We start from the raw sequence: 72089 nt of genomic DNA, 5'->3' as shown, positions 1-72089 counted from the left end.
ACTTGTGTGACCACAGGCACGACATGTTTAATAAATCCACGAGTGGCCCAAGCTGGGGAAGACAGTCCTGTGGCCCTTCCACCAGAAGGCCACCGAGACCCGGCAGGCTGAAGTGCCTGGGCTAAATCTAGAGCAGCCGATCTCCTACAAACGAGCAGGGAGTCCGGTGGAGGGTCAGGACAAACACGGATGGCGCAAGTCTGTAAGAGAGGAAATGCAGATTCAAACTCAGAAGAAGCTCGTGGAAATGGAGAGAGGACCAGCCCGCAGAGAACCCTGCATGGTATGTGATGAGCTCCCATGTGGCACAGGAACGCGGGACTCGTGGCTACGGCTGCCGTGTGCCATGGTACACGCGAGGCCACCAACAGGGCTGAAGGACAAGCCCCAGGCTCCCGACCCCTGCCTCCTTTCCCTTCTTCTCTTCCCCGTCCACAGACTGCCCACTCTACTCCAGGGCCGGAAGGACAGGCCGAAGGGCGTGGAGACGCAGGGAGGACCAGGACCCGACCTTCAGTCCTTCCTCCTCCTGAGACTCCTCGAGCCAGGGACTCTGTGTGGACTCAACAACCAAGTCTTCACAACTCCAAAGCCAGGACCTACATTTTCCAGATAAATGGAGGCCCAGAAAATGACCTGACCAAGCTCAGAGCCAGAGGAGTCCGACTGCGACGTCAAGCTGCGTCCTTACGTCTTTCTACGGGGCCTGCTCTACGTGGTCACCGGTCGATGGCAGCAGCCACACATCTCCGGGCCTGCGGTGGGATGCTGAGGACCGGGTGGACGCAGGCAGCTCCTGACCCATGCGGAAAGGAAAGGGGACCTGCCACCATTCATGTGTCTACACCCTGCTTCCCAACAACTCACCTAAGTGTGTCCCGACAACTGGATCTTTGCTTGTCAGCTCCAGGAAGCGGTTGGGTTTTGGACATCTCACACTGCCCACGGCTGCTGAAGGGTCACATAAACACCTCCCACTTCAAGTGGCCCCAGAAGGGAAACTGAGATGTGAGAGTAACTGGCACGTTTTTATTTCCTTTTTGCCTCAAAGCAAAAATTGTACTCAATTTAGGATTTTTTTTAAAAAGAAAGTTTCCTTCTCTGAAGGAAGAGGAAAGCTCTTCCTTTGGAGATTAAAAATAGCGTTTGCTTCCCTGGGTCAGCAGATGGAGGGAGTTACTCCTTTCTTACCTCTGACCCTTTTCTGTTTGGTGGACGCCTTTCTACTTAGTTACTTTTGTGATTATGATTTAAAGCTCTCACAATTGCACCATTATTTCAGTAGCAGTACCTGGACATTCAGATTTTGGGTTTTTTTTTTTGCTCTGCTTTCCAGTTTAGCTGAGTTATACCAAAGGGAAATTTCAGGAGCACTTCTCCTCCTCTAAACCCTTTACTCTGAAACCAAATCTGTGACCTTAGAGAAGCATGTTCCAGAATAGTCAATGAACTGACTTATGTTGCAAAACGCCAACAAATTCCCTCGTTCTCAATTGAGCTACCAATTCCCAAAACCATGTAGAAAAAGGAAAACAATCCAGTTTGGGGGCGATTTTTGTTTTCTCTTTTAAAAAAGTACATCTGAAAGTAAATTATATTTTGAGGGCCACAAGAAGAACATGTATTTAAAATGTAATATATATTTTTTTCATTTACAGAAGAATTTTCTGGTACCCTGAGGACCTGGGCTGGGCAGAAACCGTATTATTAAGGAAACTTTGGGAACTCTGTAGTTTGGCGACTTTGAAGCGACCCTTTGTTGTGGCTGAATCGCTAGCATCAGAAAGCAAAAGCTGTCGGCAAGCTTGGGGAATTACTTAACTTCTTCTGCACGGGTTCCTCACCAGCCCAAGAAATGGTGCTCTTAGGCACAGGGAATCGCGGGGCCGACTTTGAGAAATGAAGACACAGGATGCTTCCCTTCCTTTGAATGCTGTTCTCTATTGGCAACGGGAACAACCCTAGACAGAGCTTTCTTTCCCTTCCACGGTGAACAAAAAGTGCTAATGCCAAGGACCAGACAGGCCAGAAGGGCTGACAACCCAGAGGGGAGGTTCTGGGGAAAGCCTTCTCCCACCACCCGCAGGTTCAGATGGGAAGAGCAGCCGTTATTTATGAGGTGACCAAGTTGTAAATGATTAACCACAGGATGAGGGTTCTGTGAGTGACAGAACTGTCCTCCTGTTGTGCGTCTGCCAGCAAACAGTTGCTTCCCACAGGACACGAAAAGCGGGCATTCAGAAGGACTCTAAGTATTTTTGCTAGCGTGTTTGTCATTGAGAATTTGACAAGAGAAAGAGCTTTGCTACCTGCAGTAGGAACTCTCACGTACAACCCAGAAGAAGCCAACGAGGCAGCTCGGTCGATCCACCTCTGTGCCCACGTGGGGTGGATGGGTGGGTGTCTGAATCACAGGCCATAACCTCACTCTTCTGGGCTGTCTGAATTTCAGTGACTGCTGGGGCATGGGAAGCCAGACTCGCTCACGGGACAGGGGGATCACTGAGACAGGAGCAGTGGCAGGCAGTCAAGGTGACCAGCTGCGGCTTTGGGGCAGCAGGTGCATGCAGGACATGGGCACATGCATCCGTTTCTTCATCCTTTGGGGAATAGTAGCACTTTTTCATAGATGATGAGGTGATTCAATACAGTGCATGTAAATGATTTGAAATAAGGCCTGGTAAACTCAGAACCTGGGCTAATATTTTCAGTTCATATATAAGTAGTTGATTTCTATTATTTTCCCCTTGTAAATTGTTTACCTTTTACTGATTGTCTATAAGTCTTCATTATTTTAACCAGATCATTACTATTTCCAAAATAACTTCAGTGAGTTTCACAGACATTACCAGATATGCCGAGACCCAAATGAATTCATAGAAAACATGAAAACCTGAAAGAAAAATGGACACATTCTCATGGGAATTCCTGGGTGAAGGAAGACCCAGCAACTGGGATGCCAACACTTCAGCAGCTCTCCTCTGAGTTGTGATGGATTACTATTCATGGAGTGTGAGGAGGTACAAATAAAGTCAAGGGGGATGTTAAAACACAGATATTCAGGCTGCCATATCTTGAGCCTCAAAGTAGTTGACAGATGAGGATGCTTTTTGATCCCTAATGTCGCAGCTGGAGCCCTGGATCCACCTGTGCCTGAAGTCAGTCTCCCTGGACTTTTCAGTTACTGGAATCAACTAATTGGCTTTTTGGTATAAACTATCTGAAATTAGATGTCTGTCACTTCAACAGAGTTCCCAACTTATGTGGGACCCACATTTGTTCTGTATCAGTTTCATTTGATGAATGTGTTTAAAATGGAGATTCTTGACCTTATCCCTAGAAATTCTGGTTGTGTTGGCATGGGATGGGGTCTGTGAATACGTATTTTTAGAACATCCTAGGTGACTCAGATGTCACCTGCCGACACATCAGCCTTAGGAACTACTGGCTTAAATTGTGAGATTCTTATTTAGCTGTCCCTAAAAGGCCTTGCAAGGTACCTTCAAAGAGAAGGCCAATTACCTCATTAAAACTATGTTGAATTGAACACATTCCCAGAAGATGGGCAATGAGCCAGATTCTTCCTGGGATGATTACATGAAACTTGTAGGGCAACTGAAAAGAATGAGACTTCTGAGCATTTTGGGGTAGCTACCTTCCTTGTGTTCATTTAACCCAAACTTGAAACACTACTTAGTTTTCTCTTTCTAGCTTTAAGGTTTTCGTTCTATGACTAATTCATCCTAGGACCCTGGACCTGTTTCCTAATGTGATGGAGTACTGCATTTTTGTTTTGTCTTGTTTCAAATTAAGATCTCTTTGCCATGTATAAAGTTTTCAAACCGGGGCTGCCCCTCAGGATAAATTTTATTTTAGCGGAATGGCTGCATTCTAACCACATCAAGGACTTCCCAGAGAATGTGTTCCTTGTGTACGTTTGGGATCCTGATAGATGGGGTGGGAATCCTCTTTATGAAAGGCAGGCGGTAAACGGTGCTATTGATGAAAGCATTAACAGCACGCGCTATCGAAGTTGGAAAGAGATTCGAGTCCACCTGGAGCAGAACGAGATTCATTGATCTGACCTCATTTAGGTGATTTCCGGCTCCTGGCCTTGCAGAAACCACAGGGCTCCTTTGATAAGATGCCTCCGATGGACCATCTGGATTGACTAGGGCTGACAAAGTGACACAGAAAAAGACTGACTCTGAAGACGGTCAGCGGGAGCCACTCATCATCTGCACGGAGAGGGAGTCGGTCCCAGAGTTCACGCTTAAAAGCAGCATTGCATTGAGGGTTTGGGTTCTAAGGCTGAAGGAGGACAGCGATGGCTGAATCAGAAACACTGGAGCTCAGGGCCTGGAAACTCGGAAGCCAGTGGGGGGCGGGGACAAACCCACGACAGGCTAGGCCTCTCTGGTCAGTGGAGAGGCATCATCCCACTTTAAATGTCCAGGCAAAACCACGTCTCCATTCCTCCTTGCAGGTCACTATCAACTCTCCCTCCAGAGCCAGGGTCCCCTGGTGGCAGAAAGGAGGCAGAGTCCCTCCCCGTGGAATATCTGATTCCTCTTGATAAAATGACATGCAGTTTTAGAAGAATGAAAGCAAGCTGCGCATCACGCGGCCCAGATCCCTCAGGCGTGTCTTCCCAGATCCCTCACAGGGTGGGAACTTCCACCCACGGAGTTCAGAGCATCTTCAGGATCCACAAAACACGCACGCGCGGCTTGCCGTCTGTGCGTGGCGGGGGACTTTGTTGGGCGGGGGTAGATATGACTGAGAAGCCCGCATTTTCCCCAGCTGACCCCTTTTACAGATGGGGGTACTAAGGCCAAGACCAAAAGGCTCAGGGTCACCCAGCAAGTCCCTGCAGAATGGGCTCTAAACCTAGGGACCACGGCTGGCCTGTGGGAAGCTGCTTGTGCCTGAGGGAGAGGAACGCGAGCGCGGCAGTGAGAACCGAGGTGGACTTAACCCTCAGTCCAGCCCTGCTGACCTGCAGGGGTTTGTTCCCCCAGGGAAATCCACGCAAGTCTCCAGATCCTTCTGAAAAATGGAGAGATTTGCAGCGGGGAGCCCTCGTGCGTCTGGCTTGTGTGCAACGGAGCTCCCGGTGCCTCTCATTTCCGCTCTCACGTGCTCAGCGGCTGCCCTCGTCCACCCTCCTCTGCCTGGTCCCTCAAACCCGGGTTTAGGACTGTGCCTGCAGAGAGGCCTGAGGCCTGCGGGCTCCCTTGGGAGGCTGACGAGGCCCCTGGGGGTCTGATCTCTGTCAGTCAGGGGAACCTAGGTTTGTTTGCAGTTTATGTAAAAAAGTCCCCCAAATACGATGGTCTAAGATGAGTGTGTCCTGCTGGTGCCACCCGTCCCTCAGGGCCAGACCAGCTGCTCCACTGTCTCAGATCCAGGACGGCTGGCAAGAGCCCCGCGCAGTCTTAGGCTGTCACTCCGAGGCTGTGGCCTGGCAGTGACAGGTAGCACACATAAGCTCCCAGCTCACTGGTCATGGTTCGTCACCTGGCCCCACGCGGTGTCACAGGCCAGGGGAGGGGTGAGGCCAGCACATCCTGTTTCAGCCTCAGATTTCTCCGCGGAGATGAGAGTGTGGGGTCCAGGGAGCCCCAAAGACCGCTGCTCCCCACTGGGGGTGTCAGTCTCTCAGTGTGAGCCAGCAGGGACGCCCGGGAGGGCTTCTTGGCAGGACGGGGCAGCTTTCCCAGGTGATGGGGAATCTGCCCTGGAGGAGTCGAGAGATCCAGACCTGGCTCCACACCTGGAACCCCAGCTGGTCCTCCACCGAGGGCTCCTGGGGGCTGGGAGTGAGTCATTCTCCATGTACCGGAAACGGGCAGCTGGCAGGACGCAGGATGACGCAGGGTCTTGCGGGCGGTGGGAAACTTCCTGAGGTTTCAGGAGCCTCTTAACCAAGCCCCATAACTCAGGATTTCAGAGACTACCTCTTGAGGGGCCAAACAGGAAGCAAAGCAGCACCGATTGGCAGCTGCCTCTGTGATAAAAAGGACGGTGCGGAGAGGAGCGGAGAAGGCGGCGGAAGGATTCCTGACTGCTGAGCTCCTCCCTGTGCGGCCGGCGAAGGTCAGGCTCAGCGCGGGTTCGCTCTCCCTCTGCTACGCCCACCTGGCTCATGGGGTTGGACAATCAGTGAAGAAAACATCACCAGCCTTTCCTCTCTGTCCTTTCAGGTGTGAACCCACCGGCAGAAACGCTGCCACGTGGTTTCACCTGCACCACCGGGGACCCTCTGCATCCCCCGACCCAGCGGCAAAGTGGAGCAGCTCCTGATGCCACGGCCGCCCCTCACCTGCAAATGTAATCCCCGCCTTCCATCCTCGCCTTCCCCTGGCCTCCAGGTCACAGGGGAGTTTTCCAGCTTGCAGCTCTTCTGTCTGATTTCTCTGTTAAGAATCCAGGTAGAGATGCACATGTCAATCAGTTGACTACGTAAATTTGATTTGCTGTTGCCATGCAGGTGGGCCTCATGCGACGATCAGTTGAAGGACTTCAGAAGCAAGACTGCGGCGTCCCAAGCAAGCAACAGTGCTAACTCAGCCTGCAACGCAGAAACCTTGCTCCAGCTTGCAGCCTTCAGATGCAACCCCGACAGTAATGCAACTCCATCTCCAGCCTGCCTGCCTGATCTCAGACTCACCAGCCCTGGCAGATGCATGGACCACTTCCTTGAAATATATCTCTCCCCTCCCTCCAACGTGGGTATGTGTACACGTGGGTACAGATGGATCACCTGTTGGTTCTGTTCTCTCGAGAGCTCTGATGAGCACCAACTTCAACCACCCCAACAAATACTGACAGTGGCCCAAGACAGGGTCCTTGCTTGATCCTTGCTATTACTTACGAGGTCGGCAAGCACTTTCTTTGCACTTTCGTATGTGGGAACGGAGGTGCAAGGTAGTTACCTAACACACTCCTGACCCTGTAACAAGTAGGTGGAGGTGCAGCATCTAAGCTCAAATTCTCCTGGAAGAAGAACCGTTGGGGGCTCGACTATTAAACCAGCTTGTCTCCAGAGGAGGGGAGACAGGCAAGGCCAAGCTGCCATACCATGCAGAATTCAGGTGGATCTGGACTTGACCACTGCACCTCGAGTCAAGTGAGGAAAATCTCTGGCCCTCTGTCTGGGCTGAGTGTTTCTATTCTGAGCCCTCTGCTTCAGTGCTGGGGGAAGTGACCTCATTTTGGAGCTGATAATAAGTTCCATGGCTGCTGGGGTCCAGTGTCATCCACACTTATGGGATCTGGTCTGGCATGTGACCTGGGGCTCAGGGTGCCCTTTATGTATTTATTTAGTCAAGCATTTTCCTTTGCTTCCACACTCCCTGGAAAGCAGACCTAAGGGCCACACTCCCGCAGTCATTTTGGAACGTAAGCAATATTGAGAATCAAAGGTGGATGATGCTATCGTCGCAGAGAGACAGCTTCAGTTCCCTTTGAGCAGGGAATCATCCTCTAAGCTGTGAAATACCTACTTACCAAATTCTTTTATGAAAGAAAGACATGAATGTTCAACTTGTTTTCTCTTTGTGTTCGCGTGTTCCATGTAGCCGAATCCAGCCATCACTAACATATCCCCTGTATTTATTTTTAAAATCTATAAAATGGGTTACACTGACAACCTTTCTTTGATCAAGCCAAACTTTTTTCTTGAGTTAATTCACATTGGACTGTTCTAGTCAGTTAGTAGGAGCAGAAACAGGAGTCCTAGACTTTTCCAGAACTGGCTCCCGGTCTCCGGTTCTGAATGCAGATTCTTCGTTTTCTCCGTTGTCTTCCTGGTGCTTCCCATGGACAGTCTAATGCAATTTAAAGGAGGTCACTGTTGCGAGAACATGACTTCCATTTTCCGTGAAGAGCCGAGTCCTCTTTTCCTCCTTCTGCTTTGCCCCTGCCAGGCGTTAAGAGTAGGCCCAGGGGAATTTATTGCCATTTTTTTTCTTTTCCGAACTGTGTCTGTGTTGGAGAATTTAGCACCTGTGAAATGTCTGTTACTCTCCCTTGTCCAAATCAGGAACTGAATACAAAGGCATTCCGCAATCTCGGAAAGTTTGAAGGCTTCTGAACTTGAGCTGGTCTGTTAAACCAGTCAGTTGAGCAAGGCCGGATGAGCCCTCAGGAACCATCAGAAAAAACTAAATTAAACTGCACACAGAAAGCAATTTGCCAGCGGTGCAACTAATTCACAATTTGCCTCCTCTGGAGCAGAGTGCTCTGCCCCGGCCCCTCGCCAGCCAGGGCGCCCTGCGACAATCTTCCTCCTAGGACAGTTACGAAAGGAAAAATAACAATGGTTCTGCCAAAGTCCGTGGACTTGCTGACATGTGCTGAAACAGATATCATCTGAGTGAGAGGCGAGCGGATGTCTTCCCGGAGGGGCCTGGAGAGCCAGCACGCCCGCTCTCTTCTCCAGGAGTATGTCCGGCAGCTCGGGCATCTGCCACTGCAGGCTGGACTCTTGCCACTCCTGCACGGGACCTCGGTGGCTTTTGGCTTGGTGAGGATCACCCCGACGCAGGCAGCCTGTGAGGGACTGGCCTGTCCTAGTTCAGTCCTGTGGTCCGTCTCTCTCCACGCCTCATTGGATTGGTGATTTAAGGCAGAAAGAATCTGGAATGACTGGCGGGGAGGGGAGTCAGCACATCTTAAATCAAATGCACCTGTCACATGAATGACCTGCTTCCAGACAGAACCAAAGACACGCTGAGAAAGGGCAGGGAGCAAGACACCACGTGCTGCATCCCCCGAAGGCGCAAGGGGAGGGAGGTTTGTGAATGATCCTCATCCATTCGTACTGGGTGCTCGTGTGGCGCAAGGTTCTGGGTCTGGATGTGTCCAGGGCCAGCCGATGGCCAGCAGAAGGCAAACCTGGACGGTGTACCCTGGAGGATGTCTTGTATTTCAGTTATCACTGGGCACGTCATTGTTGACAGAGTCAGATCTAGAGTAGCCATGGAAGGCTGAAAAGGAGATGGTTTGAGGCTACAAACGTAGAAGAAGTTGAGTGTAGTCAAAGTTAAGTGTTGTCATGGTTTAGAAACGAGTGTCCTTCAAAGGCTAAGGTGTGAGGCAGTGCAAGAATTTTCAGGGGTGAAATGATTAGATTATGAGAGTCTGAACCTAATTAGTAGATTAATCCACTTATGTGGATTAACCACAGGCAGGTAGGGTAGCCTAGAGAAGGCAGGTCACTGGGGGAGGGTGGGGTGTGCCTTTGGGGTTTATATCTTGTCTCTGGTGGGCAGAACTCTCTCTGCTTCCTGATGCCATGTCCTTTGCTGCCTTCCTCCTCCACACCCTTCTGCTGTGATATTCTGCCTCACCTGGGGCCCAGAGCTGTGGAGTCAGCCAACATGGACTCTGAATCCATGAACCAAAATTAACTTTTCCTGCTCTAATTATTCTTGTCAAGTTTTTTGATCACAGTGGCCAAAATCTGAGTAAAGCAAACCTAGAAGAGTTGTACTAAGCAGATGGTAAAAGGATCTTGGATGAGGAACAGCTCAGAAGCACAGAGAGCAGAGTCGAAGGATAAACGGGTTAGTAGCAGTCCAAAGAGACACCCCGGCAGTCCTCAAAATACTAGGGGGTCAAAGAATGGTATGATGGAATTAAACTCCTCCCACGTCCACCAGAGGTGACAGAATCACAGGTGCAGGTGCTGGTGTGCACTCCACACGTAGGCCACAACTTTAAGAATATAAGGGCAGAAGGTTCCCCATAAAGATAGATTTGATCTGATAGCTTCAGATTCATTTTAAAAGTTATTTTATTTGCTAGTAAGTCAAACTCAGTGTAAACCGCTTCTTTGTAGCACGTAGAGAAAAACAATAGTCCACCCTGATGCAACAACTGGTGTTTAAAACTCCTTTAGAGTTAGAAGTGGGGTGAGCTGGAGGATGGAACCTACCGGCAAATGACAATGTCCTATCAGAAAGGGCCTTTGACGTCACCAGGATGCAGCGTCTGAGAGCTGAGCTGCACAGTTGGGGGTGTTGAGCTGCACCGTGTTGGGTGGGTGGGCTGCAGAGCAAGTGGGAACCGTAGTTGTCACTGATTCAAATCTGATTTAGTTCAGCTGAGTGGATACACAGTTGAAGCCCTCAGTGTACCAGGTACTGTGCTGGGTGCCAGGACACCCAGGTGAATGTTAGTGCTCCTGTCGCTAACACCTCACAGTCCACTCAAAGACACCAGAAGACATGGCAAACTCTGGGCTATGACGGGAACCGGGGGGTGACCACCCGAGACACAGATGGTTCTAGAACATGTACAAGGTAGAGAAATAACATTGTAAGGACACAAGTATGCAAGTCCTTTGGGTGACTTTTCCTTGGGGTGGGGGAGAGTGGGACAAGCAAAGTTTCTCTAAGAGAAATTTCCATCTGACCCTTTCTATGAGGGTATGATGCTGGGGATCAAACCTGCATGCTAGGCAGGTGCCTACCTTGAACTACACTCCAGCCCCTGAGATTTCTAAAAGTAAAGAGCATAGCAAATACACAAAATTATACAATTTCCCGCACCTTATCAGGTCATATGGAATAAAATTAGAAATAAACAGCAATAAAAACTATAGAAAAACACGGAGTTGAAAAATACACTTTTGAACACTGAAATGGGTCACAGAGGAAATTTGGAGAAATTTAAAAATTCCTCAGATCTACTGAGAATAGAGATACAACACCCTGGAATCTCTGGGACACCATGAAAGCAGTTCTAAGGAAAGTTTATAGCTATGATTGCCCACATAAAACATCAGAAAGTTCCCAGATAAACAACCTAATGATGCATCTCAAGTTCCTAGAAAAACAAGAACAAACCAATTCCAAAGCCAGTAGAAAGAAGGAAATAATTAAGATCAGAGCCAAGATTAACAAACTAGAGAATAAAAAAATACAAAGGATCAATGTAATGAAGAACTGGTTCTCTGAAAAGATAAACAAGATTGATAAATCCCCAGCCGAACTAACCAAAAGAAAGAGAGAGACGACCCAAATTAACAAAATTAGAGATGAAAAAGGAGATATCACCACAGATGTTGCTTAAAGCCAGAGGATCACCAGGGACGATTTTGAAAGCATATTCCAATAAATTGGAAAAATCTAGAAGAAATGGACAAATTTCTAGGTACATATGACCTAACAAAATTGAACTAAGAGAATATAGAAAACGTAGACTAGTAATAAGCAATGAGTTGTAAATACTAACAAAAAAAACCTTTGAAACAAATAAAAGCCCCAGATCTGATGGATTCTCAGTAGAATTCTACTTCTTTAAGGAAGAAATGATACCAATGCTCCCCAAAGTATTCCATGACATAGAAAGGGATGGAACACTTCAAAATTTATTCTATGAAGCCAGCGTCACCTTGATACTAAAACTGGACAAGGACACATCAAGGAACAGAACTACACACCAATATCCCTGATGAACACAGATGCAAAAATCCTTAACAAAATATTAACAAATTATATTCAAAAGCATATGAAGAAGACTGAGCATCATGATCAAGATGATTTCATTCCACTGATGCAAAGATGGTTTGACATACACAAATCATAAGTTAAATTCACCACATAAGTAGAATTAAGGACAATAATGAAATCATCATCTCAGTAGATGCAGAGAAAGCCTTCAACAAAATCCACCATCCAACGATGATAAAAGCTCTGAAAAAACTAGGGAGAGAAGGAACTTTCGTCAGCATGGTAAAAGGGTATGCATGACAAACCCAAAGCCAACATCATATGGAATGGAGAAAAACTGAAAATATTTCCTCTAAAATGTGGAACAAGACAAGGACCAGACTCTCATCACTATGATTTAATATAGTACTTGAAATTTTGGCCAGAGAAATCAGGCAAAAGAAGAAACTAAATGGAATAAGATAGGAAACGAAGAAGTCAAATTATCACTGCAGATTACATGATCCTATACTTAGAATATTCAAAAAGCTCCAACAGAAGAGTGTTAGAACTGATTAACAAATTCAAAAAGGTAGCAGAATACAAAATCAAAACACAGATGTCAACGGATTTTCTATGCACCAGTAATGATCCCACTGAAAAAGAAATCAGAAAAACAGTTTCATTCACTGTAACCTCATAAGAAATAAATTAAAAAAAAAAAAAGACTAGGAGTAAAACTAACCAAGGAAGTGAAAGATCTCTACAGTGAAAATTATAGATCACTAAGAAAGAAAAGGAAGTTTTAGAATATGCAAAGACCTCCCATGTTCATGGATAGGCAGAATTAACATTGACAAAATAGCCATACTACCAATAGCCATATACAGTCTGAATGCAATCCCCATCAAAATACCAATGATGTTCTTCAAAGAACTAGAAAAAAGCAGTCCAAAAATTCACTTGGAAGAATAAGAGACCCAGAATAGTCAAAGAAATTCCAAGCCAAAAAAAGAAATGCTGGAGGTATCACAATGGCTAATCTAAAAATATACTACAGAGCTATAATAACAAAGATAGCATGGTACTTGCACAAACACACACACACCAATGGAATAGAAGACACAGAGACAAATCTACACAAATACAGCCATCTGACACTTGACAAGCATGCTCAAACATGCACTGGAGAAAAAAATAGTCTCTTTTAGCAAATGATGCTAGGAAAACCGGTTATCTATATGTAGAAGAATGAGACTAGATCTCTATCTCTCATCTTATAGGAAAATCAACTAAAAATGGACCAAAGACTTAGGCATTGGACCAGAAACTTTGAAATTGCTGGAAGAAAACATAGGATCAATACTTGGACACATTGGCTCAGGCAAGGACTTCCTCAATAGGACCCCTGAAGCTCAGGAAATAATACCAAGAATTAATAAATGGGATGGTATGAAATTAAGAAGCCTCTGCAAAGCAAAGGAAAAAATTAGAGTGTGAAGAGAGAGCCCGCAGCATGGGAGATAATCTTTGCTAGCTACTCTTCTGACACAGCATTAATATCCAGGGTATATAAATAACTCAAAAAACACAAAAAAAACCTCAAAAGCAAAAATAAAAACAACAAATTACCCAATTGGTTGATGGAAAGCAAATATGTGAATGACTATTCAACATCTTCAGTGACCAGGGAAATACAAATCAAGACTACAATGAAATGTCATCTCACACCAGAGTGGCAGTCATCAAGAATACAAATAATGGTGGGGGCATGAAAGATGGTAAGAATACATCATTACCTCTGTACGTGTATGATTACACGAATGGTATCAATCTACGTCATGCACAACCATAAAAGCGAAATGATGGACAATGAATCAAAATGCAGTCTGTAGAAAATAAATACAAAAATAAATGTTGGAACACTGTTGGTGGGATTATAAACATTGTAAACTATGGAAATCAGTATGGAAACTAGGCATGGAACCACCACAGGACCCAGTTATATCACTTCTCAGTATTCATCATGAAGAATTAAAGTCATGACACTACAGCGATACAGGCACACCCATGTTTATAGCAGTATGAGTCACAATAGCCAAACTATGGAACCAGCCTAGGTGTTCATCAGCAGGTGAGTGGATAAAGAAAGTGAGGTATGGATACACAATGGAGTTCTACTCAGCCATAAAGAAGATGAAATCGTGACTTGCTGGGAAAGGGATGAAGCTGGATAACCACAGAAAAAGTGAAAGAAGCCAGACCCAGAAAGTCAAGGGTCTTATGTTTTCTCTTATATGTGGAAGCTAGAGAAAAAAAGAAAAAAAGAAAAGAAAAAAAAAGATATCCTGAAATAGAAGGGAAACCAGTAGCCAGAGGAAGGGGACCAAGGGAAGGAAACAGGGGAAGGACAAGGGAGACCCTGGGGAGTAAAATTGACCACGTTACACAATATGCAGCTATGCAAACATCATAATGAACCTTCCCATTCATGCACCAATTTAAAAAAAGTGCAAAAAGACAAAGAGAAACAAATCAGAGTCACCGCAGGTGACGAAGAGGGCAACAGCTTGGGAACTCTGATCGCAACACTGCCTCTCTGTGGGGGGAGGGAGAGTACCATCTCATCTGTGAGTGTCCCTTCCAGATCCCACAGAAAAACTACAATCCCGTGACTGCGAGTCACATTTTAGTTTTCCATATTCATTTTTATCACTTTCGAGAGAAATAGAAAAATTCAACTCATGCTTTCAGTTTGAATGAACTTTTGAGATCGTCCTTGACCTCCTCGTATCATTTGTTCATTCAATTCAAGCAGTGTTTATTGAGCACCTACTGTGTGCCAGGGTGTCAGGCACTTAGAATGCACCAACAAAGACATCCATGTCCTCACCCTCGTGAGCTGATGCTCTCAGAGGAACACCCAGACAAGAACCCATCCACATAAGAAAGACGGAGACACCACCGTTGGTCAGAGGTGGTCAGTGCTCAGAGCCCGTGGGCTGTGTGCGGGTCCAAGTCCCAGCTGGCCCAAGGCAGGCTTACCTCATCCCTGTTTCCCACGCATGGCCAGGCACAGCACCCCACTGAAGTTGGTAACCTGTCCTGGTTGAGATGTCACGGAGATCGGCGTCTGTGCTCAGGCAGGGTCCGGTCTTGTCACCGCCTCTAACATGCTGATCCAGGGAGGCCTCTGTGGGAAGGGCAATCCTGGGCCAAGACGTGCCAGGTGTGTGTGTGTGTGTGTGCCCCAGGTGTGCCAGGTGTTTCAGGCAGGGACACCTGCATTTCTGAGGAAAGCAAGGGGCAGTGAAGCAGAAGCAGTGAGCGTGGAGAGAGGAGAGGGGGATGAGGAAGAGGTGGGAGCAAGAGCAACCGGCCAGGGCGGGGCCCCACCGAGCCCCTGGGAAGCTCCTGCTCAGGAATGGCACGTCAGACCTGTGTCGAAAGCTTCGCTCTGGCAGCTCCTGGGCAGGTTTAGGAAGCGTGTCTGCACTCTGCAGGTGGAAGTCGGACCAGTTGTCCAGGCAGGCGGCTCTGGGCACAGACTGGGCCAGAGGTGCTCCTGGCTGGGACAGCGGTGTCATGGGGGAGGTGGGAAGCGCTCAGATTCCGGGTCTGCTCCACCTGGCGGGCTTCCCCGATGGACAGGGGTGGTCCTCAGACCCTGCCACCCTGACCGGATCTCCATCAAGCACTCGCTGCTTCCACCATCCTGGTGCTCGGTCCTCCCAGGGGCTTTAGAACACGGACCCTCCCTTCTTCCCCTCACTTCGCAGCCTGGTCTGTCCTGCAGAGCGTCGGAAGCGGTGGGGCCCTCCAAGTTCCAGAAACAGCGTCTCTGGTTCGCTCAGTAGTAAGGATGGGTGGGCCTCGAGTGGTTCTGATTAAATGCAGTGAGAGAGAGAGTCAGACGTGAGTCTCTCCAACAGCAGGTGTCCAATCGCAGTGGACGTGTGCCGTCCACGTCCAAGGGACGCCCACATTCTGGAAGGGTGCACAGCGCGGAGGGCGGGGCCCAGCTGGTGCCACTGTGACAGCCACCGTACCCCCTAACCTCTGAGACAAGTGTCCTCTGCCTAAACAGAGCACTGTGCTGTGGGCGCGGCCGCGCCCCTGGCTCTGATATGCTGGGACTCTGAACGGGTGGAGGAACCAGGCTGGGGACAACGGTACAGGATCCCGAGCCATCAGAGTACTTCCTAAGCTCGCCATGATCCTCTCTGTCCCTTTTGTCACCTATTCCTGCCATGTGAGGCCAGCCATAGCTCTATTTTCTAACCATACCTATTCCCACAGGCCATCAGCCACAGGGGCCCTTATCATGCTGATCGAGAATGCACACACATTTTTAAATTGGAGAAAATAGGTGCCGTCGGCCTAAATGCATTACGCCATTATGTTAAAAAGGAGGGGGATAATTAAGGACGATTAATTATCATAATTAATGTTGCTTAAAAGTTTACTCTTAGTTACTGTTAGACATTTTACACGAAACGTTTATGTAATTTTGAAAAACGAGTAACATGGGTTATAGTCAGATTTTTTTTATTTTTAATGGGGTCGGGGGGAAGCCGTGTCCAAAAGACCCGATGAGAACAACTTTAGGGGAGGAAAACTTCAGTTAGGTCTCATGGTTTCAGAGGTTCAGTCCACAGACGGCCGACTCCGTTGCTCTGGGTTCAAGGAAAGGCAAATCATCACAGGGAAGAGTGTGTGGGGGGAGAAAGCTCAGGAAACAGGGAGCGCACCTTCTGGGGACGAGAAATATTCCCTAGATCCTGTGCCGCCTTAACCCCCACTTCACCCGCTCAACGCGCAGGGAGCCTCAGCTGAGCTCAGGGCTTGGCAGTGCCGAGCGTTGGGAGCTGAGGTGCGGGCGGATGCTACAGCACAGGGATCCAAGGCTTGCTGGGTCAGGGAATGGACGCATGAGTCACCCGGACTGAGGCTCCAGGTGATAATTGAAATCAGGAAGAAATGAGCTCACCCAGGGCGAGAGGGTGGGTAGCCGTCGGCCGGTGCGCGCTGGGATGCGCTCAGCCTTGAAGCCGGGGTTCCTATGACCTGCAGCAGGAGCACACTACTCCTCCCAGGACTGGCTGACCGACTCTCGGATTAGGATTCTAAGTCTTTAAAACGGTTTCTCGCTTTGCTTCAAAGCTGCGACTTCCCTTTCAAAATATTTGCGAAATGGTAAATCCTCCCTCCAAAGTGTGCATTGAAGTTGAGTCACGGGCTTAATGGCTTCTGTCTGGTAAAGATTAACGATGTTTCCGATAGGGATAGCTCTGATTAATTGCTGCTGAAATTCCTGAGCTGAATGTCAGAGCCGGGAAATGAACTCTTAAGTGAACTCAAAAGACAAGAGGCCCACGTATCCTTGAACATAATCCAGCCCAAGAGATTGCAAAGGAAAACACCAGGGACGGCCCTGAATTCACGGTGACATGGAAGGTCCTTGTTCTCTTTGTGAAAAATGTATCAGGTCATCGTTCACCAAGAGACTGTCCTTTGATATTGGCCTGCCTGACAAGTCAAAGAAAAGAAAAAAAATCTAAGACCTAATTCTTGACTTCTCTCATTAAACACGTACTAGTTCTCCTAAATACTGGCTTCTATGTCTTAATGCTCAAAGTTGTATTAAAAGAACCAAATAAGAAAATCCAGGCGAGTTGGTAGGCGGGCTTAACTGTCTCTGATTTGGATTAGCAGACAGAAAGAGTAATAGTTGATAACATTCATTGGCCAATTGCCATCTTATCCAGGCTGGGAGATTGGTCTTATCCCAAAGGACCCAGAGGGAACCGTCTCTAAACAGTGCCACATGAATGTCACGAGATGATAACATGCCATATCTAAATAGCTGTGTGTCAGTGGACAAATCACTGAACATTTCAGTTTGTTTCAGTCTCTTGTATAAAATGGAAATAACACCACTCTTGCTTATAACAAAGTGAGGTGCGAATGGAAAAGAGGAACCTGCTTTGGAAACGATGAAGCTCGGTGGGCGAGCAGAGTGCGGTCGCTCTTGCCCAGGTCTCCTGCTCCTCGTCCAGGCCTCTGCCTTCTGACACCTTGGGAGCTGCTGCAGGACCCTGGGGTGGAGGATCAGGAGGTGTGGCAGGTCTTGAGCCTGAAGACTGTCTTAAGCCACGATTGCCGTAAGAGAGCATCTGTCTCTGACCCTTCCAATAAACACTGGCTTGTCAAATTTTCCTTTATTTTTTATTTTAGTTTATTTTTAATTTTTTACAGCCTGCATTTTGGTTCACTGTACACAAATGGGGTACATGAGTTTGTTTCTATGGTTACATACGATGTAGATTCATACCCATTGTGTAATCATACATGTACGTAGGGTAATGATGTCTGCCTCATTCAACCATCTTTCATAGCCCCCTCTCATTTCTCTACATAATCTAAAGTTCCTTCATTCTTCTCTCACTCCTCACCCCCCACCCCCATTTTATATCATCATCCACTTATCAGGGAAAACATTCGGCCTTGGTTTTTAGAGATTGACTCATTTCACTTAGAATGATATTCTCCAGTTCCAGCCATTTATCTGCAAATGCCACATTCTTCTTCTTCTTTAAGGCTGAATAATATTCCATTGTGTATATATGCCACAGTTTCTTATAACCTAGATGCCCTTCAACTGATGAATGGATAAGGAAATTTTCCTTTGTAATGTAGACCATGTGTTGAATCTCCTCCATTTCTTCCTGGACTATGTGGAAGAGAAGATGTGAGATGTCAGGTGAGAACTCTGCTCTCACGTAGTTGTGCTGAGTTGCATCCTACAGCAATGGCTTTTGTGAAAATAAGAAAATCAGTTTGCTTCATGTGCACAAGGCTTGGAAGGGACAGATGAAATAGCGATTTCTTTCTTTTTATTTGTAATCATGGTTTTTCTCCTTTATAAAATTAACAAGGAGGCTGTGGATATAGCTTAGTTGGTAGAGTGCTTGCCTAGCATGCACAAGGCCCTGGGTTCAATCCCCAGCACCACCAAAAAATAAAATAAAATAAAATAAATACAATACAATAAAATAAAATAAATATTAAAAAATTAAAAACTAACAAGGAAATTTACACTAAGCTAGTCTTTTTCCCCAGGTTTAAACCCAATTTACTCACTTACTAACATTTTAATATATTACTAGACTTGACTTGCTATTTCTTCTTCAAAAAGTTTGTTCTTGTTCGACAATGTTGGTAATACCCTCTTCTTTTTCTCTCAATGTCTGCAAAGAACTACAATGATGTCCCTTTCGTTCATCCCTAATGCCTGCCCACTTATTGTTTTAATTCCTTTTTCTTTGTGGGAACTTGCTAATTTTAGTAGTTTTTCAAAGAAGAAACTTCTGGCTTGGTAACAGTTTCTGCTATGGATTTCTTTGTTCTAAAATTTTCATTGTATTCTGTTTTTCTCTTTAATTTTTCCTTCTTTCCACTTGCTTTCAGTTTATTTCCTCCCCTTTTGAAAAATGTTTTTGGAGATGGATGTTTAGTTTTCCCTCAAAGATGATGTTGGCTGCATGGTCTACAGTTTGGTACATCAGAGTTTTAGTATCATTCAGGTCCAAATGTCTTGTCATTTTCATTGTGATTTCTTTTTTTACTTTGTTCTAATTAGTTATACATGACAGTAGGATGCAGTTTGACACAGCCACATCAATGTTTATAGAAGCTCAATTCACAATAGCTAAACTATGGAACCAACCTAGATGACCTTTAACAGATGAATGGATAAGGAAATTGTGGTATATATACACAATGGAATATTACTCAGCCTTGAATAAGAATGAAATTATGGCATTTTCCAGCAAATGGACGGAACTGGAGAATATCATGCTAAGCAAAGCAAGCCAATTCCAAATAACCAAAGGCTAAATGTTTTCTCTGATATGCAGATGCCAATTCATGATAAGGGGGGATTGGCTAGGGAAGAACAGAGGTACTTTGGCTTGGACAGAGGGGAGTGAAGGGAGGAAAGGGGGTATGGGGGGTAGGAAGGATAGTAGAATGAATTATTACCCTATGTGTACATATGATTACACGACCGGTGTAACTCCACATCATGTACAACCAGAAGAATGACAAGCTATTTCTTTATCTTAAGATAGTGATTGGTCAACACCATTGGCTCAAAAACAGCTCTCAGAAGAAAATGAATCATGGAAAACCATAGAAATGTATATGTTGCCATTCTGATGATGGAGAAAGTCCTGAGTTTGAAGATAAAGAGGGAAATGTGATATAGTAGACAGGTTGAAATCTAAAGGAAAGGGCAATAGTAAACAGTCCCAAGCTGGCCTCAGTCTCAGAGAAGAGGCACTTTGAGCAGGAAAGACCATATGAACTGAAGGGAGATCATTTCCAAGTAACAGCTGCAAGATGATAAATCCAAAATAAAACAGCTAGGAAATATCCCAGACAGGGCAGAATTTGTTCAAAGTACTCACAGCTCCCAGCTTCCACTCCGCTCCAGAGACCACCCACCCCTAGGGCCTGTCCTGCTGAGGGTGACAATTGTAACGCTGTCAATATTGGCCTGGGCCTTGGGGTCTGTCTGACCAATGGAGCCATCAGAAGTGTTCTGTGCTGTTTGGGAGCTGAAGCTTCAAGAGTCACCGTCTTGACAGCCACTCTTCTACCTCTGACCTGAGACAGAGACTACCTCAGATCAGGGATGACGAGTGAAGCAACATGGCGGGCAGCCCATGATGAAGGCCCTGGTCACATGACCTGAGAGAGAAAGGAGTGTGGATTTTCTGGAGTCACTAAGACTGGGGAGTCAATGTCACATCATAGCCTCCTGAGCCTTGGAGAGCAGTGCGTTTATCCCATCCCCCTTCCCCAACTCTTCACTAAACGCTGGGGAGGAAACTAGTCAGAAGGTCGACATGTCTATCTGTGAAGTCTGCGGCCGAGTGACAGGCAAGGAGGAACCCTCCTTCCCACGGTCAGCATCCAGCTTTACCCAGCCCAGCAGGTGGACGATGGGCGAGGGACAGGGATAACACACTTTCTCAGAAAAGAATAAAATCTTCTATTGGCTATAGTGGGCTCTGGGGCACATCTAGGGTTAAATTCTGCCATTTTCTGTTGGCTTTGTTTTCTGGCACAATGAAATTAATTTTATTTTCTTTTTCCCATCGGTCTTTAATTATGCATTTAATATAATTCTCGTAGCGGTTACCCTGAGACTTTGGTATGTGTCCTTGATTTATGACGGTCTATGCTAAACTTGTATTCCCATCACGTCCCCCACAAGGGAAGACATTTCAGAGCTTCCTTCCATCTTCCCTTCTTCCCTCTGAGCTTTGGGTGCCACATTCTCGGGGTCCTTCCTGATGAACCGCACAGGACTGTTAGGACTCGACCTTCTTGGATACTTGTCCCTATTTGTGTCCTGGGAGGTTCTCCCCCTTCTCTCTACAGTCTCATGTGGAATTATCCCGTTCAGCCAAGGTATTTCCTTGATCATTTTTTGAAGTGGAAATCTGGTGCCACTGAATTCTCAGAACTTTTGTCTGAGATACCTTGATTTCGTGAGCTCTCAAGGATATTTTTCTTGGCTACAGAGCTCTGGGTGGATCTCACCCTCGCTTTGGCACTTGGAAAATGCCATTGCATCTCTTCCGAATGTGCTTCTGCTGACAATCCAGCTCGCTCTTATTACTCTCCTTGGCAAATAGCGAGTGGCGTTGCGCTGCAGGCCTTCAAGTTTTCTCTTTTCCTTGGCTTCTTAATAGTCTGACGATAGTGTGCCCTGCTGTGATTTTCCTTATTCAGCCTACACGGAAATCACTGAGTTTGCAGAGTCTGTGAATTCGTGTCTTTAGTGTAAGGTCCGTGTAAATGTTTTGTAGCCATCTCTGAGGCTAAAGCCCCAGGCAAGCAGCAAGCCAATCCCTTGAAGTAAGGATTATACAAGAAGAAGAGGACAGGCTGGGCTTTTGTCAAAATTTTAAAACTCTGCCTGTCACAGGACACCTTAAAAATGAAAGGGAAGCAAAGGACTGGGATATAGTATTCCTGATACATGAACTCATTCCCAGGATGTGCAAGGGATTCCTAGGACTCGATGACAAGAAGACAACCTAAGTTATGGAAACAAGGGACGGCTTTGGGCATCTGCAGTGACCAATAGGCTCAGGGAGAAGAGCCCAACACTAAGGGTGACCACTGAAAAGACAAGTTTACCCATCCTGAGGCACACTGCATGTCCACTGGTATGACCAAAATTGAGAGGCCACCAGTGTTGGCAGGGACCTGCGTCAGTAGGACTCGTGCACGCAGCTAGTGGGAGTGTGAATTGAGGGCCACCGTGGGAAGAGCTGAGGCAAGTTCCTACAGATGTGCTCTTTGCGTAGTGGAGGATGTACCAGAAACCTAGCGTGCGATTCTATAAGAGACCATGCCTCTCGCTTGATCTGATTTTGGTTTGGGGCCGTTATGCACAAGCAGCTGTGGACCTCCATGTTTCTTTTACATGGACGTATGGAACGTAGGTAGAGAAAAACAGGACCTGATTCGCTGTAGGGGGAGGGTGATTTGTGCAACCAGGAGGAGCAACTGGACAGGATTTCTGAAAGAGGCACAAGCCCTGTGGGGACACCACAGAAGCTCACTGGTGTTCTGCTCATGAAGGTCTGAAGTTTGAGTCGGCCATTAGACATCAGCCTCTGTCTTTCCTTGCAAGATTTGGAAAGGCAGGACCAGGATGGTCAGAACCAAGCGTCCATCCTGGTGGCCCTCTGCTGTCCCAGATGTTACCCTGGTAGTGCACTTCAGAGATCCTGAGAAGGGGCCAGAACCGTGTTCTCCTGACCAGCATCAGAGTGTGGACACCAATACCAGAGCTTCCCAGCTGAGGAGCAGCATGGCCACCTGCCTCTGCTCCTTGTAGGGTAGAGGAAAAAGCATCTGCTCCCAGTCTGTCTGAGGTCTGCTCTCAGCTCTGCATGCCCCTCGGTGTGCTTCCTCTCCCTGGGTCCCCTGGCCAGAGACTGGTGCACAGCAGCTGTTCCTGGTCCCTCAGTGATATGAGATGGCCTCCATCACCCAGAGCTAGAAAACAACCCCAAGTGGAACGCCGGGGGCTTCTGTCACACGAAGGGCTTCGGCTGCCACCAGGACCTCCGCTGCTGCCCCCACCAGCACGGCCACCTTTGACCCACTGCCTGGGCACCAGCTCCTACTTGCTGTTCTACTCCTATGAACCCCAATTCTTGATTTTTGAAACAGGAAAGTTTAGTTCTTTATGCCTCACTCTTCTGCTCTTTCGCGGACGTCACTGACATTCCTTCTGAGAAGCCGGCAGTGGAAGAAAATAAGCAAAACCACGCTGGGTCTTTACCCTGATAAAGCTCAGGATCTCATTAGGGAAACAAAGGATGAAAGGACAGATGCGCTAATCCGCCAAACTGAATCTTTGTGAAATGTGGGTGTCATGGGTTAGAGGGGAGGTGCCCCCCAAAAGCTCATGTGTGAGACAATGCAAGGAAGTTTAGAGGAGACGTGATGGAGTTAAGAGAGCCTCAGATTAATCAGTGCACTAGTCCCTGGTAGGGATTAACTGGGTGGTGACTGCAGGCAGGTAGGGTGTGGCTGGAGGAGGTGGCTCCCTGGGGGTGTGTCTTGGGGTGTGTATTCACTCCCTGGTGAGCAGAGCTCTCCCTCTGCTTCCTGGGGCCATGTTCTCAGCTGTCTCCCTCCACCACACTCTTCCGCCATGATGTCCTGCCTCCCCTGGACCCCAAGGAATGCAGTTGGCTGTCTATGGACGGAGACCTCTGAAACTGTGACCCCCATAAACATTTTGTCCTCTAATTGTTCTTGTCAGGCATTTTGGTCACAGCAGGAAAAAGATGACTGAAACAGGGAAAGCCGTAGATGGCAGCACGGGAGCATATACCAGGGAGACGGGAGAACGTTGGGGTGGAGGCATCAGGACAGAATGGCTTCCTGGCAAAAGGGACGGTCATGCTGAGACCTGAAGGATCATAGGTGCTGTCAACTGGCATCTGACCGTGCTTAGTAAGCTCAAGAGGCTGCAGATGGAGCATATTTAAGTCCCTCTCCTTCCCTCTTTATATACATATATAAAATAGCATGTGGAGCCAGTGTCTAAGACGAGCTGGCCTGACTTCGGCTTCTACACAACAGTGCAGGCCTCCTGGATTAAGGTTGATTGCTAGTTCTGGATTCTCTGTTCCCCTACGGGAGTTAAAGATACCAGGAAACACAGATGCTCATAAATGAAAAAAGCAATTTAATGCTACAGCCTGAGGATGTTATTGTCAAAATGCACTTTAAAAAAGTTTAAAGCAATTCTCTCCCAAGTTCCATTGTACGATGAGTGTCCTGTCTCCCCACACCCATGCCAGTTAACCCTCAGAAACAACTTAGCTCCTTTGGCCTTAAAAGAAATAGATTTGAGATGGCTGAATAGAAGCACTCACCACCTCCTCCATGAAGAAAAACCAGAGCACAGATGTGCAGCAGCATTACGAGCTGAGTGACCGTCGGTGAATCCTGGACACCAGTAACAGAAAGACTCAGACACCAGGGAGAACCGCATGTGGCAGGGAACAAGACTTCCCAGCATCTGACGCCCCAGCTGCACAGCTGGGGGAGAGGTGTCCCCTTGGCAGAGGTGCAGGTGGACAGCAGAATCCCAGCCAACTCCAAGGGAGCGGATGCTGGCAGTGCTGGCTGCTGGAAGGCTTCCCAGTCCCCAGAAGCCTGCAGCCCCCTTAGGTGAGTAACCTGAATCTTCACGGCAGCCTTGGGAAAGGGTCTCACATCATCTCCCACCGAACACCCTGCAGCCAGGATCCACCTTCAGAAGTGACCGATTTCCTGGATTTAGGAAATCGCTCTAGGGGTCAGAACTCCCTGAGTGTTCCCATTTTGGGGGCTCCACAGACATTCTACAGTACTAGGTGGGGAGGTTTCCAAACCAAACTTACCCCAGCAAAGTGACTGTGACCCAAGCCCACGAGGTGCTCTGCATTGTGGGGTATGGCGGTTGTAACATGGAGGGGACTAGAGGGCACTGTATTCAAGCACCAGAAGATCAGGTTACTTGTCCCTGAGACCAGGGACTTCACTGACTGCATATGAACTCACCAGAGCAGGGACTGCAGGCAGCACTTCTCCAGTTCTGCTGTTCCTGCCCCCTGCACATTACGCAGCCACCACGAGAAGAGTAGATACTCAAAAGAGAAATAGAAAAGAATCCAACATTACTTAATTAACAATCCACCAAACCATAAAGATGAATGACAACAAACAATATTCAAAACTACTAAATCAACCAAATGACAGAATAAAGTTCGTACCTATCAATAATAAGCTGAATGAATGCATAAAAAAGCATGACCCAACAATATGTTGCCTTCAAGTAACCCACTTCACTGTAGGATGCACACAGACTGAAAGTAAAAGGCTGGAAAATGACATTCCAAGTAAAGGGAAGCCTAATGCGAGCAGGAGTAGCTACTCTTGCATCTGACAGAGCAGATTATAAGACGAACACTCTAAAGAAGAGACAAAGGTAACCACCTGAGGATCAAGGGATCGGTTTCAATAGGAAGGCACAACAACAGCAAATCTGTGTGCACCAATGTTGGAGCACTCAGTTTGATCAAATAAACACTACTAGGCCAAAGAGGGAGAGAGAGACTCCAACACAATAACGGTGAGGGACTTCAACTGCCTACCTTAATGAATTGACAGATAACCAGACTGAAAAATCAACAAAGAAATATCGAAGTAAAACCATCGTACAGATCAAATGTACATTCACAGAAGACTCCTTCCTAGAGCTGCAGAATACCCATCCTTTTCATGACTCTAGGGAATTTTATCTAGAATAGACTACATTTTAGGCTGCAAACAAATCTTAAATTTAAACCAAAATTACATCCTCTACCTTTTCTGATCACAGTGGAATTACAACTAGAAATTAACAACAAAATAAAAGATAGAAATTATACAAATACCTGGGGATTGAACAACACGCTTTTGAATAAACAGGGCATTAAAGAAATCAAAAGGGAAATTAAAAAATTTCTGAAACAAATGAAAACACAAACTGCCACAATTTACAGGATACAGCACAAGTTTATAGCAACAAGTGCCTACGCCTGAAAAGTAGAAAGGCTTCAGATGCACAGCGTAGTGGTGCTTCTGTAGGACCTAGAAGAGCAAAGACAAACCAAACCCCAAATCAGGAGAAGAAATAAAAAAGATCTCAGGAGAAATAAAAGGGAAACTTAAAAAAAATACAACAGACTTCTAGCTACATTACCAAAGAAAGATGACCAAAGTAAGTACATACTACAGAAATAAAAAGATCATTAGGGATTATTAAGAAAAACTAAATGTTCATAAATTGCAAAAACCTATGAGGAAAAGGATACATTTGTGGCTTATAAGACCTATCAAAATTGACAGGATGTGGACAGCTTGAAACCTATGAGTGTTGTGTTAGGGAATGTTAAATAGTGCAGCCATGCAAATTAAACTTAAAATTACCATATGATCCACCAATGTGATTCCATGGGCATCATAAGAAGATTTGAAAGCAAGGATTCAAAGAGGTATTGTGCACTCTTTGTGCTTACGTTAATCACAACAGTCACATAACCAAATCATGGAACCAGCCCAGGTGTCCATCAATGAATGAATGGATACAGAAAATGAAGGATGTATTCACAATGGAGTGTTACTCAGCTGGGAAGAAGAATGAAATAATGACATTTGCCAGTAAATGGATAGAACTGGAGAATATCATGCTAAGTGATACAAGCCAGACTGAGAAAATCAAGGGCCAAATGTTTTCTCTCATAAAAAGTAACTAAAGCAAAATAAGGGGGAAACGTCAGGGGACTGGACATCATAAAGACAGGGAGAGATTGGCAGAGTAGAAGGAGATCAAGAGGGAGCTAGGAGGGAAAGGAAAGGGGAGGAAATATGAATGAATTTAACAAAATCATGCAATGTGTATGTACAAATTTACCACAGTGAATTCCACATTCATGTATAGGAATCAAGCACCAATAAAAATAAAGAAGCACAAGGAAGATCAATAGAATAGAGGAAGGAAAATAGGGGGAGGGGAAAGGGAAGGAAAAGCTGGGGGCACCAGGGACTGAAACGGGGTAAATCAAATTTTATGCATGTATGATTTTGTCAACATGAACCCAACTATTATATATAATTAAAATGTAATTAAACAAACAAACCTCCCAGGTGTTTGACACATGAAGCAAAGACACGTCATATACACATGCAGTGGATACCTCCTGCTTTAAAAGGGAGTGACTTCTGCCTTAATATACATCACAGGTGGATCCTGACTACATTGCACCAAGTGAAATAAGCCAGGCACCAAATAAAAGATACTGCATGCTCCTGCTCAGGTGAGGATCATAGAGAAAACTCCAAGAGAGAAGGAAGACTGGAGTCTCCAGGACCTGAATGGGGGAAGGACCTTCACAGGCACTATTTAATGTAATATTGGGAAGAGGAACATGTTCTGGAGCTGTACTGAATTGACTGAACGATAATATGGACACACTTGATTTTACTGAAGTGCACACTTAAAAATTGTAGAAATGATGAATTTCATGTTATGTATAGTTTACCATACAGAGCAAAGCAATTTTTTTCTTTCTTCTTTAAGCTTTATTGAGGCATAATTGTCAAACAAAATCACATACATTTAAGGTATACAGTATATGGTTTGATATACACATCCATTATGGAATAATTACCGCAGTTGAGTTAACACATCTACAACCTCACAGAATTATCATTTGTATTTGTGTGTGTGTGTGTGTGTGTGTGTGTGAATGCTTGTGTGGTGAGCACACTTAAGATCTGCACTCTTAGCAATTTTTAAGTGTACAATACAGTATTATTAACTAGTCACCATGCTCTACCTTAGAGTCCCAAAACTTATAACTGAAAGTTTGTATTTTTTGTCCCAAATTTTTGCATTTCACTCCAACCCACCCCCAGCAACCACTAATCTACTCTTTGCTTCTGTGATTTTGCCTTAAATTTCTAATGTAAATGGGATCATGCAATAACTTTCTCTATCTGGCTTATTTTTCTTAATATATTGTCCTCCAGGTTCAGATATATTATTGCAAATGGAAAGTTTTCCTTCCTTTTTGTGGCTCAATAATATTCACATATATGAATATATATGCCATTTGTATGTATATAAATTATTTTCTCTTTATCCATTCATCTGTAAAGAGACACTTAGGTTTGCTTAGGATTGCTCGATCATATGATAGTTCTATTTTTTTTGTCTAATTAGTTGTACATGACAGTAGAATGCATTTATGCATTTCGATAGATCATACATAAATGGAGTATAATCTCTCATTTTTCTGATTGTCCATGTTGCAGGTTCACATGGGTCATGCAGTCATACATGTACATGAGCTCATCATGACTATTTCACTCTACTCTCCTTCCTACTCCACACCCCTTCCCCTCTCTTCACTTCCCTCTACCTAAAGTTACTAAAGTAACTCTGTTATTCCCTAGTGCCTCCCTGCTTATTATGAATTAATATCTGCATATCAGAGAAAACATTTGGCCTTTGTTTTTTGGGGTTTGGCTTAAAGCAAAGTGATTTGAAAAATAAACACAGGCAACCATTTAAACAAAAGAGAAAATTGAAAATTTATCAGTAGGCTAAAATACTCTGTTTCTTACAGGATAGATTGGCATATCTTCACATTACTTTTGGAACAATAAATTCATGTATGAGGTAGAAGAAAATTAGTCATCACAAAATTGCTGAAAATTTGGGAATTTCTAACACATCTATCTAACGTGAAAATAGAAAAAATGAGTTGACCCTTTGTGGTGATGATGTCAGGGGTCAACAGACTAATTAATTTTAAGGGGCACTTGCTAATAGCCTCACAGCGCAATAGGCACCCTCTTGGGGCTGATGGGGACTGATAGGCCAAGGGGCCCTTATTCATTTTGCAGATTCCTGCTACTCAGTTCCTTCCCTGCAGGTGCCAGGGTCTTGACTTAGGTCTTCCTGAGCCACGTGTAATTCTTGGTGCTTCACATGCCAGGGATTAGGCCTCTGCAGTACCCACAGGGGGAGCTCCCATGGGGTATGACACCATAGGGCACGGACTTAATATGTGACCAAATTTCATTAGGATGAAATTGAAACAAGACCCTGACTTTGAGTACTGTGAAAATAAACGCCAATCCGATAGGAACGAGCAGACTGGTTATTCAAAGCCTGCTAGAGCAAGAGCTAGCCACCAACACCTAGGTCGGACAGAGAGACTGAAGCAGGCGGAGGAGGGGAAAGCTTGACAGCAGGAAAACGGGGGGCTGTTGGCCAGGAGAAGCTGGAGGTGGTGTAACCAGGAGGAGGGCATCCGAGACTGGAGGCGAGTCCCTGCTAGGCTTCCTCTCCTTGGTTGCAATTTAGAACACAGAAGAAAAGTTAGAGAAGCTCACACTTGCTGAAGTCCTAGCCACTTGGGGCCGAGGAATACAGGGCTTAATGTTTGGGTTCCGGTGTTACTGAAGACAGCAGCCTGGTTGTTGCAGACTGCGGATCAGAATCCCACCATTGCACAGGTTCTGGCCATTTTTTATTTGAATGTTCAGCCTCTCAAAACATTTACTGCACTCCGTGTACCTTACGAGTTTTCATCTCGGCCTCTGCATGTGTGTGTGCGCGCGCTTGCGCTTTCTTTATACAACTGAAGTTTGTTATTCCTTTGGCTTTTGCAAGTTTCCCGAGAGCCTTCTTATCACGTGATATTGGGTATATTTTAGGAGGTTATGTGAAAATGTTTGCACCACGTCTAGTCAATTACGTAATCTCGTGTGGTTATAGGCAGTCACAACTTTTAAAATCCTATTGGATGTAGCAGGATGGGCATTATGATTTGGATATGAGGTGTCCCCCATTCCCTTCCCCCCAAAAAGCTTGCATTAGGCAATAGTGATGTTTGAAGGTAAAATTATGATAATTATAACCTAATCAGTGGATTAACCTATTTGATGGGTTAATAATTTGAATGAGGTATTGGGTGGTAATTGTGGGCAGGTGGGGCAGGTAGGTCTCTGGGGGTGGGCTTTGGGCATTATATCCTGTCCCTGGCTCCTTCCTTTCTCTCTGTGCTTCCAGCTACCATGGGACTGAGCAGTCCTCCACCACAGCTTTCTGAAATGATGTGCTACCTCACCTTAGGGCTAAAGGGATAGAGCCAGCCGACCATGGTCTGAGCCTTTGAACTTATGACCCCCCCAGTAAACTTTTCCTCCTCTAAGCTGTTCTTGTCAAGTATGTTAGTCACAGCAATGAAAAACTGACTAGCACAACAGGAAAGACTGAACCCCTGACACTAAACTGGTCACAGGGTAGCCTAGGCATACCAAGTGTGAGGTACCAAGAGGAATAAGATTTGAAAGTCCAACTCTGACAAAGATCTGGGACAAGTCTAGTCTACGAAGCAGTGAACAGAAATCAATGAATGCATTTATTACCATTATATATGCTTTTCCTTCATACTAAAAACTGTACCAAGTATCTGTTTCCCCACTACTTTGCATGAGCTTGACACACAAGAACCAACATCATCAACTGATTCAAACCTCTGTTTAGAGCTTTCAATCATTTCTTCTTCTTTCCCAAGTCCTTGCAGATGCAAATGCTATTTCTCCTGCCTGGGAAATGTTAATTCATCTTCTAGTACCTATAAAGTCAGTATTTAGACCACTCCCTTCCATAGATGGGAATATCAAGACTGACAAACGGGCTGGGGATATAGCTCAGTTGGTAGAGTGCTTGCCTTGCAAGCACAAGGCCCTGGGTTTGATCCCCAGCACCGCCAAAAAAAAAAAAAAGACTGACAAACCAAGATTGTGGCTCAAGTTCACAGAGCTAGTAAGGAGAAGAGCTGGTCTTCCAGAGCATCAGATTGACACCAAAGCCAGATGCAGGCTTAACCTCTCTGTCCCTGCGGCCCCTACTCCTGGCAGCCTCGCCACATCCTCAATCTCTTTGTTGCTTGGTGGACAAGCAGCACCCTTGTGTGATTTAACAGCAAAGTGGCTCAAACTGTAAGGATTAAATACTTGTATTTTTTCCACATTTCTTTTCCCTTGAGCAGAAAGAATAGAAAGACATCTTTCTTCACTGTCTGAGAAGGTATCTAACCAGAGTGAGAAATGCCAGTCTCTCTCTCTCTCTCTCTCTCTCAACTTCTTTGTAGGAGTCTTAGAATCTTCTTTATTGCTGGCTGGGGGAGGTATGAGGTGGGAGGAAGATCCTGCAGAGAGGAACATGGAAGGGATTGCACTGTTGGAGAAAGTATGTGACACCTGAATTTGCCTCTCTCCCTTCTGTGAGCTGGAAATAGCAGGTAAAATTGCTGTGTTTGGGGCTTTTCAGGCGACAATTGGAACGTCTAAGGCAGTCGCTGTTGGGCCCACTTGTTGATTACAGAGTACATTGTGCCTCTTTTCAACTCTGGGATTTCCATAGATTTATTGAGTCAAGTTGGAAACACAGAAGTTTGTAGAAATGGGTATAGAGCAGGGGTATGCTCCTTTATTTGGAAGTTTTAAAAAGAGATGCCACCTTAGATGCATAGTTAAGGCAAAAGAAGTTAGGACAAGGGCATGCACAGCAGAAGGGGATGAGCGTGGGCTGCCCACGCAGCAGAGGGACTGCCCAAGGAGGGAGCTGGAAGCAATCTGGTGCATTATAGTTAATACCAAAGGTGGGTGGGGAGATCACACCTCCAAGTCCTCAGACACCCCATACCTACACTCAGACCTCCTCATCAGGAAGGAGGGATATAAGACTACAAAGAAGGTCAAATCAGCATTGATACAGGAAATTGCTCTAGGCTTCTCTGAGGCTAACATCTCTCTACTCAAACTAGAAAACATTCTTCTTGGCAGACTTTTTATAAAATTTTTTATTTTATTTTTATTGTTTCTTTTTAGTTATGCGTGACAGTAGAATTCATTTTGATATGATTATACAAGCTTCTTAAGTGGAGGCATATCTTAAAAACTTATTTCCAGGTGCTCCATCCAGATCAGTGGTTACTACCTCCCTTGCTGTTTAACAGACATGCCAAGATAAAGATTCCATAGAGCATATTTGATCTTTGTAAACTCACACTTCTTGTCATTTGATAAAGCAAAGACAGTGACCATGCAAGATTTGTTCACCATTGAACAGCCAAACAATTACCAAGCACAATTCCTGTGATATTAGATATTTGGGGAAAGAAAAGAAAAAAAGAAAACCACACTGAATGAGTGAATGATTCTTCTTTACTCTTCCAAGGGAAAAAGTCTTGGTGCCATGTGATTAATTCCAAAAATCTACCATGCAGCTATTTTAAAGATGAATTCCACTTATATATTCTTTCATCTGTTGCGGGCATTTATGTTGTTTCCAGTTTGGGACTCTTAGGGATAATAATGAACATCCATGCACACATTTTGAATGGACACATTTTCATTTTTCATGGGTAAGTGCCAAGGAATAAATTGGCTTGGCTATGGGTTACTCTTACGTTATTTTCAAAAGAAACTGCCAAACCTTTTCCTAAGATGTTCAAACCACTTTGCATTCCTACCAATTATGTCTGAGAGTTTAAGTGGCTCCATATCATTATTAACATTTGATGGTACTGGTCTTTTCATTTTGAGCTCTTCTGTTGGGTCTGTAGTGGTAACTCATTGTGTTTTTACTTGGTGGATAATAATGATGAGAACTTTTGTGTATTGTTCACTTTTGTATCTGATCAAAAACTTTCCCCATTTAAAAAAAATTGAGTAGTCGGTCTTGAGTTGTCATTGTATATTAAATATAAATTCTGAATATGGATAACTTGTTCATTATAGTGACTGGGAATATCCTATCCTAGTTGTGACTTTCCTTTTTATTTTTTTAAAAATGTCTTCTGAAGAGTAGAAATTTAAATTTCTGATTGAAGCCAATTTAATGATTTTCTTTTATACAATGCTTTTGAGATGGGCCTATGGTTTTGATGGTGAGGGCAATCTCAAGCACCGGAAAGTGTCTATCCTGACCCAACCCTGATATTTTAGACCATGCTCTGGATGTTTTTGCTTCCAGGTAGGTTGTAGTAATTCAAAGGAGGCCAATGTTTCCAGAACAGCAACCAGAAAAAGCAAGACAAGTAACAAAGTCATGTGTTTAAGGAAACAGGGGCACTAGAGTAGTAATGAGGAGTAGGCAGTTGGAATTCTCTTGGGATATCTGCCCACAGGGGCTGCAGACAGTATCCAAAAAGAGCGGCTTTCTTTGAGGGAAGAGTGAACGTGAGGGTCTGTGGGTACTCAATCCTGGAAGTCCGAGGAGGCCTCAATGCCACTGGTTCCCACAAGGCAGTGAGTTCTGGGGTGTACGTGGGATGCTGAGTAACTAGACAGGAGCTCCTGTATTACAGTGAACTTTCTAGTAACCACGAAGTACTTACAAGACCAGGCGGAGGAGGAGGTTTTCCTCAAGCATACAACCGCTTTCCCTTTCAAGATACATGCCAGAATTTGAATCTCTATAAATGAAAATGTGAAGAGCTAACCTCAAAACCCCCAAAGAGCAGCACTGAATCTTTTGCCATTCTTTATGTCAAGAAGTCAGACATGCAAATAAACACGGAAGGGTCAAACCCTAGGAACAGGCCAGTGGGGGTGGGAGGTGGGAGTGTGTTTTAATAAGTAACTAACCCCAAGCTGGCTTCCTGGCACTGTGAACTGAGGGTACAGGCTCCTCCCTTTTTCTTTCAAACAAAGGAAAGGAAAGCTGTTTCTGGAAGAGAAGGTCACTTATCGCTCAGGCTCGTCCCCGTCCCCCACATTGCTGGGGATTGCCGTGGTGCTAGGCAGGGGCATGGCCACCGAGCTATGCCCGCAGCCCTCTCTGGCTCTTTTATATACAATGTCTGGAGTACATTTAGGAAGTTCTAGACATACAATGTGGGATAAAAATGTAAACAGTAAGCAAAAAATAAACGCTCAGCAGAAGCAGATGTACAGATGGTCCTGATACTGGAGTTAGCAAATCATGATTTTAGAGTTGCTATAACAGAAAGAAAAGGGACGGACAGATGAAGAATCGAAAATCGCAACAGAAAACCAAATGTCCCAGAAATTAAAATAGTTGAAATTATGCATGAATTGACACAATTAGCAGCATGGTAGAGACTGCAAAAGATAAGAAGAGTAAACTCTAAGGTGAGTCAGCAAGATTATTCAAATGAGAGAGAGAGAAAAGAAGATTTTTAAAAAATGAACAAAATAGACATAAAACACTCAGTCCTAAGTCCTGATAAATATGTCATGTCCTTGGACTACCAGAGAGAGAAGAGGATGGGTCACAAACAATGGCGGAAGCAATAATGACAAAGGATGTTTTTGAAACTGTCAGACAACCTTGACTCACAGGTTCCAAAAGCTCAGGATAAATAAAGACAACCACCCCGAAACCTTTCACCGTGAAAAATGAAAGCGAATAACCTCAGAACATCCAGGAAGAGAGAGAGAGAAAGGAGAGAGAATATAGTCCTTTCAAAAGATGAAGACTAAGAGATGGCTCTTCAATAGAAACTATGAAATCTTTAAAAAATAAGGAGCAATTCATATAATCCTGTTGATCAGCAATATTTCCAATTGGGCAATCTTTCTCATTTGAGGAAGCCCATACTTATCTACTGAGAATTCCATCTCCCCTCTTTCACATGCCTGTGAGCTCAATTAGCAACCTCATCAACAGAAAAATGAATATTACCAATAAGTTAATGCGATCATTCGACACTGAGAAATCTAAACGAGTTGCACAAACAGAAGCACAATGTAACCTTCTTATACATACATACACATATGCAATGTTTTAAGACATCCTAATAATTCATAATGTTTAATGAACATATAATGCTGAGTAAAACTAAGAGTCAGAGGGGAATTCACAGGAGGGAATTGGTTACCTCTTGTTTAGCTCTTTAATGAAGAATGACATAACTTGAGAATCGCCAATTCTCACCTGATGACTGGTGGACACACTGAATTCTTTATTATCTTTATTTTCACTCTATTTTTGAAACATCTCATAACAACTTTTCAAAATCAGGAAGGACCCTTAGAACTGGGAGGAAAAGGAACGTGCAGGGTTTTCAGAAGTTTTTCCTTGTTTTCATGCTGATGGTGGAAGGGGTGATGTGATTTTGGTGAGTTTCCAGTTATCTTAATGCCATTCCCCACCTGCAGAAGCACCTGCTTAGGGGAGCTATCCCAACAATGACCCGGTGACAAAAATGGATAATACTATTTGTTTTCATTTGATCCAGAAAGTTAGCAACTGGTCAGAAAAAAAAAAAAAAATCTACCCAAACGAGCCCCTTGGCAAGTTCGGGTTTTATTTATTTATTTAATTCCTGATTGGAGTGGCTTATGCATCGGAAGCTTGCTCCAGATGGAAATCAATTCTGGTGCCCTGGATGACATTTCTGCAAAACATATGGGCCAATGTTGTCCTCACCAGTAGGCGTCACGGGAAAGGAAGGCTGCCTATGGGGGTCGTAAAACTGATCACCCTGGTGCTCCCTGATGGCTTCTAGGTACCGGGTGGCAGGGAATCTGCAGCCTGATGAACATGGACTCTGACAGCTGTGGGTGGCATGGGTCCCTGAAGTTACCACCAAAGCCAAAACCCACATTGCAAAGGGAGTAACCGGTACGCACAAAAGGGTTTTTGCCTCTTGCACAGTGGCCAACAAGCTGTTACGTTAAAGGATGGTGTACATCAACTTATGGAGGGCAAAAGTTCACTGGAGAGGACAAAAGGAAAGTCACCAAAGTCGTGCTCAGTATGGGGGAGCAGGAAGGACTGACATGCTTTGTAAATCAAGCAGCTTTTGGATCAGCCATCCAAGCCAATGCCTCTTCAATGCCAATGCCTATTTGATGCCTTTTCCAAAATTTGAATCATTACTTCTCAAGGGTGAAATGATGACTTCTCCAAGTTTCATGGAAACTTCTCAAGGTTTGCATGGAAGTGGAGTTGCTTTACATGGGGCAGAGAGTTCTCCCAGTCATTTATGATGGCCCAGTGACTAAGATAAAGATGGTAATGACTTGAACAAGGGAAGCAGGTCAGATCACGGAGGAAGGAAATGGCCCTTTCAATCACCGCCAGGGGACGCAAAATCACAAATAACTGATTTGGTGCGAAACTTGGAGGGAGCCCCTGTGACCGAGAAGCCCCGAAGCTTAAGCTTTGTTAGCATTACAGCACACCGTCTCTGATCAGAAGTCTTAAAACACGCTGCCCCACCTCCCCACTGTGCTTAAAGTGACCTCTGCTAAATGCATAAAGCCACACGCTCTAAGGTCACTTCCGCAGTGCTGAATATGATAATGAACTACTGACAGAAGATGGGTTAAAGAAATAATTGCAGAGATATCCGCTAAAATAGCACACAGTTATAAAAAATAATAATGCAGGCATATATTTTCAAAATGTCCATGATAAAGAACTAAATGCATAAAAACCAGTTTAAAAAATAGAAAGTATGAGTAAAAGTGATTTCATTTTTCATAAATATTTATCCTTTTTGCAAATGATGGGGAAAATGGATTTTACTTAAATAGTTCATTGGAGGCACAGACTTAGTAGTAAAAAAGTCAAGGTCAACCTGCACTTCACAGCACACGAAAATCAGTTGTGGATTGATAGTGGATCCAAATGTGGAAGACAAAACCACATGGCTTTGTCTTTTTAACTTAGGGTAGGTAGAAATTTCCTAAACAGAAGACTGAAGGTGTTTTCATGTAAAAAATGGTAATTTGGATTACATCCAAAGAACTTCTATTTATCAAAAATATCAGAGCAAAAAATTAGAGGAAGATACTTGCAAACCATAAATTTCAAAAGGGGCTAGGAACTAGAACATATAGGAATCTTAATCAATGAAGGGAGCCAGGCAGAGTGACTCACACCTGTAATCACAGCAGCTAGGGAGCCTGAGTTAGGAGGATCGTGAGTTCAAGGCCAGCCTTAGCAACTTTGCAAGGCCCTAAGCAACTTAGAGAGATCCTGTCTTTAAATAAAACATTTTTAAAAAAGGTTGGGATGAAGAATAATATTATGGCATTTGCAAATAAAGGGATGGAACTGGAGAATATCATGCTAAGTGAAATAAGCCAAGCCCAAAAAAACCAAAGGCCAAATGTTTTCCCTGATAAGTGGAGGATGATATTTAATGGGGATTGGGGGTGAGGAGTGAGAGAAGAATGGGGGAACTTTGGATTATGTAGAGGGAAATGAGAGGGAGCGGGGTATGAAAAATGGTGGACTGAGACAGACATCATTAGCTATGTGCATGTATGATTACATGAATGGTGTGAATCTAGATTGTGCACAACCACAGAAATGAAATGATGTACTGCATTTGTGTACAATGAATCAAAATGCAGTCTGTAAAAATTAAAAGACAAAAAAAAAAAAGGCTAGGGATGATGTTCAGTGGTAAAGTGTCCTTGGGTTCAACCCCTGGTACCAAAACAAAATAAATAAAACTAACTGAAGGGCTGAAGGGAAACATAGAGGACCTAACACAGCATTGGGCAAATCATGCAAATGCGTAGTTGACAAAAAAAAAAAAAAAAAAAAAAGAGTAGTCCAAAGGGTTAAGTAATTCAAAGACAGGTTTTCAGTTTCAACAGTCAAGAAGATGTGATTAGTCCCTATTGAGATATTATTTCACAGCCGCAGGAAGGACGCCACACCGAATGTTGGCAAGGATGCGCAGCAGCCAGGTTTCAAGTACAGCCGCTGGCAGCGCACACCAAGCAAGCACCATGACAACGCTGAGGATATTTACTAAAGCTCAATGCACGCCGGCTGGGTGACCCCGAGGTCTCACTCCCAGGGTGGAACCAAAATAACGCACCAGCTCCTGCATCAGTAAGCTTAGCAGAGTGCTCACGGGAACTCCATGTGCAGCAGGAGGCAACCCGACAGGAGACGGGGTGGGCAGGGTGCAGGTGCCCAGGGTGCCCCGGCCAGAGCGAGAGCAGCGCTAACACGCAAGCCCATCCAAACACAAGGTCGGGCAAAAGAAGCTGGACCGTAAGGACCCGCGGTGCACGAGTTCATTTGTGAGGAGGTCAGAAACAGGAAGAGACCTCTGAGGTCAAGGCCATCAGGGCTGGGAAGCCCCTTACAAAGGCTCTGGAGGGCCATCAGGAGAGCTGGTTCCTGGTATGTTACATTATGTCCTAATAAAGAGTTTGTTTAAAAATAAAGTTTGTTAGAATGGAACCGCCATTTGACCCAACTATCCCACTCCTCGGCCTATACCCAAAGGACTTAAAATCAGCATACTACAGTGATGCAGTCACATCAATGTTCATAGCAGCTCAATTCACAATAAACTATGGAACCAACCTAGGTACATATACACAATGTAGTACATATACACAATGGAATATTACTCAGCCTTAAAAAAGAATGAAACTATGGTACATGCAGGAAATGGACATAACTGGAGACTATCATGGTAAGTGAAATAAGCCAATCCCCAAAATCCAACAGCCGAATGTTCTCTCTGATATGCAGATGTTGACATGCCATCAGAGATGGGGTGGGGGAGAATAGAAGTTCACTGTATGAGGTAAAAAGGAATGAAGGGAAGGGACGGGAAAAGACGGTGGAATGAATCGGACGTGACTTTCCTATGTTTACATAAGAATACACGACCCGTGTAACTCACATCATGTACAACCTCAAGAATGGGAAGTTACTTCATGTATGTAGGATATGTCAAAATACACTCTACAGCCACATATAACTAAAAAGAATAAAAAATAAAAAATAGTTTGCAATAAAATACTCCTTCCACAAACTAAAGTAGTATTAGTTCAGAATTGTAAATTATATAATTTACATGTTAAGACAAAGTAATTCGAAGAAAGCAAACACAGACCTTCAAAACCCTGAAATGTTTCTAAGTCTTTTAAATCCCCGCTTTGGGTATTTATTTTGTCTACATTGAGGTCAGAATATCTCATTCTTGCCTTTTACCAAGTGGAAGCTCATTGGGATGTTTTCCAGATTTCCAACTTATTTTCTTTCTCCCAGATTTTTCTTTTTCAAGGAAATACTTGACTACTTTAAAATGATGTCATAAACCGGAAAATGTCGTCGGATGAGAAAATACCCAGGAAACAGGGAGAGCCTGGCGGCTCTCACCACTCACCGCATTTCCCACATCTCTAGGTTTCCCTGCAGTTTTTAAGGGTGATGTTCCCAGCTCAGAGCAGGAGGAGCTACATTTCTTATCGGCTGTGTCCATGTGCCGGGGGGCACCAGAGGGGCCACTGTGGTCCATTGGGCCAGAGTCCAGGTGTGGCAGAGTCTGCGAATGCAGTCACACAGCAGATGACCTCCTCCGGGGAGGGGATGCTGACGCCTGAGGTAGAGCTGCAGACAGGAGCCGTGGTCGGCCAGGGTGAGTGACCACGGCTGCATTTCCGTATGACCAGGCACACTTGGCCCTGTGGTGCTGACTCAGACCTGGCCGGTAACTGAGCGATCGGGAGAGAGAGGGCCCACCTCAACTAGCGTCTCTGTTGTAGGTGGCTGACTACAAACAGCCAGTTGGGTTAGTTGCCCACAAGGAGCAAACTAGTATTCCAGGAAACTACTGGTCAGCTGCCTTTGCGATGGGACTTATGTGGGGACGGCAGGCTGGGCCCTGCACTGAGCTACTGCTTGGTGGATGGAACAGTAGCTCTCAGGCTGCACCGGACCCTGCGTGACTCCATTTTGCAAAGCAGTCTTTTGCCACGAGTTATTCCATTTTGAGAACAAGGGCAAAGATAGAAGGACTCTACACCTTGCTTGTACAAGGAAAGGGCCACCCCCTGCCCAGCTTGTACAACCGTAAGCACAAACTGATGAGCAACTTACTAGTGCCAGCTTATCAAATTAGATCAGGAGCAACAGACACGTGTGCATCTCAGATCACATAGGAACAACGACACGGAGCCTATCAGCCTCACCAGATGGGACCCCCTCAGCTAAGACCATAAAAGAAGTAGCACCCCAAGGCTGGAAGACCCTGACCCACTGCCTGGTCGCTCGTCATTAGCTTTGCCAAGGAAAATCACCTTCGTGATGAACCCGATTCTCAGACCCCGAGCTTCGGCCCAGAGAGGTTTCTCCTGTCCGTGCTGATTCAGGCCCTCGGTAAGCTGCTGTCTGTCTGGACTCTGCCTTGATGACTCTGCAGAACTGGATCCTAAAACCCTACCTGGCCACCTGCAGTGACACACTGCATTCATCTCTGCTGGCTGCTCTGCTCCTGCCCGGCATCCTTTAACCCTGCAGCCGCCTTAACCGTTTCTTAGCTTTTCTGTAACCTACATATCACTGTGTGGAGTACGATGCGTGACTTGAGAACTATAGATATTAGAAACGAAGACTGCAGTGGAATAAGGGAATTTGCGCTTGGCTTGGTCATGGCACCTCGTCAGCCCCTGGTTTACTTGGTGAACTGCAATGGATGGAAGTGATATAGCCTGTGCATTGTTATTCAATCAGATCGGACTCTGGAGAAAGACACAAACATGTCCCATCTTTGCTGAAGGCATGGCTTGTTCATGACTTTACAATATCAGAAGAAGAAACCCCAAACCTTCAAAGAAACAGAAACGCAAGCCATAAGTTGCAATTATTTCAAGGACCTTCAGAGAGTCCCTTCCCGGAAGCGGCATCTCAGGGCCTCGAATCCACAGGATTGCAACCTCACAGGGATGTCCTCAGCCTTCAAGATGCAGGTGCCTGGCTAGGCCAGGAGGACTGAGAGCATCTACTCTGGGCCAGTTTCCTCATATAGAGGTTTCGCTAATTATCAAGGGACCCTGACATTAACGACATTTTAGAAAAGATCATTCCTCTGTGGAATATTAATCCACAGTGGAAACAAGCTAAAAACCAGTAAAAAAAAAAAATCCCAGTTAGAGTGGTCATGACGTGTAGGTTCTGTACTGAGGATACGACGTCAAACCTCCTCGTAATGTGATGTCCCCCCCCTCAGAGGAGAACAGACCAGAATCCCAACTTAATGCATTTAACTCCCGTGAATTCAACTGCAGTCCTTTGGCAAAAGGCGAGGAGGACAGGAGAGGGGAGGCCCGGGGGAGCACTGAGGTGCTGCAGGGGAGGGCGACGCGGCTCCAAGTCCTGCAGACAGGCCCCCGTGTGAGGAGGGGGTCCACACCTGCCATCGTCCTGGTTCCTGGCACTGGATGAGAGTCACGCTGGCCTGGGCACAAGGGTTTACAGATGTGCCCACCCCCAGCTCCCCGAGAGCAGGAGCTCATCACGTACCAGTGCAGAAGCCCAGGTCCGTCACAGCTGGACCCCGGGGATCATTCCCCTGGCAAGAGTGACCTTCAGAACCGCTGACCCCTGCTTCATCTTCTGAGTAACACGTACCTGTGGCCCCACTTCCGGGCTCCCAGCCTGAGCGGGACACCCCACCCCCTGGGGTTCACAGAGACTAGAGGCCCACACGTGGAATGTTCCAGTGCTGGCGGTGAGACTGACCCACTCTGTCTCAACTGAGGTCACCACGGCTCCGGGCGACGGAAGTCAGTGCTTCCCCAACTCTGTCTGACCACAGGCCTGGAATGATACCCCAGGTCCCCGGGCAGAGGTTCTGACTCTGCAGGTGTTAGGTTTGGGTTTCAACAAGTGCTCAGGTGAAGCTGGTACCTCAGTCGGCCATGACATGAGGAATATGAGCTTCAGAGAAAGTTCCAGAAAAAAACTTCTAATTTTTAAAAAAAGTATCTTTTATCACCAAAGAAATACAAAATGATGATTTTGAATATGCTCTTTCAAACTAATTGTACCACACCCCTTGAGGATTCTGGTTTTTCCTCCCTACATTCTGGGGCTGTGTCTGGTTTAAGAATCTCTCTACTTTACTATCTTTCACTAATAGACGTAAAACAAAATTTCTTCTCTCTAGTAATCCAGTGATGCTACACACTTTTAAAACTTTTTTTTCTGGTGCTGGGAATGAGACCTTGCGCATGCTAGGCAAGTGCTCTCTCTGAATGACGTCTCCAGCCCTAATTATGCTCTGATTTCATGACTTTGCCATTAAGGCAATATTGCTAAGAAAAAATTCCTTCTGAATCTGTTAAATCCTCCTTTATTAAAAAAGTGGTTCTCTGGGCATAAAATAGGGTGGCTGTCTCTCGCTCACAATGTCCTTCCTGCAACACGCCAGGCGGTATTTTGAGGAAGCAGATAGCCTGAGGCTTAGCGTTGGTCGATCCTTTGGGTGGCCGTGCACCTGAGGGACGTTTTCTGACCTCTTTATGCTTTGATTTCCTGGCTTATGAAACAGGGATCCTAACAGCACTCAGCAAACACACTGGCCGTGAGACCCAATGAGGACGGGGCTTGGCACACATCCAGCCAGGGCGCAACAAATCTTAGTTTTGATTTCTTATGACAGCATTGGCTAATTTCCTAAGGCAGCTGTAACAAATTCCCATGAACAATGTGCCTTGCAAAACCAGGAACTCGCTGTCCATAGGCAGGTGGCAGCAGGGCCACCTCCAGGATCAGACCCTTCCCCACCACCTCCATTTACTGGTGGCTCTAGGCTTTCCAGGGCTTGTGGTCACAAAACTCAAGTCTCTTCTTGTCCTAAGATGGCCTTGTCCTACTCATGTCCCTGTGTGTCTCTTGTAAGGACAGGTGCTGTTGGTTTTAGGGCCTGCGGGGACAATCCAGGATGAGCCCATCTTGAGATCCTTAGCTCAGTCCTATCTGCAAAGGTCCTCCAGACAGAACATGCCCACAGTTCTGAAGACCAGGGTGGACATGTATTTGGGGGCTCTGATTCACGGCCTGTATTTATAATAGGCCTCCTCTTTGTAACACATTATTTTCAGATACACGACCTCATTTAAAAGTTTAATTCTTACCATGTTCCTATAAAGGAGGAAGAGTAACACACCAGTCCTAAGGACCCAATGAAGAATTCCAAAACTGCTAGGGGGAGTGGAGGGGAGGGACAGAGCAAAGGCGAGAGATTCTCCATCTGTGGCCATGCTTAGAAAATCCTTAGGCAACAGAAATAAAAACTGGAGTCGAACTTGAAGGTATGAGAATCTCAGCGCTTAGATTTCTTTTCTACTTAACGGGGATAGTAATTAAAATTAACTGCTTCCTGTGAGCATTCTGAGACACAATCCATGTAAAGCAATTAATATGTACCCTTGTATGCAGTCAGCGCTTAATACCTGTTTGTAGTAAGGATTAAACATGTTGCTTTTTAAAGGACTACCAAATGACTGAAATTACTAATAACATTTCTTTTTTGAGTGCAAAATATTATACCCGTTATACTTGAAAGTGTTTCCATTTCTTGACACACAGTGATTTCGATAAATCCTACAGCAAGTTTCAATTGTTTGACAAAGAGGTACAGAGATGACATTTTTGCTGGAACATTCTGCCACCTGCAGGTAGTTAATGGCTACTGCAGTCTATGTCAAAATAAGCTACTCGTGTTAATATTAACCAAGGGGTCACTGACGAAGAGGACCTTGCTCAAGATCTGCCAGGGCTCAAAAAATGCCCACTGCCTTCTTATTAATGACAACAGTCATCCTTGGTGTGCATGGGGGATCAAGTCCAGGGATCCTCTCAGGGACCAAAATCTGTGTATGCACAAGTCCCTCACTTAAAATGGTGCTGTTTGCATATAACCTCCTGTGGACTCCAAATCACTCTAGATCACCGTAATACCTAATACCACGTAATGCTATGCAAACAGTTGTTTATGCTGTGTTGTTTAGGGAATAACGACAAGAAGGAAAATCCCATACAGGCTTAGCATAGACATTCTTTCCCCCAAATATTCTCAACCTGCCGCTGATTGAATCCATGGGTGTAGGAACCACAAATATGAAGGACTGTATGTCATTATCAGCAGTTGTTAGCCAAAAGCCTTTGGGGTTTGACAGACAAGGTGACTTTGCTTTACTCCCCTGCTCCTGACTTTTGAATTTTGAAAAATCCCATGGAGTCAGACGGTAATAGATTTTTTGGTGGGTAATTCAGGGGTTTCCAGAGTTCTCCTGGATCAGTGGAACTTGGGACCTTGTTAGAAATTCAACCTTTGGGGTCGGCAGGGTTCAGCAAGCTGTGTTTCAACCGGCTTGTCTGAAGCCTGAAGTCTGAGAACTACTGATCTAGATGATGGAGTGGGGTTTTGGTAGAACGGTGGATGGTGGGTGGGTGTTTTGATAAAAACAGGTCTCATGGATTGGCAGCATTATGATTTTAATACTCTCCAGCTCAAGGATATATATTTACATATACAATTTTTTTGCCTACCAAGACTTCAAAGGAACCATTGTCTTAGAATGGTTTCTACTTTCTCTAACATTAAAACCATTTATGAGATTAACCCAAATCCCTTAAGTAAAGAATTTTTTTCACGGTGGTAGCTAACACAGAGATTGGAACCCTTTTGGGGTCAGGCAGAACATTGGCTTCCCTCTGACCTTACACAATACCAGCAAAAGAAGATAACCAAAGCAGGTTATTATCACATATCCTAATGTACCCGAGGGTGGAGAATATTTTCATGTGCAAATATGGACTTGAACCCAGGGCAGGTCTGTCTTTAATGGTGTCTGGGTCTCAGGGTTTCACTCATACTGTGAAATCACATATTTAGGTTTTAAATATCTGGCTAGGAAGCACTGAGGCGTTGTGAGCAGTGGGGACAGTGCTGGCCACAGTGGGAGACCGGAAGGAGAGGGAGCAGGGCCGGGCCATTTCTCCTACCTGCAGGTCCCGTGGGTGGGGGACAGCAGAACGGGCTCAGCTCAGTCGCTGCTCCTGGTTCCTCCCGTGAGGACACAGAGGGCTGAGGAGGCGGTTCCGGGCTCCCCCAGGTTCTCCACTGACCCTTCCTTACCCTCGCCTCCCTCGCCTGCCAGATGGGATGACATGACACGCCCCGCCCCGTCCCGTCCCGCCCCGCCCACCTCGTGACCCTGAATGAGGCCCGGGTTCCCCACCTCGGTGATTCCAGATGGAATCACCTGGAGATCATGGCCACCTGCCACCGCACGGTCGGAGCGCTCAGCCTGCTGCGGTCCTGCCAAGAGAACGGGGCACACACTAACCATCTCCCTGCAGCCCCCAGCGCGATTTTGCCTAATGGGGCTCCCCATGCAGGGTGCTCCTTAGAGTCACCTGGAAAACGCTCACACCCGACCCCGGGAGGGGCATTCTGAGATTAGGGACCTTGGCTTGGTTTTCAAGCCCCCTGGGGTGGGGCCGAGGTGCAGAACAGAATTACTGTACTACTTCTTGGAATATGAATAAAATAGAGGTCTTCCCCTCACCATCTCACAGGGACACAGACTCAACCACCAGGACGAGCAGCCCGAGGCCTGAGCACTTGGTTTGTGCTGGTCCATATCATGTCATCTTACGATAATCCCCTAAAATGGGCATCATGATTATCACAGAAGGAAGGTGTCCACATGGCTTCATGGCAGGCAGAGAAAGCCCTGCAAATGGAGCTGCATCCAGGATTATAAGCATGCACACCTGATCACATGCACACCTCCTGCTAATCCAGACTGAGTGGGCTGAAAGTCTGAAGAGACCAAGAGAGAAGACACCAGGACTGGGGGTTTGAAGTGCTGTACACTGGGTGGGAGACAGAAGCCTTGGGGCAGAATCTTAAGTAGATATAGGCACAAATGTTGGAGTCAGTAGGTGCTCAATTAAACGTATCAGCTTAGGAAGTGCCTGGTGCGACTGTTTCTTGAAGAAACCAGTCTGCTAGCCAATGGATGCTGAGGGTACAGTCAGCTCCCATGGGCTGGGGTTACATCTGGCACCTGGGTGACCTCCTCACTAGAGAGAAGAGGAAGCTAAGGTTGAATAGGTTAAATAAACAACCCAGAGTTAAGAGCTTGTGAATTCCCAGGTCCGAAATTTTACGGTTCATGCTGTCAGGTGGATACGGCTGTGTTCAACCGTCAAGGACAGACATCTCTTCCCTGGGGGACAAAGGAACTGGACCAGGAAGACATTTGAGAGAAGGGTGACTGGACTAGGACAAGATTGGGTACGAAACAGAAATCTTTGTGACAGGAATTGGAAAAACACTCCAAGTGGGAAACACAACAGGAAAGGACAGGAAGTAAATTTTGGAACTGAAAAATAGAATTATTAAAATCAAAGGGTGCTGGGAAATCCATCAGAAAAGGGGAAGCATGGGTCTGCTTCAGGGCCGTGGGTGCTCAAAGCGTGGACTCATTGACAAAGCAGTCAGGAGGCCTGGTGGGCTTTGGAGCAGGGAGGTGACCCAGTAAGGGAAATGACCGCCTTTGAGATCAAACCTAGCAGTGGTGAGTGCCATACATCAGACCCGGGGAGCCGGGAACCGAAGGAGGCTTCAGAGGGTGTTGGTTAGTTACAAATGGCCTCAGGGACAGACCCTGTCTGAGGGGTGTCTGGCCTAATTTAGCTCAGATGATGTGGCTGGCCTGCTTTTGGGTGTTCGAGCTTGTGGCCAGAACATGCCTCCTCTGGTTATAGCGTCTTCTCCTGGTGTGTCCACTAAGCGGTGAGAAGGGACAGGAACGTTGTACTGAGCTTCCAACAGCTTACAGTAAAGCCACAGGCAGGAGAAGGGTATCGCTGGGTGGTTTCCACCCATCTTCAGTCACATTTCCAAAGCAGCTTTTTACTATTTTAACACCCGTGTCTTGGGAAACCGGGCCTGCTCCACGAACACGCCTGTCCACTCCCCATCTCGGCCCGTCTCGGAAGGGGACAGTGTGCCTCCGGAGCAGCCGCCTGCTGCTGCTAACCTCTGTCCGGGATCTACCTTTAACTGTGCCAAGTGCAGGTCTCCCGGGCACTTTGTGAATAGGGCGGTTAGTTAATGCCAACGTGTCCCCACTCCTCAGGAAAGGCTGGAATTCCCGGGGACTTTCCTATGTGGGTGAAGAGTTGAGGCACAGGCAAGTCGGCCTATGTGGGATGAAGTGCACTTTTAAAATTGTCTCCTCTCCCAAGTCCTTGCCACCCTGTCCTCTTCCTGCTCTGAAGGAAGCCACAGACAAACTGGCGGTCACTGGCATAGAACGCTTCATTTCAGAGCACAAAGAAGGAAGGAGGGAAGGAAGGAAGGAAGGAAGGGAGGAAGGAAGGAAGGAAGGGAGGAAGAGAGAGAAGGAGGGAGGAAGGAAGAGAGGGAGGGAGAGAGGAAGAAAGGAAGGAAGGAGGGGAGGGAGGGAGAGAGGAAGGAAGGAAGGAATGGAGGGATGAAGGAAGAGAGGGAGGGAGGAAGGAAGGAAGGAAGGGAGGAAGGAAGAGAGGGAGGGAGAGAGAAAGGAAGGAAGGGAGGAAGGGAGGGAGGAAGGAAGGAAGGGAGGGAGGGAGGAAGGAAGGAAGGAAGGGAGGAAGGAAGGAAGGAAGGAAGAGAGGGAGGGAGAGAGGAAGGAAGGAAGGAAGGAAGAGAGGGAGGGAGAGAGGAAGGAAGGAAGGAATGGAGGGATGAAGGAAGAGAGAGAGAGAGGAAGGGAGAAAGGAAGAGAGGGAGGGAGAGAGAAAGGAAGGAAGGAAGGGAGGAAGGAAGGAAGGAAGGAAGAGAGGGAGGGAGAGAGGAAGGAAGGAAGGAAGGAAGAGAGGGAGGGAGAGAGGAAGGAAGGAAGGAATGGAGGGATGAAGGAAGAGAGGGAGGGAGGAAGGAAGGAAGGAAGGGAGGAAGGAAGAGAGGGAGGGAGAGAGAAAGGAAGGAAGGAAGGGAGGGAGGGAGGAAGGAAGGAAGGAAGGAAGGGAGGGAGGGAGGGAGGAAGAGAGAGAGGGAGGGAGGAAGGAAAATAGTAGTCCACATTTTGATAATTGAAAGCTTGATAGTAAAGATTTATTTTCCCATGGTCAGGGATTGAAAAACCCCCAACTTAGCTGTTCCTGTGGAACAAAGCTAAAAAAAGAAAAAGAAGAAAGAAGAGAACAAAAGAAGAAGAAGTTTTGCTTGGAGTTTCTCACCCTAGGAATTCCTGTCATCTGGGGTCCCCTGACTCGCTGTTGTGGGGTCCGTGCACTGCAGATGTTTAACAACACTCCTCTTCTCAACCCAGTAGGTACCACAAGCACCAGCCACCCAGCCGGGACAATCCCAAATCCCAGGAGTCACTGCCTGAGGTCTCTGGGGGCAACAGCTCCCAGCCCAACCGCCACTGTTTACATCAATCTTAATTTTACTTTCCAGCTTCTCACCGACCTCTCTGAACAGTACAGTGAAAGAGATAGAAAAATCTAGCAGTAAGTGAATTAAACTAATAAAATTACACATGTTTCTTTTTTTTAATTAAAAGTTTAAGAGCATTAAACTGAACTTTCCAAAAGTTTTAAGTAGATGGGGAAAGTTATTAAAAAGATCAGTAAATAATCCAAGGAGCTGAACAAGAAAGAGAAAGGGTAAGTAAACTATTTTGAAACTTGGAAATTATTCCCCGCTCTAAAGAAATTAGTGGTTATTTTTAATGTAACTTTGGTATTAACACAGTGTGAGATCAGCACACGTTTTCTCTTTGCAGAGAATAATTACAGTGGAACTTCTGAATAGTAAGTCTAGAAAGATTTCAAAGCTCGTATAGGAACTGCTAACTAATAAGATGCAAAAAAGAAGGCATAAAAGTGATGAAGGTTATGGATACGTTTCCTTTTAAAAGGATTATTTTTGGAATACGCAAAATGAAATTCACCTCCAAGTTCTCTGGTGGCTATTAAAGGGGAAGATATGGAAAGGGATACATGAGGCCCTCACTGGCTGTGTTTCCTCAGTTTGGAATGCACAGTGGTGGGATTTTAAATTCACCCTGTAATTTCCACACAGTGGCTGTCTGTCTAGGCTACAGCCACATAGAAGTGAAGGACTGTGGAATCAGGACACTGTCACAGTGACAGAATCTCACAGAGCAGCCTGTCTGGTGGTTCTTAGGCTCAGTGGATTTCAGAAACCTTTTGAGGTTTTTAAAAATACAGGAGTGGAGGTCCTAGGGACAGATACTCCACCTGAACTGGTGAAGGGAAGGCCACCCCACGATTTCAAAATCTCCTTGGATTGAGGCTACCAGGCACCGAGGTTAGGAGCACCATCCTGGTCCATGGTTCCCATACTTAAATGCTTCTGGGCCGGTAAACTCATGCACATTAATGTGGTGGTCGAGGGTGAGACCGCGGGGCCTGGTGGGGCTGCCTGACTTGGAGGTTGGATGTTCTGTCTGAAAGGTTGTGCTGCTTTGCTATTTTGCCACGTGCAAATGTCACCCTAAGCCAGTCTGCAATCCCAAATCCAGGCCAACCACTTCCTTTTATCAATGAGGAAACACAACCACACGTGACTGGGGCCCACAGGCGTCCAGAGCCAGGAGTGGGACTCAAGTCCACGGGCTGCAACACTCGTGCTATTAACCCTCTGCATCCTGCTCTTCTAGAAGTTTCTTCCCATGTGGTGGAAGGAGTCTCTCTTGATTCCACTTGGAAGATAATGCACGTAGCGCTAATCCTTGAGGCATCAATCAAGGCCCAGTCCAGAGATGCTCTTCCTGTGCTCTGTCTATCTTTGGTGTTTTTGATTAGACTTGACCTTGCTCAAAGTCTGAGGTCAACTCTTCACTCCTCGTGCAGGCCCAGGAGCAAGAACGCTAATGAAATGCACCCTAAGACCCTGCCAGGCTCCCCGTGGCTATGAACAATCGATCTCTTCCAGAGGAGATGGAATACACTGAATGTGACCCCTTGTCCCTTCCTGGACGTCCCAGCTGGCCTCTGTGCAAAGACAAGAGCTTCGCTGGAAACCACCCTGAGGACAGGGCTGCTGTGCAATGGAAATGATGGGCTTAGGAAGAATGAGACAGCAGACGAGGAAGGAGAATAGAAGAGATCAGTCAGATCAGTCAGAGATCACGGTCAGAACCAGGGAAGTGCCTCCGGACCCAGCCGGGCTCCTACTTCCCTCCTGCCAGCCAAACTCTTCAAAGACGGGTCATTCCGGAGCGTGGCTACACCTGCAGCCAGATAAGGACTCAACAGCCCACATCTGCCCTTCGAAGCACGAGTGTTTGCATGATGCACAGAAACGGAGAGTTCATTCGCTGAGTGTGGAAGGAATACAAAAGTCCATTCCCGACTCTGCAGAGCTCTTTGCTAAAGGATAAGGAGCTGACACTCAGCAGGCACAGTGGTGCACACCTGTGTTCCCCATGATGGGAGGCAGAGGCAGGAGGAATGTACGTCTGAGGTCGGCCTCAGCAGTTTACTGAGATGCTCGGCACCTTAGCAAGGCCCTGTCCCAAAAATAAAAAATAAAAAGGGCTGTGGATGTAGCTCAGTGGTTAAGCAGCCCTGGGTTCAGTTCCCAGTATGGATAAAGAAAGAAGTTGCTACCAGGGCATCACCCGGTCTCACCCCAAGGGCCTGATGCACAGAGGGCAGGAGGACAGCGGGCCTCCACACCCCAGGTTCCCCATTGGTGGATGCAACCAAGCACAGATTGGAAATACTTGAAAATTCTAAAAAATGGGCATCTGTCCTAAACATGCATAGGTCATTTTTCTTGTCATTGTTCCCTAAACAACATAGCATAAGGGCTAATTCCGTACCATTTATACTGATTAGTTATCACAAGTAATCCAGCCATGATTTAAAGTGTAAAGGGTGGGGAACAAGTCACTTAATTGTATATGTCTTATCAGTTCATTTTAGTCATACATGATATTAGGGTTCATCCTGATAGTTATACAAGCTGGATGTCACCTGCTCCACTTTGGTCCCCAGGACTTCCCCTCTGCCTCCTCTCCTCCCTCCCCGTTCCCTTTCTCCTACTCTACTGGTCTTTCCTCTATTTATGTGTAGGTTTTAAAATTAGTGCCTTTAAATTAGTGCCTTGCGGATATGCATAAGGGTGGGGTTCATGGGGCATGTTCATAGGTGGTCAAACGTGTTCCCATACAGAGGACACCGAGGTCGAATTCCATCCCATGTCCTTCCTTTCCCTCCCTCCCCCTCTATCCACTTCTGCCCTGTTGACCTCGCTTCTGTTTTTATGGGATCCCTCACCCTGTTTTTCTCTTTCTTCCTTCCTTTCTTTTTCTCTTCTCTCTTCTTTGTTTCTTCCTCTGCTCTGCTCTCCTCTCCTCTCCTCTGCTCTCCTCTGCTCTGCTCTCCTCTGCTCTGCTCTGTTTTCCTCTCCTCTCCTCTCCTCTGCTCTGTTTTCCTCTCCTCTGCTCTGCTCTCCTCTCCTCTCCTCTCCTCTGCTCTGCTCCCCTCTCCTCTGCTCTGCTCTCCTCTGCTCTGCTCTGCTCTGCTCTCCTCTCCTCTGCTCTGCTCCCCTCTCCTCTGCTCTGCTCTCCTCTGCTCTGTTCTGTTCTCCTCTCCACTGCTCTGCTCTCCTCTCCTCTCCTCTGCTCCCCTCTCCTCTGCTCTGCTCTCCTCTCCTCTGCTCTGTTCTCTTCTCCTCTGCTCTGTTCTCCTCCCCTCTCCTCTGCTCTGCTCTGCTCTGTTCTCCTCCCCTCTCCTCTGCTCTGCTCTGCTCTGTTCTCCTCTCCTCTCCTCTGCTCTGCTCTCCTCACCACTCCCCTCCCCTACTCTCTCTCTCTCTCTCTCTCTTTTTTCCTTCCCCTTGTTTTGGTCCAGCTCCCACATACCTGAGAAGGCGTTCACCCTCCGACTTTCTGGGCCTAGGTTTTCCACCGTCGTGTGTGACAGACTTGAGCCTGAGCAGACTCCGGTATCCGAGGGTGTCCTGGAAAGCGTGGCCACAGATGCTCAGAGACGGACTGACAGCGTGGCTACAGCGAGTGCAGCGAGCTGCCCCTTCTCATGGGCCTCTCTGAATTTACATGACGAGAGAATCTTACAGAAACATCTACAGATTTGATTGTTCTTTTTTTTTAACTTTTGATCCGGGCACTTCTGTGAAGACACGCTTGGGTGGGGATATTGGCCAGGAGCCTGAGTGGGAAGTGAGAGAAGTTGAGGCTCTTCTTGGCCCGGACACAGGGAAGCCTGGAGACAGAAGTTTAAAGAATCACGAGCAGCAGACCTGCCGGGCTGGGTGGAACGTGCCAGCCTCCATGGATGGGACCCGGGCATCTTAATCTTTTGTATCTCAAAAGCCATCAGAAAAAGCGGCTGACTCAGGGACTCAGACCAGTCGCCACGGGAAGCGGCCAAGAGAGCCGAGTGGCAGCAGAGGGCCAGAGAAGGGTGTTTCTGAGGCTCTGAACACTTTTTAAGGTAGATGTCACAAGGTGGGCAATGCCTGGGACCTGGCATATTTATGATCAATTAGCTCCCAGTGCGGGACACGGGCAGGAGTAGGCCTTGAAGCCAACAAGGAAGTCATGCAACTTGACGAATGTGCCATTTTACTTGCTAGGCCATCCTGGTTTCCAAAACAGGCAGCTGTTGCTTTTTGCTGGTTTTTAGTACCTTTTAACCCATGCGTGGGGAAACAGGCCCAGGCCCAGAGTGTCCACCAGGGAGAGGAAATCGGGCTGTGTCTGTCTTCAGGAAAAACCCTCAGCAATATTCAGAAGTCGACCCGTGACCCTTGCTTACAGGGGCGCTCTCAGGACAAGGAGGATTACTCATAATCGCCTGCTGATCAGACAATCCCAGTTTTCCTCTTTTTTCCCCCTAGGGCTCTGATCAGAGGAACCTAAAGTTCCTCTACATGGTCAGCAGGGATTTTCCACCCTCTGTAGAATATAAGCATTCAGGAGGTGAAGAGATTGGTCTGCATAAGATTAAATCAAGCAACCTTGGAAATAGGCAAATTTTCAAGTGACACTCCACAGGGGTCCCAGGGCCACATGGAGAAACACTGGACGTTCAGAGTTCTGGCTTGGGGAGCATCTGGAATCTCCGCTGCACTTGGGCAGTGAGCGCGGTTCCCTGGAGGGTCCCGTCCATCCGCTGACATCTCTCGGGCTGTTCGACAGGCAACAGGGTGAGGAACTGAGTGGGTTCGCCTTAGCTCTCCGGTGATATTCCAGAAACTACTAGGCTCCTTTAGAAAGCCCTCCCTTGTTTATGAAGTCAATCCTCGCTGGTCCAGCTGTCTCTAGCGGTTCAGTGAGATACTGTCATGACCACTGATGGTAATCGCTTTGCACATTTGCATACTTTGGGGAAAACAACCTCTCTCCTTTTTTGTAACTTTGTTTGTTTAGGGGTCGTACTACCCAGACATATAAAGAAGTGTGTAAGACACACCTAAAACTCTACCTTTTAGTTATCCTAACAATTGTGCTAAGACTTGAGAGATTTTTCTCACAAATTTTTATAAAACTTGGATTATGATTTTTTTGACTCAAAAATTGACTATGCCAAGAACATTTTTATATTAATAAGTTTAGTTGAAGAATTAAGTAGTTTTTAATTCTTTATTATGAAGAAAATTCTTGGGGAAGCATTCTCATACACATATTTTGGCACGTTTATTTCAATAATTGTTTATATTAAATAAATCCAGGTAGAATGACCAGTCACACTTAAGGCTTAAATGCATTCTATCATATGGTCCTCAGGGAAGCCCTAGAACTATTTCCCCCAATCTCAGATGTCACCTACTCAGAGAAACCTTCCATGATCTTATCACCCTGAATAAATCCCATCGCCTCCACTACAAACGCGTTAGCCTATGAATTTGTTCTTTGCTTCAATGCACTTGCCCTTGATTGACATGTCAGAGGTTTCTCTGCCTACGTTCCCCCTGGGCCAGTAGCCTACAAGCCAAGGAGGACCGGACTTGGCCTCCTTTGTTCTCTGCTTTAGCTCTGTCTCCAAGAACAGCACCTGGAGGGCAGTAGGTGCTCAATTAACATTGTCAACTGACTCCATGACCCACTTGTAACACGAGACAGCATCCTCTTCATTCTGCTTAGTAGAGAGCACATTTCCCCTGAATGGGACTGTTACATGCAGTCATATCAGGTCGACTTAGCCAATTAGTGTCTTCTGCTCTATCTGCTTCCCATCTGTTCATCCACCTCTTCTTCAAATACCCCAGATTTGCTTACTTTCAATATGAAAACATCACTATGTCAGAATGACATTTACACACCCACACAGAGGGCACATCTGCAGATACGGGGCCGCATGCTTTCCCTGTAAGTCACCAGATATTACATATTGGCCATCCAATCAATCTTGTTCATGGCTACTCCACTCTGCTGTTGTGGCCTGGAAACGTGATTCTGCCAATAAAACTTTATTTACAAGAACAGGTGGTAGCCTGGATTGAGGTTTGCTGACCACTGCTTTAGCACTGTGATCTCAGTTTCCACTAATTCAATTTCATACAGCATCTGGAGCATCCTGTGGAAATTGAGAGGTGACCCACAGATGGGGGCTACATGTGGAACTCTAAATTTCCCAGTAGCTGCATTACAGAGTTACATCGAACAGGTGAGGTTAATTTCAAGAGTCAACTTGAGCCACAGAGATTCAAAACATTACTTTAGTGCATGATCAACACAAAACATGACATGTGGGATAATTCTGTTTTCACGGGGAGTTTTGGAAATCAGGTATGTAGTCTGCACTTCCAGCACATCTGGATTCAGTCCAGCCTCACTACTGGAGCTCAGCTGTCAGACTGGCCCGAGGCTGCTGTGTCAGGGCAGATCTGGAACAGATTTCCCAACCTTGTCCCCATCCACATTTTGAACAGGAACAAATTCTGTTGTTGGGGGTTGTATGATTCATGAAGGACTCTTAAGGAGATATTCTTGAAGATGGAACCTCCCTAGTTGTGGCAATCAAACCTGTCTCCAGATTTGGTAAATGTCCCCCGAAAGGGTAAAACTGCCCTCATTGAGAACAACTGATGTAGATTGATAACTGATAAGTATTCCAAAGCCAAGTCAAGGAATCCCCTGGAACTGAACACCACAGTTAGTCCTTGTGTGCTTTGTACTTGGGATGAAAAGGAAATAGAGGGTCCTCAAAAGTGCTTGTGGCCCAATACAGGTTAAGAATCACTGATGTAGTAGAAAGAAATGATAAAGAAGGCAATTGTATTGATATTGGTACTGGATTCATGTAACAAATCCAAACTCTTGCCTATTTCCTTTAACAATGGAATCAATTGCTATGATAAATTTGAAAATTTCGATCTTCAACTGCATCACTGCTCTCCGGACGTGACTCCTTCGTGTTAGAGTACCGATTCTGGACAGTCCCTTTCTGTGAAGGAATAGGTTCCAGTCAAAATATTGCAGCCATGGGGAGGGACTATTTATTTGTCATAAATAGAATCACTACAATTGGACTCCCCAGTTGGCAAGATGGAAAGGTGGCAGATTGGGAGAGAGGAACTTAAGTCCCCTGCATGGCCTTGTGAAGAAGACTGAGTGACACATTGACTCCAGTGTTTTTCTCAGACTGTACTGAGAAGAAAAGTGGGAAACGGATGGAGAGAAAGTATCGAGGGTGTTTCCTCCTTAAAACGGTCGTTTCTGATTTACCCTTGAAACTCTGCTGAAGTGCTTACGTCTATCTGCAAACAGACGGAAGCAGGTCAACTGCGATGAGAAGGATAATGAGCTTAATCCATGATTAGCTTTTCCCAATTCCTCCAGGTACTATAAAATAATAGGAAGAGCTGGTAAAGGCAGCAGGGTAAAAACTGTCTCTAGTGAATAGGGGCATCCTTAGAGACAGCTCCTCAAGCCTCAGTCTCCATTCTGAGGGGATTTTCACTGTAACAATATACTCCATTCCAGTCTCACACAGTGAGGCATGCCTGTCATCCCAGTGACTCCGGAGGCTGAGGCAGGAGGATCGCAAGTTCAAGGTCAGTCTCAGCAACTTAGCAAGACCCTGAGCAACTGAGTGAGACCCTGTCTCTAAATAAAATAAAAAGGACAGGGGATATGGGGATGTGGTTAAGTGCCCCTGGTTTCAATCCCCAGCATCAATCAATCAATCACTTAGTAAATAAATACCCCGCCCACCAATCCATGACGTGGAGGTGTGGGGTCTACATTCTTCCCATGCAGTTAAAATCGTGTGCTTTGAATCTGATCCACCGGGACTGTGCAGACTTCTAATTACCTGTCCTAATGAAATGCTGTCCACAATCCTAACAGGTTTTTGTGCACAAAATCACTTCCTTGTTCAGTTGCATAAAAGTCATCTACTTCTTACTGTCCCAGAAGGGGCTGACCCATCATTTGGTTCATGTGGCACAAAAAAGAAGGACTTAGACTTTTGATGTTCTGTAATTTCAGACGTTTGGTATCATCCTAACTTGGTGAAGTCACACTTTTTGTTAGAGAGACACGCTGGCAGGCTCCAGGGAGGTTATGCTCATCATAACATTTTACATTTGTGACCCTGTACTGGGCAACCCTTCTCTCGGTACATGTGGAAATAAAGCTTTAAAAAGTAATCTTCCTATGAAAAAGGCAGTTATGGTGCATACATGTCAGAACTCTCAGTGGGAAAATATACACCAGTTTTGAAAACATGAAAACAAACACAGTTCTGCTGAGTCCATCCTGGAATTTATCAGAGTCCTCCAGGACGGAGAGGTGACTTGGGACTCCTTGGGAGTCCAGTGGGCTTGTCCACCCCCCTAGACCCAAGGGGAAATGAAGCCATGGGTAACTGCTGAGCAGAGGATCTTGGAGGAAGGTGGGGAAGCCCCTGTGGGGGATCAGGAGCCAGAGAGCATCGGGATGTCCCTATGAAACCTAAAGTCAGGCATGTGTCAGGTGACCCGTGGCCAACTTCCCTGGTGGTACCCAGATGACCAGGCAGGACGATGGCTTCTCCATCAGGAAGAGAAGAGCGGGTCTGCCCATGTAGGATGTGTCTTTCCTTCCACAGCAAAGGAAACCATCACAAAAGCGTGTGCTAAATGGCAGGTGTCCTATAGACCTAGGGCTCTAAGACGCTGCCTGCATCTTTCTGTAAAGTCAATTTACCACTTGCATCTCAGTATTTTCCCTTAAAGTAAAAAAAAATAAGAAAAGAAAAAACCCAACCTCCTTTTCTGGCATCTTGGGACCACACAATACAAGACACAGTACAAGCTACAGCCTGTGAGACTTTGAAACAGAAGATACTTTGAATTTCACTGACTGCAACCTCCGTGGAGTCTGACCACTGGAGGGCGCCAGTCACCAAGCTTACACACAACCTCGGCGCCCTCCAGCTCTTTCCTTCAGCACCTGACAGAGGTCGCTGTGCAGAGCCCTGTCCACAGATTAAACTGGAGCTGTTTTATCCTTCCATAATTCAGAATTTCGGTGACCAGTTTCTTAGAATCATTGGGAATCACATTCCATGCTCATTTCTGGAATCAATATTTTTTGCCCAGTTCACATTATTAACCTGGTGTGTGGGGGGGTGTCGCTCTCAAATGTGACAGGGGAATGTCCTTCCCTAATCATTTGGTAATTACAGTTTGTTATAGCAGTAGATCTGCACGCTCTGCCTACTTACAGCGTTGAGTCTGGCAGCATTTAAAGAATGACCAAACGCAATGTAAATACTTAAGTTCATTTAACAAAATGTTACTCTATGCTCACTGGGGAAATTCTTGAATTTGAGAGACCCTGCAAGGGATCATTTCCCCCTTAAATTTTAGCACATGCTTGTATCATTCACACACTTGAAAGTTCTTACAGGAATAATGAAGTCACTCGCTTCTGTCTACAGGACACCTCACGGTCCTCTCTTACTGCCTAAAGTCACTGACGCAAAACTGATGGAACTAAGGAAAAAGAATGGATGTGGGAAGACTTTTCAGACTCCCACTTGGAACCAGAGAAATCCATCCTCTTGTGACTGTCTGTTGGAGAGAGTTAGCCTTTGGGATGGTACTAAACTCAGCCTTTGGAGCTGAAGGTACACGGGTTGGCTCTTTTCTTTATTTTTCCCTGCATCTGCTCCACATCTTAGGCAACTCTGCTTAGCTCCTGTATTGTACTCAGTGTTGTTAACGTATTTCTGTTGGCCCATCTTCTTGGCTATTTCTAGACTTCACTACTGACTCTACTCCAGTCCCATATAAAATTCAGATGCACCGTAGTTGCGCGCTCTCACACTCTTGCCAACATTTGGGTGTGAACTGGCAGAGGTGTCTGAAGGATGAAGACGGCGGTTTGGGCATCGACGGGCAGAGGTGTTCCTAGGTGTGCTCTTGGCACAGTGTTTGCTGATAACCTTGGCCCTGAGTAGACAAGAAATTTCTTAATGTTTATTTGCTAGACTTGGTCTTCAAAGAAAAAAAAAATACCTATCATTTCTCAACTACCTCACGGGGATGTTCGGTTATTTAATGAACTGTGTTAACTAGTTGGTGGCAAGAGGGCCAGGCATATACGTGCTTGATATATGAGTTTCTTCTCTATTTCCTTTCCTTTTTTTTTTTTTTTTTTTGGTGATTCATCAAAATTGTATTTTTGCAAAGTTGAAGAGTTAAGCAAATGACAGATGCCGAAGACATTATAGAAATTCGATTGCTACAGTGAACGTACGGGACGTATTAATTCTCACATGCAACAGTACATTTTCTTTATGTAGGTGGGAAGCAAAGAATTCAAAGGAGCATATCTGGAAGCCCCACATGACCAGCCTCATTGTCCTGGTAAGTTGTATTTGAAAGATGAGAAGTCCCTAAATATCTAAAACTTGTTTTCTCTCCCAAAGTATCACTCTTCAATCCCTCTTTGTCTCAAAGTGACCAAATGTGTCCCAAATTCTTTTCTTGGCTCTTTCATTCCTTAAAAATCATCACATTCAAATGAGCTTTCCTAGCTTTAATTACCACTTATCTGTTCTCTTTCTTGCTCCCCCTGTCCCTGAGATCATTACCCTTGAGTTGTCTCCATTCCTTTGCTGTAGATTTATTTTCCAGTGCGACACTTTCCAACACTGGCAAGGGACAGCACATTTACCTTTAAAAAAGAGCAGGTGAACCATTCAGAATTTTCGATTCTCCTATGAATCTCTTTTCAGATGGTCCACTCAAGGGATCCGTTCCACTAAGGACGAAGCACGCTAAGGAAATGCGTGAGGCAGAGGGAGTACCTATGGGAACAGGGTAATCCTGAGCCTCAGAGCACTTGACTCTAGAGTCCAGAGGTGGTTTTCCCTTCCCATGCCTGTATTCCGGGGGGTCGCGCCTCTCAGGTCTCTGAGAGGTACCCACTGCCATGCCTTCTGCGTAGCTGTGAATAACCTTGCGTGAGCCAAGTCCCCACACCCTCTGACCCCTTGGCCTGGTGTATCTGGGCCTCCCCTACTGAGTTCTTCCTTTGTGACTGTCCCAGGGACACTGGGTCTGTCCCTTGAACTTAGGTTTCTCCCTGCAGGTTTAAATCTGCCGGTTCCACAGTGGTCATGTCACCTCCCTGTCCCCCGCCATTAAAACGACCCCATCTACCCTTAAAGGAGAACAAAACAAGGTGAATCCAATCACCAGCAGCAAGGGCTTTTCCCCAGAGAGACTGGTTCCTGGAAGACACGGACGCATCTCCAGCCTCCAGGTGAAGGATCTTGCTGGGAGGGGTCACGCACGACCCTCAGTCCCTACCTCCTCATTCACAGGTTCCCACGCTCTCGTGGATGGAGAGCCAGCAGTGAGACAGTCACAGAGGAGCAGACCCTTCCCGAGCCTCCGCCCTCCAGGTCCAGTCCTGCACCCAGGTCTGCCCTGACTGGTGTCCAGGGAAAGAGACGCAGGAGCAGCTAGCACAGGAGAGTGCTGGCCCTCTTCCCCTTAAACACAGAGCCAGACTGACCGCCAATCAGAACAACTGCGTTGACCCAGGGGATGATTTATTTACTTCTTTCTCTTTCCTTCTCAAGATCGCTATTTTGCTACCTGTGATTCTTTCTTTCTTTTAAAACGTCTTTTATTAAAAGTCATCTAAATGATTTGGGGCAGAAACAGTACCTGAAGCAAGCAGGCAGTTGGCTCGTCCTTCCTGGGATGTGAATCACACTACAGTCCCCAACCCTGGGACGTTCTGCGAGGGACTGGGTCACCAACTCAAAGCCCGGGTCATTGCCAGGTATTCCTTTTAGGGGTATCTGCACTCACAGGACCCAGAACAGCTCAAATCCTTGCTGGGCATCTACATGTGGGTGGATCGGAGCAGGAGGGAATTAAGGATTTTGGAACTTCTTTCTCTTATCTGTGAAATGGAGAATAATGACCCTTAAGCAGAGGTGTTGCTATGAAGATAAGATAAAATAAATGTGCTCGGTATCACAGTTTTGTGAGGCTTCCCAGGGGTCTCTGGATTCCCCTGAGGTGCGGGCTAGGCCCGCCATGGCCTCTGCCGCTCCCCTCTGCCCTGCCCACTCACCTCCCTGGCCTTCCGCACCCCCTACACCTGCGCCCAGGTTCACCCAGGACATGCGCGGACCCCCGGCTCCAGTTCACAGGCTCCTTTCCAGTGGGACCTCCACCCTGACCTCACCTCAAAGTCCTGCCCGTCCATGGGTCCGACTCACATCACAGATACTGCCCAGCTCAGCATCCAGCAGGACGCAGCCATTGGCAGGGACCGCAGCCTGAGTAGAAACCACTTATCCAGTATTGCTGCTGTGTTTTCATACAAATTTACTTTATGGCCCCAAAAGAGATGCGTAAGTTCTTTGAAGTGAAGAACCTCGATAGAACATGAGTGCTAATAACAAAGTTTGTGGAGGGAAAGCAACAAAACAGAACAGACATTGTGTCTGGCCAGGCAGCACCGAACCCGCCATCTACAAAATGTCTTGACAAAAGAGGTGATCCTGAGTTTCTCGAGGAAAGATGGAGACCAGAGGCTCATGTGAAGACATCCATGCGGCCACAATCAGCACAGCCCAGACCAGGGGACAGTGCCCTCTGATGTCAGAGAACAGGAGCTCAGAATGGTTTCAGGGTGCTTTTCCACTTTTAAAGGACTGGAAATAAATACAGAAGATGCGACAGAGATGCTTGCTCTCCAGGACTGGATGAACCCCTTTTGATTCAATGAGTGAACTGCAAGTGTGAAGAGAGATGAAAAGAAACTGAAGTCATAATTAGCTGATCACAGTGAATTTTACCTGGATTCTGACACAAGCTAGCCGATCATAAACCAGGGAAAGAAAAGGTCGTAATCTCTGTAATGCAACAGGTGACGTTTACTGACATGAAGGTGGCGTCCATGGCAGGTTCTCATCTCATAAGGACTTGGGACTCATGTGGTTTTGAACACGGTCCTTGTCTTTTTGATACATACGCTGAAGTACTCAAGACGGTGTATGGGATTTGCTCCACACTCACACGGGACAGAAGAAGATTAGGTGATGGAGCAAAGTGGTGCCCACGAGTTGGTGATAATCATAATGACTTACTAATGAGGCTGACCACACTCTTTAGTCATGTTTGAAGTTCTTTATAATAAAAAGTTAAAGAAAAAAGTGCTAGATGTCAGAGTTCTGTCTGGGGCTGATTCTAGCTAAGGTACTGATCACAGTACTGCCCTCTCTGATCTCAGATTCCTTATCGGTAAAATGGAGATTTATATAATGCTGGCTTCGGAGGGTGACTGAGGACTACCCCAGCTAATGCATATGCAGAGCTCAATTAGTGCTTTGTAAACAACAGGCGTCCCATTTTTGTTCAGTGGTGCCCCTGCTGCTCTGTCACTCAATGTGTGTGGAGATGATGACAAGGTGGAGGAGGGCGAGGTGACAGGCAGCTGGTTCCACAGGGACTGGACTGTGGGAGGAAGCTGGGCACTGTGGGAGGTCCCTGTCACTGGACAACTACAATGGCCACCCTGGACTGCGTTCAGTGAGACTTGTGATAAGGCACTGAGGCTCCCCACCTGGGCAGAGATCCTACAATCAGGAACACACTCTGCCCGCTTGAAGGTCAGGAACAGGAAATACAATCCACCGACACGCAACCAGACCCGAGAGCCATTTAGTGAGCTCAGTTTTACGATGATGTTCTGCCAGCAAGGAGGGGCGTTTGGGCCTGCCCAGTACAAGCTTGAGGAGCAACGCCCCTTTAAAAGAAATGACCTGTCAGTCATTTTGGACCTGTCAATCATTTTGGAACATCACCACACTGCTGCCTCGGGGATGCGGCCCACCACAGTTACCTGGGGCAGCCCCGTTTACAGCGCCATTGCGGGAGGAGATGAAGAACAGGCCTGGAAAGAGGAGCCACATGCGGCTTCCTACACCAAAAACGCCTTGCTGTTGAGAAAAGGCAGTGGACACAGAGCAAGCTTGGTGACGGGGCCCATTGGTATTCTGGCACCAGAGCCTTACGGTCACTGTCTGGCCACTAGCACCTGGTGTACATTTTTGACTAAAACTAGTCTAGAGGCATTTGCCCTCCCTGGGGTCAGGTGTCAGTGTCGGGAGACATTTCTGCTCGTCACAACTGAGTGTGGGGGGCTGCTACTGGCATCTAAAGTTTGACACCCCAGGATGCCACTACACGTCCTACCGGACCCTGTGCCTGGCAGGGGGAGCTCATCCAGCCCAAGATGACAACTGTGTGAGGCTGAGGAACTGTCTCTTAAAACCCGTCTAGACCTGCAGGGGGACAGAGGTGGGGACCAGACTCTGTGACGCGCTCCCAGTGTGACTTAGAGAGGGACGGTCACCTCTGTGCAAGTACCAAGCTTCGCCACTGCAGCAGGGCTTTTGTAGAGACCAAGTAGCAAATGCCAACAGGTCAGCAGCACAGAGCTGGAGGACAGCGGGTGCTCAGGGGCTCAGGCGCCATTGCTGCACTTTCCAGGCTGAGCTCCTTCCCTGGGCCTAAGGGAAGGGCCAAGATGCAGCCATCTCCTCTCTGCTCTTCCTTCCTCCTTCCCGCCCTCCCTGTCTACTCCTCTTCCACAGCTGGCATTGGGGCCTTTGCATTTTCAGGACCTGAAACACAACCTGTATCTTATTTTTGGTGGAGATAATACCAAACAAATCCAACCCCCACCCCGAACTTGATTCCTGGAAGGATGGCCTGTTGTCAGAAAGAACGCTGCTCCGGCAGCACTGGGGGCCATTTGAGGTCCCTCTTCTGTCCCTCGCCATGAAGGATGGTGGACATCCAGCGCCCTAATGGTTTACCAGTTGGGACTCCCACTGTGCTTTCCCCCCGATGATCTTGTGGTTCTCGGGCAACACTGTGATGGATTCTTGAGTGTCCTGAGCCGTGGGTCTGCGTGCTTATTTATTTAATTTTTCTTTCAGCTTGAGTGAAACCCTTCAGGCAGAGCTGTGAAGATGGGGTTCTTAAATAAAATACTTTTCTACTCTGCTAATAATTCACACATTTTCCGCATTTCTCTTTGAGGCTCAGGGTCAGGGGGAGACATCCCTTTTTCTTAATTCCATTGTGCCCACTCTTCTCAGGCTGCCTACAGCATTTTACAAAGGCAGAGCATGGCTGATTCCAGGTCCTCCCTGGAGTCTGGGGAGGGCTGAGGGTTGTGGAGTGGAGGACAGACTTTCTTATTTTTTCTCCATCACTCTATTAACAATAGCTTTTTAGTGATTTGAAAACCCGTTGGCAGTGACCTCACATGAAATACTGCCTTACCGGCCCACACAGGACACATCATTCAAGTCTCAGAAGCCATAAGACACCTCATGCTGCTGTTCAGGTTTTGATGGACTGTGCGTCATTGAGAACCAGTGTACATTTTTCCAGCAAAGAAGCCATCTACTTGCTGAATTGCTAAATCTCTACAGACTTGACATTTTCCTTCAAAAAAATGAGACGTTTGTATTTCTGGGAAGATGAGATGGTGAGAAGTGAAGATGTCACCAACATTAGGAGTGAGCAGGTGACCTCAATTCTGCTTGTATTCTGGCCCTGTTCTTCTGGTGCCAGCTGGGCAGTTCATGAGTATCAGCACTTATTTAAATCTACTGTTTTTCATAAGACTTTTGGGTGAGATATAGCCTAGTTATGATTTTTCAATTAAAGTGCAAAAATTGTGTTTGAATAAATAACTACTTTGGTATCAAAATGGTCCCTTTTCAAAAATTTACTTTGGAGAGAGTGGTCCTACAAAGAAATTGAGATTAAAATACAATACAACAGATCAATGAAACAAAGATTTGGTTCTTTGAAAAGATAAAATAAACTCTCATGTAGACTAAAAAATATCAATAAGACTCAAATCAAAATCCAAGATGAAAAGGAAGAACCTACAATGGATCTCAAAGAAATACAAAGAGTCATTAGAGATTGTTGTAGAAGCTCCATGCCAGAAAATTTGATGATCAAGAAGGAATGGACAAGTTCCTTTATGCATGCATGTTTTTGAGATTGAATATGAAGAAATAGCATATCCAAACAGATTAATAACAAGTAACAGGACTGAATCAGTAATAAAAAACTCTCGCATCAAAGATAAGCCCAGAACTGGATGGCTTCACCACTGTATTCTACTGAATGGTAAAGAACAAATAACATGGTGCTTAAGTTATTCTGACAATTGAAGGGAAAGGAATTCTTGCTGTTCTCCAAGGCCAGCATCACACTGACACAAAACCCAGATAAGGGCACAAACAAATAAATGAACAGCAACCACCGCAACAAAAGGAAACCTCAAACCAACATCCTGGATGAACACAGATGCAAACATACTCAAGAAAACACCAAAAGCACATTAAAAAGATTATCCCTAATGATCAAGAGGGAAGCATCTCAGGGATGCAGGAAGTTCAACATATGCATCTCAGTAACTGTGACACACCATGTCAACAGAATGAAGGACAAATACACTTCACCATGTGAATAGATACAAAAGGTGCCTTTGATAAAATCCATGAAGTCTTCATGATAAAACCATTGGGGCTATCAGGGATATAACTCAACATATTAGGGCCATTTACAGTAAACCAGTAACTAGCATTCTACCAAATGGGAATTAGCTGAAGCACTCTCTCTTAAGATCTGGAGCAAGACAAAGATGCCCATTGTCATCACTTTCACTCAACACAGTTCTGGAAGTCCTAGTGAGCAATCAGGCAAGAGAAAGAAAAAAAGTGCATCTAAATTGGAAAAGAGGAAGTCAGACTGTCACTGCTTATAGATGATATAATCTTATATACAGCAAACCAAAAGACTCCACCAAATAGCTTTTAGAACTAATAAATGAACTCAATAAAGTTGCAGGATGCACAATCAATATACAAAAACCACTAGCATTGTTGTATGCCCATAGTAAATTATCTGAAATGGAAATTCAGAAGGTAATTCCATTTATAATCACTACAAAAATATGCACACATACATACACACACACACACACCAAGAGGAGTAAATTTAAACAAAGAAGGGAAAGAGTTCTGCAATTAGATTATAAAATATTGATGACAGCAATTGAAGAGGACACAGAAACGGGAAAGACATCCATGTTCATGAATTGGAAGAGTCGATATTGTTAAAATGCCTTTATTGCCCAAATCGGTCTATATATTTGATGCCATTCCTATCAAAATACTAAGAACATTCTTTGTAGGACTAGGAAAAAAATCTAAAGTGTACATAGAACCACAAAAAAAAAAAAAAAAAAAAAAACTCCAAATATCTGAAACCATTTTGAAGAAAAGAAGAAAGCAGGAAGCATTCTGCTACTTGATTTCAAATTCTCCTACCAAGCTATAGTGATCAAAACGGTACAGCAAGGGTTAAAAATGACACATACACTACCTGAACACATAGACCAGAAGCAAACCCACATATTTACATCCAAATGATTTTTTGACAAGGGTGCCAAAGACATTCATTAGAGAAAGGGTAGTCTTTTCAATAAATGGTGCTAGGAAATTTGGATATCCACATGTAGAAGAATGAAACTAAATCCCTATCTCTCAGTAGTTAAAAAAAAATAACTCAAAGTATATTAAAGACTTAAGTGTAAGACCTGAAACTATAAAGATACTGAAAGAAAATATAGGAGAAATGCTTCAGGTTGTTGAAATTGATAGTGGTTTTTTGGACAAGATCCCAAGAGTACAGGAAGCAAAACCAAAATTACATTAATGATATGAAATCAAACTAAAAATCTTTTATACAAAGGAAACAATCATAGGAAAGAATCAATAGAGTGAAGAGACAACCTACAAAATGGGAGAAAATATTTACAACATATACATCTGGTTGATAATCAGAATACACAAGAACTTCAAAAACTCAACAACAAAAATGTACAATACATCTAAATAGACATTTCTCAAAAGAAGACATACCAATGGCCAACAGGTACATGAAAAAGAATGATAAATATCACCAATCATCAAAGAAATGCACATTGCAAGAACAATGAGATTTCACATCATCCCAGTGAGTATGGCTATTATCAAAAAGACTAAAGATAAGAATTGCTGGCAAGGATGCAAAGAAAAGGAAGCACTTCCACACTTGGTGGGAATATAAACTGGTATGACCATTATGGAAAATGCTATAGATATTCCTCAAAAATAGAACTAACATATGATCCAACAATCTACTCCTGGGTATATATCTAAAGGAAATTAAGTCAGTATTCAAAAAAGATCTATACTCCCATGTTCATTACAGCCCTGTTCACAAGAACCAAGAGTTGGAAACCACCTAAGTGTTCATCAACCAATGAAATGGAAAAAGAAAAAAAGTGATATGTCTACATTATGGAATAAAATTCAGTCATAAAAAGAATGAAATTCTGTCATTTGCAAGAACATGAATGGACCTGGAGGTCACTATGCTAAGTGAAACAAGTCAGGCACAGAAAGACAAGGACCACATGAATGAGATCCTGTATGGAATCTGAAAGAGCTGTTTTCATAGGAGTCGAGAGTAGAGCAGTGGTTCCCAGAGGCTGGGGAGGTTAGGGGGAGGGAGAGTGGGGAGAGGTTGACCAGTGGGTACTAAGTTATGATAGGGTAAGGACCAGTGGTGTTCTATGGTGCAGTATGTCTTCACAAAACTAGAAGAAAGAAATTTGAAAGTTTTCACCATAAAAAGTGATGTTTGATGAGATGAAGATTTTTACCTTGAATTCAACAGCACACAATGTACACAGGTATCAGAAATCAGAGTATTCCATCAATATGTATAAGTTTTATGTTTTTATGTATCATTTAATGTTATGATTTAGATATGAGGTATTCCTCAAAAGCTCATGTGTGAGACAATCCAAGAACATTCAGAGGTGAAGTGATTCTAAGAGGTGTAACCTAATCAATGGCTTAATCCACTGATATGCATTCACAATTAACTGCTGGTAACTGTAGGCAGGTGGGGGTAGCTGGAGGAGTCACTGGGGGTGTGCCTTGGGCTATGTATTTTGTTCCTGGTGAATGAAGCTCTCTCTCTGCTTCCTGGTGCCACGTCCTGAGCTGCTTTCCTCTGCCACACCCTTCAGCCATGATGTTCTGCCTCAACTTGGGCCCACAGCAAATTGGCCATCAATGGACTGAGACCTCTGAAACATGAGCCAAAATACATTTTCTTCCTCTAAAACTGTTCTCGTCAGTTCTTTTGGTCACAGCAGCAAAAAACTAAGACAGTTGAAAGCTAATTTAATTCAAATAATAAATAAAAATGCAAATTCCATCCCCTCAAAAAATGAATAAGAGAAGTATTCATAACTCTCCATGGGGACACAGGAAGTGGGGCTCCAACTTCCCTCTGGGGAATGGAAGGCATCCTTGAGGGGGGAGTTTTGACAGACAAAGGCATGATGGTGAGAAAGTAAAGGCCTCCACGCAGAGGGAGCCAGGAACGTGACACGTGAAGAAGGAAACATGGAGATACTTCGTGGAGAGTCCTGGTAGGTAACCAGAGGAGGTGTGGCAGGATGGATGGACACAAGGGGAGCAGAGATGAACTGGCAGGAACGCTGCTCCAGGCTCAGAGCAGGAGTGAGTAATTAAGGATGCCTTGAGGCAAGCTTCCTATACCATGTGGCCTTCCTGATTTTATGTCAGGGCCACTAACGACCCCTTCAAGAGAAAACCCCAAAGCTCTTACCACTTCATTCATCTCTAACATGTGCAGCCCACTTTCTTAAGCAAATCACTCAATGTGGGAAGGCTGCCGAGGAGATTCTCTGAGACCACGGCATCCGTCCCTGACTTGGGTCTCTGACTCCGGACGGTCAGTATAGACTGGGTTGTGCTGCAGTAATGAGCAACCCCAATTGCAGTGGCTTAGGAAATCAGCAAATGATTTCTTGCTCACACTAAGTATTACTGAAGGTAAAAGGACAGGCTCTTCCTAGCAGGGAAAGTTTGGAGGAACGTGTTGGCAGTTAAATATTTCTATTTGGAAATAATGGAGGTCATCTTGGCTCAGAATTTGTTGGCTAGAGCAAGTTTCTTGGACATAACTCAATTTGAGGGAATAGAGAAATGCCAGTTTTTCAAGTCTGCTCCACTGTCTTCAGGTGGTAACCTAAGAATCCATTCTCATTTTAGTACTATGATTCATACCCTTCTAAAATATCTCTGAAGATTATCACATTCCTCCACTGTTCAATCTGTGCCATCAACGATTCTTTGATGGTTTTAGCATCCTCCTGACTGATCTATTCTTGGTTCTTTCTCTGGGATAGGAGAGTCTGCCCATGAATGTATGGTCATGAGATGGAGTTTTACAGATGCCCCTGAAAGATTACTGCATGAGCAAGAAAGGACGGGCATTAGACTTCTGATCCCTGTCATTATCACCACCATGGCTACCCCCTTATCCTCATGACCTCTGTATTTACTGACACTCTCTATACCCCAGGCACTGTGCTCTGTGGGATTGGTACCATGATCTCCACATTTTATAAAAGAGGCCCAGAAAGCTGATGTTACTGGTCGAGATCAACGCTAGCCCACAAGTAGCAGTGATGGGGTTCCATCTGAGTCCACTTTACACCAGGACTGAAATTCTCAATAACCACACCACTAGGAGGGCTGGAGAAAAGGGATAAAAGATGAGGATTTGGGTTATCATTATGAGATATAGGATAGGTGGAATTGAACACAGAAAATACTTCAGAAACAAATGGCCAATCTAGAATCTGAGAATTGGGATAGGAAAAAAAAAATCCCAGAGAGATTTGAAATGCTTTACAGATATGAAGTGCAAAAGACTGATACAGCATAAGAGAAAGAGAGGAAATGAAAATGATCCAAGGTTGCAAACTCAGTATTGTTACCATGAAGCTGGGTAAAAACTGAAAGGAGGAGCTGTCTAGCGGGTGCAGGTGGGGAAACAAATTCAGTACTGGATTTATTAAGCTTCTCTGCAAATGGGCTATTTGTGTAATATAGCTATCAATTCATTCATTTATTCATTTAGTACGTGAAAAACACAGATCTATGCTAGGCGTTAGATGATAAATGAAACCTAACTGTGTACACATTTAGAAATGCATGAATCCCACAGATGCACATTTGGGCTTCAGTGATTAATTCATTCAGGCATGTATTGAGGACTCTCCAAAGTATGTGGTAAATAAAGCAGAAGGGACAGAGGAAATCATGAACACAGATGTGATCATCAAGGAAATCAGCTAAAAAACAAGCTGGGGAGGGGGTCCGAGGACCTGAACTCACCTGAATGCTTAACTTCACAGGGACAGGGGAGGGAAGAGGAGAAACAGGAAAAGGATCAGTGGGAGAGAAAGAGGACAACGGAGTCCCAGAATCGGATATCAGAGAGATTCTGGGAAAAGTGAGAGGCACAGTAGGACCAAAGACCACGGAGATGTCAAGGAGGGTGAGAAGTACCTACAGAGGGGTTTTGGAGGATCGGGGAATGGAGCAGATGCAGAGGAAGCAGATGGGCTTATTTTTAAAGAGACTTGGTGGGACTGGGGAGATAGCTCAGTCGGTAGAGTGCTTGCCTTGCAAGCATGAGGCCCTAGGTTCGACCCCCAGCACCGCCAAAAAAAAAAAAAGGGAGAGACTTGGTGGAAGGGAGAGAGGAGGCAGGAAGGTCCTCTAGGGGTAAGATGGCCAGAGGGAGGCCTTTCTCAGGATAAGTGTTTGCAAGCAGGGCTGGTCATAGGGAGGTGTTCTAGAGGTGAGGCCTGCAGGAGGCTGGTGTTCTGCTGAGGCTGTTGCTGGGACAGGAGGAGGAAGAGGGGTGAAGGCCCCGGGCAGTGGCTGTAGGGCTCTCCCCAGCAGGATCTCAGCTAGGCAGGACCTGCAGTAGACATACCCAGGGCCGGCCAAGGGCATCCCAGCTGCTTCTGGAAGACCAAGTGGCAGGATTTCCTGGGCTGCCCTAGCTAGGTACCATGTCCAGGGTGGCTTCAACTGGACCGATTTGTATTCTCACAGTTCTGGAGGCTGGAGGAGATGAGATCAAGATGTCCAGAGGGTCCCGCTCCCTCTAGGGATTCTAGGGGAGGGTTCCTTTTGGTCTGGTCCCAGCTCCTGGTGGTTGCTGGCAATCTTCAGCATTCCTGGGTTTGTGGCTGCCTAGCCCAAGTCCTTCCTCTGCTTTTACCTGGCATCTTTCTCTGTGTGTCTATTTCCCCAGATCTCTCTCTCTCTCTCTTTATAAAGGCATATGCCACTGGATTTAGGGTCCCATCCTAACCCCGTGTGACCTCATCTCAAGTTGATTGCCATCTGTTTCCATATAAGATCACCGTATGAGAATCCAGGTGGGCAAGAAATCTGGGGAGACGTGACTTAGCCCAATACAGTGAGCAAGAACATCACCGAAACCACAAGACTGGAGACTGAGCCCTCGGGACGTGACAAGAGTGATGTGACATCAACCCAGGGGGCTGGGTTCAAGGACAGCAGTAAGAGAAGCAGAGGGCAGGATTTTGTTAAAATAAGGGAATTTCAGAACTAGAGATGTAGGGGAGTAAACACTTTGACGGAAGCAGGGAGTCCAGGGTCTCAAGTTCTTCATGAAATCTGAGAATCTCCTTGTCCTGCTGGTTTAGGTATAAGGTGTCCCCCTAAAGCTCACATGGAAGACAGTGTAAGTCGGAGCATGAGAGCTGTAAACTTATCAGTGCATTCCACTGATACGGATTAACTGGGTGGTGACAGTGGGCAGGCAGGGTGTGGCTGATACTGGCAGCGTGCCTTTGGGGCTTACATTTTGTCCTTGGTGAGAGTGGACCTGTTGCTCTCTTCGCTACCTTCTTGCCATGTCCTGAGCTGTCTTCCCCTGCCATACGCCTCCACCATGATGTTCTGCCTCACCTCCGACCCAGAGTTGTGGAGGTGGCCAACCATGGACTGACTCTCTGAAACCGTGAGCCAGAATGCACTTTTTCTCCTCTACGTTGTCCTTGTCACGTGTTTTTGTCACAGCGATGCAAAGCTGACTAAAACACCTGCCCACTGGGAATTGAATGCACAAAGACCAAAAGTTCATGAAGAAAAAAATAAAACAAGTCTGAGCATTTGCTTTAGTGCTAACAACAGACTTGTTTATCCATCAACTCAACGTGTATTTGAGAGCCTACCGTGTTCCATCGACTGTTACTGATACTGCAGGAAGACAAACACACAGAAGCAGACACCTTTGTTTCTTCCCTGATAGGTGTTGTATTGCATGGGGGAAAAGACTATAAATAAGTTATTTAAGAACATCCTACAGAGTACCTATTCTGACACGCGAGCTTAGCATCCTCCCTCATCCTGAACATATGAATAAGTTCTTTCCTTTGTAAAGCAGTACATTTTGAGAAATCTTGCAATTCTTTGTATCCAGACAGGGTTAAGCCATGGCCGGTACCACAATGAACAGGTTAAGAAATCTTTTAGAAAACACCTGCACATAAAAGTGAGAGAAGAAGAAAGAGTAAGACAGGGTCTTGGAAATCTTGCATCTTAGGTCATTTTTTGGGGGGATGGTATCAGAACATTAAAACAGCAATTGGTGTATTTGAGTAGAAGGAGCAACTGTCTCTCTGTCGTCTGACTGATGCTGGCCAAGTGACCCTTCCTGGGTTGGGGGATCTCTCTTCTCTGAGTCCTGGGGTGGGGAGCGGATTGTAAAGCACTCCTCAGACACAGTGCTCCTCTCAGCTTCCACAGCCCGGAGGTGGCCACACACAGCTGGATGGCCACTTGGAAATCAAGTTCTGAGGGCAGGAGCAGCAGCACTGGGCACGGAGCCTCAGTCATGGCTGGGGTCGGTCTCCACCTCTGACCGGGTTCAACTGGATCTCCAACCAGGTGGGTCTGGGGCCATCTTGGTTCCTCTGCCTCCTGCTATGACTCTCCAACTTCCCATTTGCTACTGTCACATGGCTGTAGCACACAGTGTCAGCATGTCGGCTCCAGTGGCTTACATCTGAGCAACTGTCCCTTATGGCTAAGAACAATTACCAACATATGGAGCGTCTAGGGACCTCTGTCAGTTTTTAGATTTCATTTCCCATTCCATTAGTTATGACTGAATTCTTACTCCATGCTTAGTGCTGGGGAGAGAGTTATGTGTGGGCATCCCCAGTCCCAGTCCTTGGCAAATC

Source organism: Sciurus carolinensis, chromosome 19, assembly GCF_902686445.1.
Source record: "Sciurus carolinensis chromosome 19, mSciCar1.2, whole genome shotgun sequence".
Taxonomy (NCBI): Eukaryota; Metazoa; Chordata; class Mammalia; order Rodentia; family Sciuridae; genus Sciurus; species Sciurus carolinensis.
Note: the sequence above shows the minus strand (reverse complement) of the source record.